The 71,829-nt window shown below is 37.5% G+C and overlaps 5 protein-coding genes and 2 non-coding genes across 7 annotated transcripts; 4 read left to right on the forward strand and 3 right to left on the reverse strand.

Moving 5' to 3' along the window:
* Positions 1 to 12,546: 12,546 nt before the first annotated feature.
* On the forward strand, positions 12,547 to 19,095 carry LOC141596814 (uncharacterized). The gene is made up of 4 exons (XM_074417066.1): positions 12,547 to 12,895; positions 13,134 to 14,426; positions 18,394 to 18,450; positions 18,543 to 19,095. Exons 1-4 carry the CDS (start codon positions 12,683 to 12,685, stop codon positions 18,783 to 18,785), a joined length of 1,806 nt encoding a protein of 601 aa, XP_074273167.1. The 5' UTR covers positions 12,547 to 12,682; the 3' UTR covers positions 18,786 to 19,095.
* A 474-nt stretch (positions 19,096 to 19,569) lies between these two features.
* Positions 19,570 to 22,447, forward strand: LOC141596815 (cytochrome P450 704C1-like). The gene is made up of 6 exons (XM_074417067.1): positions 19,570 to 19,951; positions 20,032 to 20,247; positions 20,474 to 20,764; positions 21,056 to 21,379; positions 21,544 to 21,747; positions 21,832 to 22,447. Exons 1-6 carry the CDS (start codon positions 19,616 to 19,618, stop codon positions 22,012 to 22,014), a joined length of 1,554 nt encoding a protein of 517 aa, XP_074273168.1. The 5' UTR covers positions 19,570 to 19,615; the 3' UTR covers positions 22,015 to 22,447.
* Positions 22,448 to 34,308: 11,861 nt separating this feature from the next.
* LOC141596816 (cytochrome P450 704C1-like) lies at positions 34,309 to 36,554 on the forward strand. Its single transcript, XM_074417069.1, has 6 exons — positions 34,309 to 34,674; positions 34,773 to 34,988; positions 35,090 to 35,380; positions 35,446 to 35,766; positions 35,866 to 36,069; positions 36,186 to 36,554. The coding sequence occupies exons 1-6, from the start codon at positions 34,363 to 34,365 to the stop codon at positions 36,366 to 36,368; spliced, it is 1,527 nt and encodes a 508-aa protein (XP_074273170.1). The 5' UTR covers positions 34,309 to 34,362; the 3' UTR covers positions 36,369 to 36,554.
* A 353-nt stretch (positions 36,555 to 36,907) lies between these two features.
* LOC141596817 (cytochrome P450 704C1-like) lies at positions 36,908 to 39,843 on the forward strand. Its single transcript, XM_074417070.1, has 6 exons — positions 36,908 to 37,308; positions 37,946 to 38,161; positions 38,242 to 38,532; positions 38,674 to 38,994; positions 39,166 to 39,369; positions 39,601 to 39,843. The coding sequence occupies exons 1-6, from the start codon at positions 36,997 to 36,999 to the stop codon at positions 39,781 to 39,783; spliced, it is 1,527 nt and encodes a 508-aa protein (XP_074273171.1). The 5' UTR covers positions 36,908 to 36,996; the 3' UTR covers positions 39,784 to 39,843.
* Positions 39,844 to 40,023: 180 nt separating this feature from the next.
* On the reverse strand, positions 40,024 to 46,260 carry LOC141596818 (uncharacterized). Its single transcript, XM_074417071.1, has 5 exons — positions 46,053 to 46,260; positions 45,709 to 45,773; positions 41,442 to 41,665; positions 40,649 to 40,778; positions 40,024 to 40,560 (listed from the first exon to the last, which is right to left on the reverse strand). The coding sequence occupies exons 1-5, from the start codon at positions 46,198 to 46,200 to the stop codon at positions 40,426 to 40,428; spliced, it is 702 nt and encodes a 233-aa protein (XP_074273172.1). The 5' UTR covers positions 46,201 to 46,260; the 3' UTR covers positions 40,024 to 40,425.
* Positions 46,261 to 50,901: 4,641 nt separating this feature from the next.
* Positions 50,902 to 51,009, reverse strand: LOC141597617 (small nucleolar RNA R71). Its single transcript, XR_012522842.1, has one exon. It is a non-coding gene; the product is annotated as a small nucleolar RNA R71 (small nucleolar RNA).
* Positions 51,010 to 63,629: 12,620 nt separating this feature from the next.
* LOC141597624 (small nucleolar RNA R71) lies at positions 63,630 to 63,736 on the reverse strand. Its single transcript, XR_012522849.1, has one exon. It is a non-coding gene; the product is annotated as a small nucleolar RNA R71 (small nucleolar RNA).
* Positions 63,737 to 71,829: the final 8,093 nt, after the last annotated feature.

Genomic DNA, 71,829 nt, shown 5'->3' on the forward strand with positions numbered 1-71,829 from the left:
TCGTTAATTCATTCTTTTATTCTTTTTCTCAAATTATCCGTTTAAAAGGTATTTTCGACATAAATCGCCTAGTCCTATGTAATTATTGTAATTTTCATTATTGTAATTTTCCTATTGTACTTATCATTGAATTTTGTATCATTTGTATGTCTTCACATGTAATTGAGCATTAAATCCTACTTCGACCCAATTGTATGCTAAAATATGTGTCAACCGACTTAGTTAAATTCTCACATGCTAGGATTAAAACTTGGATGTTGCATTGCATGCATATAATCGATGATATATCAAGTATAAATGATGTCCCTAATCATTAGTAGAGGCCGCTATCGAGGCGGGCGGGATTAGGTGTTCGATCAAAAGAGCTTCCTAATACGTACCCTCGCCCCTTACTCCAGATCTCTGTGAACATCCGTGTTCATTGGCATCCACGAGAGTCATTCTAGACATAGAATGCTAAGGGTAACGATTGCTTAGTGTTCATGTCTCTACTTTGTGTCTTGACATGACACGAGGTATTCGAACGGTTCCAATTTCCCATAAAAATTGGTGGCGACTCCAACAAAAATGCAAACGCTTGTTCTCTTCCTCCCAAGCGCCCCCGTGGGCCCCCTGTTGTCCACATTGTTCTAGGTTATTAGGTTTAGTGATTTACTCCACCTGAATTGTTAATCGTAGCTTCTGATAGCGGTTAGATTAATTAAGTGCACGTAATTAATTGACCATCTTGGTAAACCTTAACCTGGATCGAGAGATTGGAAAAGGCGAAGACTTGCTACGACCAATAGGATACTCTAATTAGGGCGAGAGCTACATTAGAATTCTAGGGCAAACAGTGGACCGAGAGGACCTGTTTAGTACCCTTCAAACCGTTTATTGCTGACCGTTGACCTTACCTTAGATCGTTGTAACCGCGATGAACCGACTATCCTAACTATTTCTCTCTTATTTGAAATCGTTTATTATTTACTTTCTTTTGTTAGCTACCTTAGTCATTAGACAAACCTAATTCAAAACCCCCAATTTTGTGACTTAGACGGACTTGAATTCACATTTAGAATTGCAAACAGCCTCTCTGTGGATACGATCCCGACTTCCCTAGCTATATTAGTTAGAGACCAGTTGGTTATTTTTGGTAAGTATACGATTAGCCTGTCACTACTTTGTCAACATAAACTCATATACCACTCATTTCCATTCAATATTCCTTACTCGCAATACTTACACTACTACTTAACCAAACTCAAATTATCTCTAACATATTATTCGAGGTTTCAACCAATAGTATTCATCCCATGACTCACCACAACACAGTATTAGCAAAATTGCAACACTATGAAACAAGGAAACCATGTTTTAAATATGAACATGTAAAATTTAATCATATACCCTAGGGTATATAAAAACAAATTGGCTAAATTTTAAGATAAGAGCTTCAAATTAAAGCAATGTATAGAACTATTAACAAAATTGAAGTCATATCACTCAATTATGTCAAGAAAACTTTAAAACAAAATCTTCAATTTTAAGAACCTAACATCGTTCAAACAACATTTGGATCAACATAATACTACATCAACAAGGACTAAGCACCAAGGAATAATTAGGTCACATTTGAAAGCAAAGATCAAAATTATTCATTTTGAGATGAAATTTCAAAAGATTTGGGCAACATCTTAAAAAAAATCTTAATTCAAGATGATACATGCCATTATCAACAAAGATAGTGCCTCATTAGTTAATTAAATTAAGTTTCAAATACAAAAACAAAACTTAAGCACGGTCATCAAAGTTTCGAAATTTTAGGAAAAAAATTTCAAGACAAGTTGCAAATATACGACAAAAGTTAGCAATAACAACCACGCTTTGGTCATTGTTAAACAATTAACCATGCAACGAATACAAAATCAAATTATCGACGCAATAACACATATTTTCGAGTCCGAAAAGATTTTTAGGCAAAATTTACCATGATTTTTTTTTTGTATACTTGACATCGTCGTTGACGTAAAAAGGTGATTAATATCATGAATCGAACAAAACATGCCATTAATTGATAAGATTCGATGGAATAAGCATGGATTTAACCAAAAATCAAATTGGAAGGATAAGAGGAAAGAAAACGCCACTTACATGGTGAAACTAGTCAAATTAAAGGACTAGTAATAGAGTAAAAACTTGAATTCGGGCAACAAATAAAAGAGATAAAGTAAGGCAATAACACAATTTTTACAAAACTCACAACCCATAAATTGGCACTCGGTCGAGTGCTGAGTCCACTCGGTCGAGTGCCTTCTTCACTCGAATGAGTGACCCACTTCCAGAAATTTTTCAAGTTTCTGGAAAATGGTCCACTCGGTCGAGTGATAGGGTTCACTCGGTCGAGTGACTTGTACTTGGCCGAGTACTAGCTCGCACCCGGTTCGGTGTCCCTCTATGGTTTGCAATTCCCGACTAACAAATATCATTTTACACTAATGACTAATCTACTAACAATCATTACTAATCACATTCTAACTATAACACTAATGAAGTTCAAACATATACGATATTAAAACGCCTAAAGAGAGGCACATTATCACATGATACGATACACCACATCATAAATAACGGTATTATGCAAGAAACCGAGTGATTGTTATAGTAAACACGTAATCACGCCACATTTTACATATAATAATGCATCAAATGAACCAACATATCATGCAAGGTACTTAACCATGATCAAAACTACATGTAATCACACAACATTTCATTTGAGTAAGTAAATCATGCAAGATGCTAAAAAAAATCATATCATGCATATAATCATGCAACATATCACGTCATGTTTTCTGACTCGTAACCATGCACGTAGTGACCAACCGAAACAATAAGATCAAATTTTGAAATGCGGGATCCTTCTCACCCAAAACCGACCTCCTGTTGTACTCATGTCGGGTTCATTTTATTAGACACGCCTATGTTCATTTTGGTTCATTGGTTTAGGTTCCAAAATCGTCGCTCTGATACCACTTTGTAACACCCCTTCTTACCCAGCCAAGGTAATTGGAAGATGTTATCGTCTCAGTTTCCCGAGGCAGTGAAATCGTAATTACAATTATGAAACTCTTTAATAAATAACAAGTTTAGTTAATACAAACATAAACTAATGATAAATGAAATACAACTCATCTATGACTATGTCATCCATGCTACACTACTCGACTCCGAGTTCAAGGCGCGGCCCAAATGCCGATCACGTCAACAAGCAAACCTGTACTCAACCTGCTCCCCATATGATCAGAAATCATATGTATCGACACAAGCCACTCCAGAAATAGGTAACAATTACACAAACACACAAACGTCAGTTTCAATAAATAAATAAAGTGTGACTCAACCCAAAGTGTGTGACTATACAACATGACTGATATGAATGACATGCTATCAAACAACCACCACCACAGTACCGAGACACACCCAGACATACCGACAACCACACTGGTACCGAGAAACGCCTAGACATACCAACAACCACAAATAGTTACCGGGACACGTAAAGACGTACCGGGTCCGGAAGCCAACCGGATACCATACGAGACGTCGTGTCTCAACCACACGAGTCCCTCCGTAACTCAAGCCACTAATGTGCACATCCCTCTTGGAGTGGGAAGCTCTAAGAGGCGACTCAAGCGTAAGACGGTCTCCCAACCGCCTTACGTCTCCATAACAACAAGTATTCCACCATGTCCTCCGACATACAAGACAATACAATAAATGCAAGATACCGTATAGCATGCAAATTACCGACTCATTCAATGAAATTGATGACCAATGACTCATTTAGCAAATAAACACAATATTGAAACAGAGTAGGATAAACCTACCTTTTAGAAAATCTCCATATGCAATACAAATAATAATAATCTTCCACAAAAACCGTCACCTAAATACAATAATTAAATATATTTAATTATTAACTAATCTAATTAAATTACGATTATATAATTTAATATAATTAAATTCAAGTCCTGACTCAACTACCTGTCAACTACTTGGTTCAAATCCTGACTCAACCCGTTGCACAATAATTAAAACTCGTCTTAAACACACTATCCATAACCCCGATAATACATGGTTGAACTCGTGTTTGGACCACCCCCGAAACACCCCCAAAACAGCCCACAAACACGACCACGACCACCACCACCACCGTACACCACCATTATACACCACCACACTCACCCACCACATAAACCACCCACGGCCCCCAAATAGTGGCTACAACCCCGACAAACAGCCGCAACAAAACAGCCTGACAACAACAACACAACTCGACATACACCCACTAAAACACCACCAAACAACCACCACCGAGGCACCCCTGACCACGGTGGGTCCGACGACTAGCCCACAAACCCGACAACAACCACCAAGCAGCCGACGTAACAACACCGACACAAACACGACACCCATAACCAACAATCACGTATGCCCCCTTAAAACCCCCATTTTCTACCACCTAACACCACCCAAAACACCACCTAGACCATCACTCAACTCTCCTCTCCACCCATAACAACCACCACCCCTTAACCGCCTAGGCCAGCCACGAAAATAGGGTTAAAACCTAGCCCAAAGATGGCTACAAAAATAGCAACAAAACACCATAAAAATCTCAGTTAAACTCGAGATTTGGTGGTCAACGGTAGTCAATGGCTCGGTCAAAGACGGTCGGAGATGAGTCGGGGTCAGGGCGGGTCAAGGGTATTAATTAAATAATATATAAATTGGTTTAAGACGGTTTACCTTATGATCTTGAGGCGGAGGAACAAAAGACGATCTTCCCTTTTTCTCCCTTTTCTTCTCTTTTTCTCTATTCTTTCTCTCTAAGATTTATTTCTAAATTGTGTGGTGGAAATCAGATTGTGTTTGGATATAGTATGGGTAAGATGGGTGGATGAGGTGGGGAGTATATATAATGTTAGTTAGTATGGTATAAGTATATGCGTATTATTATTATTATTATTATTATTATTATTATTATTATTATTATTATTATTATTATTATTATTATTATTATTATTATTATTATTATTATTATTATTACCATTACTCTCTTACAATAACTATTATTATTATTATTATTATTATTATTATTTTATTTTTCCTTCTCATACACAGTTCGTATAAACAATATAAAATATATAATTATAAAATACGGGGTATTACACTCTACCTTTTAGCAGTCTGCCATACTTGCAACCAATCATACAAGGTACAAGAGTACCACATCGTCACCTACAACAATAATCAACAACTACACATCATAAACTGATTTCTACCCTAAACCCCCAAATCACCCAAATTAGGGTTTGACAAAACTTAGTAAATCAACAAAAGGACAACACAGAAATCTGCCCAATTACAGATGATCGCAATGATGTAAAGATCTTTGAAAACTAAGAACCCTAGCCTTGATTTGATGGTAAAGAATGGAGAGGATTGAACGTCGTTGAAGTTTTTATGAAAACCTTTTGAGAATAAAGAGTAAAATGAAAGTAACTGACACTTAGCCTTTAAATACCTCTTCCACTTTTACCATCAAACTGTAACAAAAACCCGAAAAAACACTGACACTAGATCGAGTAACTAAAGTACTCGATCGAGTACCACCTACTCGATCGAGTTGCCACTACTCGATCGAGTACACCCTGAGTAGAATGTACTCCAGAATCTGAATACAACTTACTCGAAAGAGTACCCCCAACTCGATAGAGTACTCAAATACCAGAATACCTGAGGTATTACATAAATGAATTTATAGGTGCTAAATGAGCTTGGAGGTGGGTAGTAAGTAATGTCTATTTTTTAGCTAAGGGAAGAGAGCATGGGGGAAGAGTAGGGCATGACATATTGTTGAAGGAAGAGGGAGGGGGGAGGGCTGAGGAGAGAAGATGACATATTATGGGGGTGAGGGAATATCCTCATTCTTCGACTTTGTTTAATTCATTGATTTTCGTACTTCCCCCTTCCCTATTTCCTCAACCTTTTTCACTTTTAGCCCTTGGTTACTGGTTTCTGATGGTCCTTTATCTATTTGATTTCAGGTTATACAATGTCTCATGTTTGTCAATGACACCCCTTGAAACATGTATACGCTGCCATAAAGGCGTTCCAAGATTAAGGTACACTAATAGTAGGTGATATTGCTTTGTGCTGAAATTCGTGTGGTTTAATATATAGCTGGAGTGAGGCTACTTAATTATGGTCAATTATTAACCTGAAAAAGTAACCATTCTTGAATTAAAAGAGAATAGTTGTATATAGGTTTGCAGTACTAAACGAACTTGGTGGTAAACGCTTGTCTCTATCAAAAATAAAAAAAAAATCCAAAAAACGACTTGTTCAACAATAGTTCTTGATTGGCCTCATAAATATGATAAATTGTGCATAAAAGAAATTTCAATAACCATTTTCGTAGAGAAGCAAGTTTGTCTATTGTTTATTTTTCACGAAAAAAAAAACTCGGGACAACTCCTTTTTAACCAATACCTAAACCTCAATGGAACTCTCATGACACAATTACCTTTGCACTATAATGTGACATTTTTTTTTGTTGAATGACTGATACGTGCATTTTATATAGCCTTTTTAAGCCTTTTATGCACGTATTTCTATGCGATTCTCGTAGTTTTAGGCTACGAAATGCCCCGAATATTCTACTTTGGTCTGTTTTGCTTTGTTTGCAGGAACGAACCTGAAAGTAGCAGAATTAAGCTTAGAACTGTCCCTTTTGCTTGCATTTAGAAGATGAGTGGATTTGGAGCGGAAACGTTGCTGCCTCGGGATGCGTTAAGTCATCCTGGAAGCAATTCAACGAGCAAAGGAGCTGACTTCAGTGGTGAATCATCGATCGAGAGCTTTTATGTTCGATCGAATGCCTAAGAAGAGGAGAAGACCTCGATTGAATACTTATTGTGTTCAATCGAGGGGTGCTAAATTGGAGATCCTCGATCAAGTAGTCTTTTCACTCGATCGAGTGGTTTTTGCTGGATGTTGTTCGATCGAGCATTTCCAAAGTGCTCGATCGAGTAACTTGCTATGGACGCGGGATTTTTATCTTAGTATCGTGTCTTAGATTTAATATTTGTCTCTCCTATAAATAGGAGAGACGTAATTAGGTTTAGGTATCTCTTATCTCATATCACTTTTTCCTCTGCTCTTTGTACTGTTCAACGTTACTTTTGCTCTCTACTTTTCCGGATTTCATCTTATGTAATCTCCCTCTCTTACTCCCTCTCTGTTTAATCTAATTCTCTTTTGCTTATATCTTTTTATCATGTCTATTATAGTATTATTATATCCTTTGTTATTGTTTTATTAGATATTATGCGTAACTAATCCCTTAATGCTAGGATTAGGGGAGCCATGATAGTTAATTGATGATGCTTTAATTGGTTTAGAAGGTTTTTTTGTGATAATTGATTCATTAGCAATATAAATATAATCGTTTGGTTGAATGCATGCAACTGAATTAGTTAACCTGGTTAAATTCAGACGTAGATCGAGATATTGGAATGAACAGACCTGCTATGAACAATAGACTACACTAGTGAGGGTGAAAACTAAGCTAGTAGTATTTTAGGGCGGATAGCGGACCGAGAGGACCTTTCCTTTACCCTTCTCACATCAGACCGATTAACCTACCTTTAACGGTAATTTCATTATTATTGGTACGACTGATAGTAAACTACCTCATGTGACTTCTTCTTTTTGTTTTGATGCTCCACCATCTCCCTGTTGGACAAATGAGCTAATAATGTTTCACCATATTTGTCATCGGAAATTTGTTAGGCTGAGACGGTACTTTAGTTTGCTTTCATATACTCCTCTTCTATTTTGGTGCTACTTATGCTTTTGTGTAGCACATGCGCAGATTTACGATCGGTTGCTGAGAGCTTTGAGTTGCTTTGATTGTGACCAACTGGAGCAACTAGATGAAGAAAAGAAGGTCGAGTTGGGACCTGTCTGAAACTAGCGCTGACCGGGAGGCAACCCGGAGTTTAAGTTTTTTAGTTGATTTACGAACCTTTTAATTTTTGTTGTGTGTGTAATAATTGGTTTTTACAACCATAGACTGTGAACAATTTAGGCTTGGTTTTTGGTCATTTTTTTGGCTGCTATTTGCGTCTTTGATGGTGTTTCATTGACGCCTAGGAGTTCGCGCATTAGGGAGCTCTCGATCGAACAATTTTCTACTCGATCGAGTGTTTGACTCCCTCGATCGAACACTTATCTTCCTCGATCGAGCACCCACAGAAACTGACAACTCGATCGAGTAATCTTTTTTCCTCGATCGACCACTTTTGCAGTCCACTGTACTCGATCGAGTACTATATCTTCTCGATCGAGTACCATCGCGTTCGTTGTTTGGATTTGCTTTCTGTGACGTTGTTCTGGAACTATTAGCAATTTCCCATGTTGTTGGCTGGTTTGGGGAGGTCCCTACTTCGCGTGTTCTTGTAAGTTTTCTGCAGCTCCACTCTTCTTTTAGTTTGCAATCCCTTTCCCTTTTTTGGGTACAATGAGGGCATTGTACAGTTTGGTTTGGGGAGGGTTATGCATCCATATCTGTGTCTGCATGTTGTTTTTATTGCATTTCTGTTGTCACGTTTAATTTCTGTTTGCATTGTTCTTTAATTTTTACAAAAAGTCAAAATTTTCATAAAAAAAATTTTTTTTTATTAAATCCAAAAATTTCACGTTTACTTTTGCATATAGGTTGAGTCGGAACGGTAGATTTCAATGATGAAATTGCACTATGATTTGTCTTTTTGCTTAAGCCTTGCATTAGACTAATATCTTTTAGCTTTGTCTTCTGCATATCTACGAGTTAATGTTAAAATTTAGCTGAAAAAATAGACTTGACCTGAAGATTTTGGCAAACTACTTATAATTTCTAAGTATTAGATCCTTTTAACTGGTGTCATTTACGACCAGTTCTTATAGGAATTGAGAGTAGTATTCTCCTTGCATAGCATGTATCATCAATTTGCACGTATATGAAATTCAATTGCTTTTTGTCTGCATACATTCGGGTTAGTGGTTGGTGTCACATACAGGAAGGTGTTTACATTTCCCTTTCTTTCATTTTTACCCATTAAACTCCACATTTAGCCAAATTTGCCTTCTGACCCTTAACTACATCCCAAATTTAGCCTGCCTTGTCAAGCTAGTTTAGTGATTGTTTTGCGATATTTTACCATTGTTCCGAATTTGGTTTGTATTTGATTATTGGGAGTTGGTAATATATGGAGAAGGAGATGGGAAAGAAAAAAAATGAAGTTGAAAAAGAAGAAAAAAAAATCGAAAAAACAGAAAGGAAAAAAAAGAAGAAAAGAAAAATCAGAAAATCGTGAAAAGGGAGAAAGAATGATGAAATTAGACGGTTTTGCTCCTATGCTTTATCTTTATTTTATGAGGAGTTGATTTTATTCCGTTTGGTGAGTTTGTATGCCGAATTAATGGGCATTGTGCTTAATTTTGATGGATAAGAGATGAATGTTGTCATTTGGTTCTGTTTAGGTACTAGCTTGGCCGCCTATACCCTCACATTTCCAAAAATGTTTTGTCTCTTCTTACCCATTACATCACTTTACCATATTTTTGTAAGCCCTCGGCTGTGACGGACCTTGTTTGGTTGGAATGTATGTGTACGGTAGCTAGAATTATCTATCATATTATATGCATGCATGTTTATGTCGGTCATAGTGAGCGACTTTTCTCTTCTTCTCTTACACTCATATGCTTACCCTTTGCTTCATGAGAGAAGAGTGACCCGTGAGAGTCCATTATCAAAGGTCTTGCAAGGTCAACAGTTCAGCTTTATTATGAACATCTTATAATTCGTTTGCATTTGACAAGTTTTGGTATAAGTTTTAGTTTGCTTGCATTAAATCGGTTTAAGTGGGCATTTGTAGCTAACTCTGAGTTATCTATTTCGTTCCATTAGTTAGTTTTGCGTATATTTGCTTGGGGACAAGAAAAGGTTTGGTTTGGGGAGATTTGATACGTGCATTTTATATAGCCTTTTTAAGCCTCTTATGCACGTATTTATATGCGGTTCTCATAGTTTTAGGCTACGAAATGCCCTGAATATTCTACTTTGGTATTTTTTGCTTTGTTTGCAGGAACAGACCTGAAAGTAGCAGAATTGAGCCTGGAATTGTCTCTTTTGCTTGCATTTAGAAGATGAGTGGATTTAGAGCGGAAACGATGCTGCCTCGGGATGCGTGAAGTCGTCTTGGAAGCAATTCAACGAGCAAAGGAGCTGACTTCAGTGGTGAATCATCGATCGAGAGCTTTTATGTTCGATCGAATGCCTAAGAAGAGGAGAAGACCTCGATCTATTGTGTTCGATCGAGGGGTGCTAAATTGGAGATCCTCGATCGAGTAGTCTTTTCACTCGATCGAGTGGTTTTTGCTGGATGTTGTTCGATCGAACGTTTCCAAAGTGCTCGATCGAGTAACTTGCTATGGACGCGATATTTTTAGCTTAATATTGTGTCTGAGGTTTAATAATTGTCTCTCCTATAAATAGGAGAGACGTAATTAGGTTTAGGTATCTCTCATCTCATATATGTACTGTTCAACGTTACTTTTGCTCTCTACTTTTCCGGATTTTGTCTTATGTAATCTCTTTCTCTCTCTCTCTCTCTCTCTCTCTCTCTCTCTCTCTCTCTCTCTCTCTCTCTCTCTCTCTCTCTCTCTCTCTCTCTCTCTCTCTCTCGTTTAATCTAATTCTCTTTTGCTTATATCTTTTTATCATGTCTATTATTATATCCTTTGTTACTGTTTTATTAGATATTATGCGTACTTAATCCCTTAATGCTAGGATTAGGGGAGCCATGATAGTTAATCAATGATGCTTTAATTGGTTTAGAAGGTTTTGTTGTGAGAATTGATTCATTAGCAATATAAATGTAATCGTTTGGTTGAATTCATGGAACTGATATAGTTAACCTGGTTAAATTCAGAGCTAGATCGAGAGATTGGAATGAACAGACCTGCTATGAAAAATAGACTACACTAGTGAGGGTGAAAGCTAAGCTAGTAGTATTTTAGGGCGGATAACGGACCGAGAGGACCTTTCCTTTACCCTTCTCACATCAGACCGACTAACCTACCTTTAGCTGACTTGTGTAGTATCATGGTGAACCGACATCCTGACATAATTCTCTCTATCTGATTAATCTCCTATTTCATCCCTTGCTTTTATTAGTTTAGTTTAAACACCTCAAACCCCCCGTTTTGTGACTTTAGACAGACCAAATAACGAGTAGATAGTGACCGCCTCCCTGTGGATACGATACTCGACTTACCTCTGCTGCATTAGTAGAGTCAGTTGGTTTTATTTTTGATAGGGTTGTGACAGCCGTGTCAATGACATCCAATTTGTTTTCTAATACAGAGCGTCAAAGATAGATAATGAAGTACGAGCTTATGAAGGCATGAAGAGCGGTTACCCACCTTGTCGTTAACTACTACTACTACAAATAGTTTGTTGCTGTGATGTTGACATTTTCAACTATTTCATTTGTTAAATAAATAAGATATGTTGTTGCGGTGTAGACATCTTCAGCAATACTCAGTGCTGTCAAATTTACCTTGTCTCCATAAGTCGATAGTACGTAAACAAATCTCTTATTATTCTCCTCTGGCATTCAAAACTCGTGATTCATCAACATGTTATGTGTAATTTTGGTTCTTCACAAATTCTTGGGTATCGTCCCGCAAAGCCATAAGCATATGTTACTTTGAAAATAGTAGTATCTTGTGGTATCACACGCGAACGTGTGCGGTACAACTAAAAGAACCATTGTTTTTGAAATAAACAAAACAAGATAATTTCAGTCAATAGGACAAGGTAATTTTTTGTTGAAAAAATTACAATAAGCAAATCGTTTTAATTGAATGCAAATTTTTTTTTTTTTCAAACAATGATAAAATATCATGGGGTTTCCTTTGCTTTTAATAAAATTACATCACTAAAAAAGGTACATCGGGTCTGTAATGAATTGATTCCAACCTTAACTAATGTGGATCTAACCTTTCACAAATAATATACTCTATAACAAAATTGCGTTTTTGAGGTCTTTTCTAGAGATGGTCACAAAAAAAGTCGTTTTCATTGCTCGTGTTTCTTATATTGATTTTCATGAGCTAGTATTCATGAGCTAGTATCTTGTAACATGTGTAAGCAAATTAAGAAATAACTATCTTGAGCTACGACGCGCGGAGATTCTTATAATAACTAGTATCTTGTAACACGTGTAAGCAAATTAAGAAATAAAATCAATCAATAATATTACAATTTTAAAGATTCTTTTATTATATAAGTTCGGTCTATGATTCGGTCTGCGATCCATTCAGTTTGGTTAATGACTGGAACGAATATCAAAGTAGAGTAAATAAATTTATCATGGATCGGATCAAATAAAATACAATTCGGTTTAATCCTAATAATCCGATCTGATCCAATTTACATCGTGTTCCAACCCCAATTCAATAGGCTCACCTATAACATTTTTATCTTTGGACAAAAAAGATCCCAAAAATCAATTTGGACCAAAGAAAAATTCAAAACCCTAAGTTTTCGTCTCATCCATAAACTCCATACTCCTTGTCTTCCTCGTTCATGGATCCATCACAAGTAGCTGCTTATGCAGCTCACTTCCACTCTCAACCACCACTCTCTTCCCCGCCACCGCCGCAACCACAACTGCAACCGCCACCGCAACCACCTTTCTCCGCCGCCTATGTCCACCCTTCTCCGGTTCCGGTTCCGGCTCCGGCTCCCGCTCCTTCTCCGTCCTCCAACCCCGTTCCTTCTCACCCTTCTTACACCGAGGTAAACAAAATCGACTCTTCCCCGATATTATTTCTATATTAGTACTCCCTTCTTCCCGATTAATTAAAGTAAAATACCGCTCACAGACTAAATAATTAAATAAATGATTGAGACGTAGGCAGTAGTATAATTATTGTACTATGATTTGTTAAGACATGCATATCGGTCTTAAAAATACATTCTATCCTATTTTGTCCCGTTTTAGATTTAAGACGAATATATTTGACTGAACTTGCAGATGATTACGGCCGCGATACTGTGGGAGAATTCGCAAGGGAAGGAAGGCGGATCGAGCAAGAGAGCTATAGCTAAGTATATAGACCGAGTTTACTCCAATCTACCACCCACTCACTCGGCCTTACTGACTCACCACTTAATTCGACTTAAGAACTCGGGCCAACTCGTTATGATTAAGAATTCTTATCAACTGTCTTCTTTGTCTGCTCCTCAACCTTCTCCTGTATCCGCGATTCCGCCGTCGCCACAGCAGCAGTTTCCGCAGGCTTCGCCAACTACTTTGATGGAGCAACCGTCTCCGAGCACTAAGCGGAGACCTGGTCGACCTCCCAAGGTTAAACAACCCGATTTTGGAGCTGAAAACGTACCCCAAGCCAAACCTGAAAGTGAGGATATGGGTTCGGAGCCATTGACTGGGAAGAAGCGGAGAGGACGGCCTGCAAAAGTGGTGGTGCCGCTTTCGCAAGCAGAACCTGAAGTGGGACTTGAGCAGGTGCTTTCGAGCCCTTCTGCAGGGGTTAGTAATGGGCAGGTTGAGGAGGGAAGCTCGGTGAAGCGAAGGGGCCGTCCAAAAAAGAAGCAGAAGCAACAAGAAGTGGAAATGGATGAGAGAGTGGTTGTAGAGCCGCAACCGATGTTTCAGGTGGAGGTGGAGGAAGCGCCGGTGGATGAGATGGATGTGGTGAAGCGGGGGTCTGGGAGGCCGAAGAAGGTTATTAATTATAATGAGAATGATAATGATAATGATGATAATGCTACTGGGCTGGTTTTGGAAAATGTGCTGCAGGTGGATGTGGTGAAGCGGGGGGCGGGGAGGCCAAAGAAGGTTGTTAATTATAATGAGAATGAGAATGAGTATGAGAATGATAATAATGCTAATGGGCTGGTTTTGGAAAATGTGCAGCCGGTGGATGTGGTGAAGCGTGGGGCGGGGAGGCCAAAGAAGGTTGTTAATTATAATGAGAATGAGAATGATAATAATGCTAATTGGCTGGTTTCGGACAATGTGCAACCGGTGGATGTGGTGGAGCGTGGGGCAGGGAGGCCGAAGAAGGTTGTTAATTATAATGAGAATGATAATGTTAATGGTAATGGTAATAATGCTACAGGGCTTGTTTCGGACAATGTAGAGAAGAGGAAGAAGCGGGGGTGGCCGGCTGGGAGGCCAAGGGGGAAGAGGGTTGTTGCCATGGCTGTGAGTGGTGTGAGGCGGAGGGGTAGGAAACCAAAGGGGAGTGTGGGAATGGTGGGGAAGAAGGTGTATACTGGCAAGACTAGAGGGAGACCAAAAAAGGTTAGTGGTTGTTAGCTGTTATTTTTCCCTCCAAATTTTGCTTTTTGCGTGCTTTAAATTTGGATTGAATGTTGTTAATTTAGTTAGTAGGTTTAGTTTGTTTAGAAGTCATTAATTGGTGATAATTGAACTTTTACTTAAATTGTGCTTTCTGTATTTGGAATAGGAATATACTATTTAAGAAGTTGAACATCGGTTTATAATAGGAGTGTGGTGTGCAATATAGGAGAAATTGAAACAAAGAAAATACTCCCCTTCATTTATGTCAAGTTGCCCGATTTCTTATTTTGGAATATGGGGCTAGTCTTGTTTGATGCCATTGTATGTTACGATGTTAAAACTTTTATACCATATATAGCTTGAAATTGGTTTTTTGTAATGCATACAACAGTATGACAGTTGTTATTTGCCAAAATAGTTGAACTATAAATAAATGGAAAGCCTAGTACTACAATTACATGGAATAAAATCTGCAAATGTTCCAATAAGTCAAATTTGAATAGTTCTGCTGCTACTTGGATTCTCTGACAAGTGAAATTTGAAGGTAAATTGGGTTAATGTGTATACTAATGTTTCCTTGGGTGAAAACATGGATTGCTAATACCACTATCGCTGGTTATATGAAGCTTGATAGTATGAGATATGAGTAATGATTACACTTCCCACTAATGTCATTGTTCTCTACAATATTATCACTCTTTTTGGCGGTTGACTATAGTATCTCTAAGTTTCTATGTGGCTTATATTGTCCAAATCGGTCAATTCCTTGCTTATTTGAAAAGGCCTTTGTGTTGCATATATTTGCCCTCCTACCCTGCAATTGGCAAGAACTTTGGAGATTTAGGGTAGTATTGTTGACTCTATTAGAATGAGTGACACTAATTATGCTTCCTAAGGGTTTTTATTAGTTTGGTTTAGATTTACAACTAGAATGTGATCTTTTTTTCTAGAAAAAATATTCAGTCTGAGCCTTTTGGCTAAATATTAAATTTGCTTGGTGAATTATGTTTTTCGAGATGCTTTTAGATGGTGAAATAAAAAATACTCCGTAGAATGTTGAACCATTGTATTGGATGTGAATACTAGCTCTGTTCAAATATATAGGTGATACTTTTTTTACACTGAAATTTTTAAAAAATTTAGAAGAGTTTATGTGCTTACAAAATATCATTCTTTTAGGTTAACATGTTTGTGTGCTAAGCTCTGTACCGCTATCATTTCACACTAATGATGTACTCTATACATGATTACAATCATTGTCATCTACTTTATCATCTATATAGTATTAGGGTGTGTTACGATGGAAGGATTTGGAAGGAACGGAAAGGGAGGGAGAGTAGGGGATTTACAATCCATTTTTTGTATAGCAAATAAGGGTAGAGGGAAATAGAGGGGGATGGATTTGGAGGGATCCATTTTCGCTCTTTCAAGGCAAAATAGGAAAGATTTGGAGGGAAATTGTATCCACACACTCACGCCCCATTCTCGCTTCCCATCACCATTCCCTCCCTTTCTCTTCCTTTCACCCCCCTCCCCTCCCTTTCCCTCCTATTTTGCTAGCCAAACAAGGCCTCAGTGTGTGTTAGTTTACAATTTGAATTTGTGTATTAGTGCTGTTTTATAGAGTTCAGTTTGTAGGCTTCGTATTTAATTGCTGAACTAATTTTTTTGAGTGGTCACTACATTGACAAGTGACAACAACAAAACCTCAAGCCCAAAAGATTTAGAGTCTACTAATGTAGGACATTGTATCGCCGTTGTATAAATATAAAATCAGGAAATACTAAACAAAGATGAATCAAAGACGATCAAACTACAATTTTTTTAAGAGTTTAATGATCGGCGAAAATAATAATGTGGAGTTCTTATTATGGTATTAAATCTGTTTGCTACGATTTCTTTTCTAATGTTTATAAACAAGGAATGTAGCTACAATCTCTTCAATCTCCTTTCTATGTTTAAAAGCAAGGAATGTAAATATTTCATACCAACCAATTTTCGATATTGTGTAGCTATTTAAGTTTATCCCACTGAATTTTGAAGATAATCTTTGGTTTTAGTATCTCATTTGTCTTCTAACCTAGTGTAGATGTAAGGTTTGATATAGTTATTAATTACACTTTATATTAATGTTTCTTAAACTTGAAAGTGTTACTCTACATGAACCTTTTCAATCAGTTTAAATTTGCCCACGTCTAATTGTCTATAGCCCCTTATAATACTCACACTCTTCAATTCTCTATTCAAGTGCCCTTACAATTCTGAAGTTACGATTTTGGTCATGCTCTACATGAACACAAACTTCCTAGTATCATGTTCGCTAACCTAAAATTTTTGTTTCCACCAGAAAGCTGTCAAACTTAAAAGTTACTGTTAAATTTTCGGTTTTTATAATCAGAAGTGACTAGTACTTCCAATTATAATTATGCACTTTGTTTAATGTGCCTGAATGGGACATTAGTGATGAAGCAACAAAAAATGGAGTGTGTGCATCTTTATGTACATTCAATGAGCACTTCTCTGGTAATTCTTGGCAAATTTCACGTACTTTCTTTTATGATATTGCCTTGATTTCTACAACTTTAATCCTGGAAAAAAAGATCTCTAATGATGAGTCGACCATTACCCGTGCTTTTGTCTGCATGAAAATTTCTTTCGACAAATGCGTTGCCCACTTTAGTTACTTTATCTAACACCATTAGGCAATTAGCCCCATTTGATTAGGTGTTATATTTTGAAGTTCTTATTTGGTGTTTTGGAGAATGTGGGTACTACTCTTTAAAATGTTATTGTGTGCTGTGCATTAAAATTTGTGAGTGAACTTTGATATATAAAAGTGCAATTTTGTAGAATGTAGATTTTCGTGCAATTTGTGCAAAAAACAGCATGGGTTGCAATGAAATAAATTGATAGGAGGATTGCAGGGCTTAGCTTTGGGAATGAGTAATGCATGATAAATGAGATTGACATTCAGCTACCCATATTGTATCTAACACTCTTCTTTTTAGTTTTTGCACATTTAGATATTTTGCTTGCTCATACACGCAACTTTACATACTCACATGGGTACATCCTACTCTTGCTCGCTTAGGCAGAGAGATTTGAGGGACTAAGGGTAATTTGTCTACTATTGCGTGCTCGATGAAAATTTTAAATGTACGATGGTGAATATCATTGCTAATGTTTTTGTTACATTTATGTTGATTTAGTTTTTTTTTTCTTTCATCATTATTATTACTCCCTCCGTCCCGGTCAATTGTTGTCCTTTGGTTTTGGCACAAAGACCAAGGAAAGAGGAGGGAGCCGAGCCAATTACTAAATGACAAGTGGACCAAATTGTGTGTGAATGATCAAATTGGTCATCAAATACACCCGAAAATGGAATAGGACAACAAATGACCGGGATAGTGGAGTATTATTTATCTAACTCTTTGATGCTACACACTTGTTTGACATTTTTTTTTCCTTATTTTTGTCTATTTTTGATTGAGCTTTTCTTTCCTTGTCTCATTATTATATATACTTTATATGGGGTGTTTGGTTGGCACCATGGGAATGGATTGGAATGGATTTTTGATCCATTCCGGTGTTTGGTTGAAGCATTTTGGAATGGAGTTAGATACCCTATGGATTCTAACTTCATTCCAACCCCTTGGAATCTCATACCCACCTCCCCTCCTTGGATTCCAACCACATTCCTCCATGCTTATTATTACAATGAACCAAACAAGTTTTTAAAGGAATGAAATTAGAACCCCATATAACTATGGTTTCTCATTCCATTCCATTTCATTCTTACGCACTGAACCAAACGACCCCTTAAAGGTATTAGATAATGATTCATGTTGGATTGTCGGCTCCGTGTGTTTGTTGTTGTAGTAATGGTTATGTGGGTGTATGTGACCGTTTTAATTTGCTGTCAACCCTCCGAACTATCTTAAGAATCTATTCTTGTTTCGGTTGCTAGAATTCGCATGGACAAGAGGTGGCCAATGAAGAACTCCTCAGAAATTTAGAGGATATGGTAAAGTGTACTTATAATTACTCATTAACTCGTATATTAATTACATATTCCAGCTGAATCTATGTTTACCCTTTAATAATTTTTCCTTGTAGCAATCAAAACTCCGAGATGCTGTTGGAGTACTAAGGCCTCATATAGCTACTCTGAGCGCACCTGATGCATTGACCGCATTGCAACAACTAGAAGAACTCTCAACTATGAATATGACTTCATCTTCAGCTTTAACTGCTCTACAAGTGGTGAATGTGCCTACTGACGTGATGGTTCCACTACCGAGTACATCAGCTCCACCACAGAGTACATTGGCTCCACCACTGAGTACATCGGCTCCTTAAACTTTAGCTGCTCCCAAACAGACTTATCCAACAAGGATGGCTTTTACAGCACCCTGAGGAACAAGTGTAGCATTGCATGCACCGTTCGGCCAGTGAGTTGGGGTCCCACCAAATGAAGCAGAGTCTTGAGTTAGTTATTGTGCATTATTTTACTTCAGTTAGGTGTCATTTAGAGTGAGGAAAGATATTTGTAGAGGACACAATAGCTAGCTGATGTTTATTGTAATTTAAGTCGAAGGTGAAATTTTTCGCACATTTAATATTTGAAGTCGCATACGATTTCCTTAATTTCAGTACCTGGTACCGCGAATATGTATGTCTGTTTTCCTCAAGGTTACAATTGCTTTCCTTAACCGCATACCTTGATCGAACTTAGACCAAAGTATGCCATTTTGGTAATATTTCTTTCTCAGATGTGGAAATGTACACACTCTACACAGTATATTCTCTCATTCATGACACATGATGGGTAAATTCGAATATTTGGCGTGTATTTATTTATTTATGCATATTTGCCATTTACCTCTAGTTGGATCAATTCGACGATCGCTGTTGGATTGTCGAATCTACTTTAGTTATCAAACTTGACAGTTTTTTTCTTTCTTCTACTCTTTATTTATCTGCCTGCATTTGGTTTTTCTTCGTAGTATGTAAATTTCCAAAATAATCAGCACTTAACCACAATCATTATTAATAGAGTATTTAATCAACATATTCGTGCTCCACACTAAATATTACAATTATGATATCTAATAGGGTGACTACACTTATTACCCCTAATCCGCATACGATTGAGCTAGATAGCCGTGTACCAAACTCGAACGAGAGTCATGGTGACTACAGCACCCAAAATAATGGAATACCAAAACTCCAACTCCATGAACACAGCTTTGACGATCATTGTTCCGACAATCCTAGCTCTTTTGTTCATCAAATTTATTAAAACCAAGCTAATTCAGAAAGATGGGCATAAAAATTATCCACCAATTGCAGGAACAATGTTCAATCAGTTACTTAATTTCAAGAGACTTCATCATTACATGACTGATCTTGCTACCAAACATAAAACTTACAGATTATTAAACCCTTTTAGAAATGAAATTTATACTTGTGATCCTCCTAATGTTGAGTATATCCTCAAGACCAACTTTGATAATTTTGGCAAGGTATCTATCTTTTATTTGTCTTTATTTATTTTGGTGACGATTACTTTATTTCCCTGCTCATAAATTTCTGAAAATTTCAGGGAGATTACATGTATGACATTATGAGTGATTTGCTGGGTGACGGGATTTTTGTAGTCGATGGGGATAAATGGAGAAGCCAAAGGAAAGTTTCTAGCTATGAGTTTTCAACTAGGAAGTTACGAGATTTTAGCAGCACAATTTTCCTTGAAAACGCTATAAAACTGGCTAGTGTATTTGCAAATACTCTCAAGTCTGGTAACATCCTCGACATCCAAGTAAGGTTTTTCCACTCGTTGTAAAGAGAGTCTCGTAACACATTTTTAGTTTTACCTGGGTTCGAACTAGGTCTCTACGTCATGAATAAAAATTTTTAGTTTTTGGTACGGAATTACAATTTTTATTAAAAACCTCCATTTTATACTTTCTCCATTATGGTGAATTTTTTATGTTTAGTCGTTATTAATTAAATTAAGATTAAGTTGGTTTAACTTTTGTATGTAGGATTTGTTCATGAGATCAACTTTAGATTCAATATTTCAAGTAGCATTTGGAGTTGATTTGGATAGTACGTGTGGTTCAAATGAAGAAGGAAAGAGATTTACAAAAGCATTTGATGATGCTAGTGCTACTTCACTCTATCGTTTTGTTGATGTTTTTTGGCCGATTAAAAGGTTTCTCAACATCGGTTTGGAGGCTAAACTCAAGAACGACATTAGAATTGTTGATGACTTTGTATACAAGTTAATTATCAATGCAACCGAGTTAATGAAAAACTCCCAAGGCACTCATTCAGTAAGTTCAAGCTTAATTTTAAATTGTATTTTCTCTGCTCTACCCATCATTTGTTTAATTTTAATTAAAATATTACTTATAGAAAAATATAAACGTTAATGTTGAACTTTTTTTCAAACATATCTTATACTATTACCTGTTCGCTCCTGTTGAAATGTTTCGGTCTCGCTAAGTTCGAATAATCCTGGCTCCACCACTGCTCTCACTTTCGAGAGTTTTTAAGACACTGGAATAAATGTTTTTTATATTTACGCATTGTTTACATAATTTGTTGATGAATGGATAATGCAGATGAAGAAAGATGACATATTGTCAAGATTTTTGCAGCAGAAAAACAATGAGCCAAAGTATCTAAGAGACATAATCTTGAACTTTGTGATAGCTGGCAGAGACACTACAGCAGCTACATTGTCATGGTTTATTTACATGCTCTGCAAACATCCACAAGTGCAGGAGAAGGTGGGTGAAGAGATTAGAAACGTCATCACAAGCATGGAACGTGGTGGTAATTTTTTAGAATTTACTGCCAGTTTAAGAGAAGAGTCACTCGAAAGGTTGCATTATCTACACGCTGCTTTGACCGAGACACTCAGGCTCTATCCTGCACTTCCCGTGGTAAATGACCCTGATTTTATGCCAAATCAGAGTTTCTTTTCTACGAAGTAGCCTAATCCAACATGTAAATAGTTACTTATGTTGATACTTGTTGTCGAGTGGGAGCAACATAGAAAAAATTGATCACAAACCAATCTGAAATAATTCAGTACGTGTATTCCCAGGATAGCAAGATATGCTTTTCAGATGATACACTGCCTGATGGATACAACGTGAAGAAAGGCGACATGGTGGTTTATCAACCCTACGTCATGGGAAGGATGCGTTTTATTTGGGGGGACGATGCTCAAGATTTTCGTCCTGAAAGATGGCTCAATGAAGATGGCATCTTCCAGCCACAAAGTCCCTTCAAGTTCACCGCCTTCCAGGTAATTAGTCAGTCACCATTTTGTTATTGACCGTGGAAGGATGACTGTCTCACATCCTCACACAACTACACTTATTGTAAACAGGCAGGCCCGCGAATATGCCTTGGAAAGGAATTTGCTTACAGGCAGATGAAGATTTTCTCGGCTGTCCTATTGAGCAAGTTTGTCTTCAAACTCGATGATCAAGAGACCCCTGTAAACTATAGAACAATGATTAGCCTTCACATTGATGGTGGCTTACATGTTCGAGTTCTTCCTCGAAAATAAGACAACTTTATATTTAAGTCCCAAGTAAGAAAATTAAATAACTATATTAATAATCTCTCTTGTATCTTATCTCCGATTCTCTTATTCTATGTAAAAAACAATGAGAATTGGATTAGTTATCTCGAGTCATAATCTCAATAATCCCCGACAACATTTTTTTTTTATTATGTACTCCGTAGCTTGTTATTCCTTGTGATCTCTGTCGCTCTATGCTGGTATGGTCGTTTGTGTGGTGATCTTTTGCTCGGTTCCTGAAGGTGTTGGTGCCGATTTACTTGGTTGAATAATTAAGGTCACCGGCGGGTCTTTACGGCTAGTGATGTTGTTGTCGTGCGTCTGACTAGTGATGGATATACCCTCCAATGTATGCATACGTGACATTAAGGTGCTGTTTGGCTTTGCTTTATGGAAAATGACTTTTCCTTTTTTAAAAGGAGTTTATTCACAAATTACTTTTCAGAAATATTTTAGTTGTTTGGCCATACTTTTGTAAAAGTCACAAAATTTATATGTTTGGCCTAACTACGTTAATACAACTTTTGTTTGCTTATTTGGTTCTTTATGTAAAAAGTAGAAGTAGTAAATATATACTTCTCCTTTTGGGGGTGAATAATCAGTTTTTGACTTCTCAAAAGCACTTTTAAAACTCTCTAATTTACCATGTTTGGCCAAACTACTACTTTTTCAATTACAAAATCACTTTTTAAACTTGGCCAAACAACACCTAAATCTCGGTTGGAAACTTAATCTCATAATCGGTTTTTGGGCTGATCTTGGTCATTCACAGTTGATGTATAGCTTAATCTAAACTCTAAAGCATGCATGTCAGGACCGAGACTAATACCAATGATATGATTTTTTTTTACAACGCAATTCTATTGTACGTACGATGAGAAAAATGTGACTTCATTTTGATAAATAATGATCACTTTTTGGTAAATTCTATAATCGACTAATACTTGACTTTACTTTCCCGAAAACCCGTGAGCACTATAACCGACACCGACACCGACACACAGTACGCTTGCAATATATATTTTTTAATTCTACAAATGCTTTGTTTTTTTAAAAAAAAAAATTGTTGTTTCAGACGGGTTATTTCTTATGAAATAATAAGACGGGGTTTGCGACCATTTTATGGTTAAATGTAAACACAATGGTCAAACAAGTGTTACAACTTATTGATAACTTTTTTTTTTTTCCAAAAATGGTCATATTTAACTGTTAAATGATTTAAAGAATCCGTCTAATTGTTCATACAAAAATAGCCCGTTTTAAGGGATACCAACTCTTAATGCACCCTCAGGAACAAATGTAAGGCATTTAGTATTTTCTTAGTCAGTAGTAGCCATACATTCTTTTCTTCATAGGTTACGATTACTTTCCGATGCTTCTGTGATGCAGTTTTTACCGAGTTTTGATCAAACCGATTCTGCACCATATTCATGATGTATTTAAATTTTGGGGTGGAAATGGGCAATACATTCTCATACATGCCATGTGACAAGTACAATGTGAATTTATGGCGTGTAACCGTCTCTTGATTGTATATTGGCATGTAGTCATTTACGGACGTACTGTACAATTCGTACATGTTAGACGATCAATCCTAGTGTCAATAATTACGCCCTTTTAAGGTTTCTAGTGTTTGGTTCACTATATACGGAAGGAAAGTGTATCACGTATAGGGATGTCACTGGGGCGGATATAAGTGGATATTACTTTGCATCTGCCTCAATTTGGGCGGGTATGGGCAGAGTTTACGGGTGGTGGGACGGGTGTGGGTCTGTCATGGGTAGTGACGGGATGGATTTTGCATGTTACATACCATACCGCTAAACTGCCAATCATTAAAAAAAATAATAGCATTATAGTAAGGGTTTTTTGTCAAACACAACCTTTAAAAAACTTTTTTTTCGAAACACCACCTTTAAAAAAAAAGTTTGTAAAACACAACCTTTAATAATTTTTCTTTTGTAAAACACGACATTTTGGCCAGAGTTTAACCACTTGCAATAGGGTGCCTTTAAGTCGATATTTGAGGTAGCAAACGAGTTCCATTTGAGGTGTTCTTAGACTCTTTGGAAAGGTGGAAGTACAAGCTTTCCAATGGTTACTAATACGGCGGTGATAGGTGGGTTTATGTGGGGTCTATTGGTATGTAAAGTAAGGTTGGTCAATGAGTGAATTGGAGAGAGAAACAAATCAGAAAAACACCAATTCACTCCTTGACCAACCTTACTTTACACACTAATAAACCCCGCATAAGGCCACCTATCACCGCCGTATTGATAATGTCGGGAAAGCTTGTACTCCCACCTTTCCAACGAGTCTAAAAACACCTCAAACCGACCCCGTTTGCTATCTCAAACATCGACTCAAAGTCACCCCATTGCAAGTGTTCAAACTCTAGCCAAAATGTCGTGTTTAACAAAAAAAAAATTATTAAAGGTTGTGTTTCACAAACTTTTTTTTTAAAGGTTGTGTTTGAAAAAAAAAGTTTTTTAAAGGTTGTGTTTGATAAAAAACCCTTATAGTAATGATTTTATAAACTTTAATTTTGTTACAATTAAGATATAAGGTAATAATAGCTATTTTATAAAGTTTTTCACTAACTTTTTTGGTGAAAACTAAAATTATGAAGAAAATTCAAAAAAATTGGAAATTAATAATGATTAAACCAACTTTTACGAATTTTTTTATCGAATTAAATTATGGTATAACGGGTTAATGGGGAAGTGAGACGGGTAAGGTTTTATATTTCCACTCGTTGGGGTGGGTACGGTTTTATATTTCCACACCGCCCCCAATAACATCCCTATTCACGTGCCTAAGAAATACGGAGCTTGTAGTCGAAGATATTTAAATCTAGTGGTTTAACTAGAGGTTAGTTGATATTTGGTTGTATTTTAATTTACTTTCCTTGTAATGTATTTTACGAAAAATTTTACGGAGTTATCTTTTAAAAACAAAGAAATTTTAGTTAATAAAACCATGTATATGTTAATTTAACCTTTATTGGGGCTTTCAAAATTTGTTTTGGTGGATAAGTGAATACTAGACATAAATATTAAAAGGGATTTTTAGATTGTAACACTATTTATTTGTATGAATCGAAAACAAGAAAGTTTTCAATAATTATGTTTGTATCTATAAAACAATTTATCGTGGTGGCTATTCTAAGAAATTCAGGAATATAAAGTTTATAAGTTTTTTTTTTGACCAAACTATAGAAGAACTGATACGATTTTGGATGCGCAAGACTAGCTCAATTAGAACTCTTTGATTAGTTATCTACAGTTACTAGCATATAATAAAATAAGGCAGTTGTTATGCCATTAGAAGTTTAGTAGTTGACAGATATAGGAGTTGGTTAAATTAGTTGTCTTATTTCTAGTTAGATGCGTAATTAGGTACTATAAATAGAATGCTTTGTAGTAGTTATTAGGCAGATTAAGACAAGTTATAAATAAAAGTTTAGAAAAACTCGATCATGATTTGATCACCAACCAAGGTTTGAACGGTATTTTCAAATCTCGTTTAAAATTAAGATCGGCGTCTTTATTTTAAACACTCATTGGATCAAGGTCTCGGCGGATTTTCGACCCAAATATCCCATTGACTCAAAGTCTTGGCGGATTTTTAGTCAAATATCCCATCAAGAATGATCTCGCCCTTTGTGATTCAAGGTCCCGAGTTCGACTCTTACCCCAACAACGTCTGTTGTTTATTATCGCTTCCGTACTCATATCATATGGTATCAGAGCTTTGGCTCTTGATTTTCGAGGGTCCTAGGCGTGTCAAACCAAGTTGTTAGTTGAATTTCTGATTGCGATTGGAGTTCAAGGGTTAAACTTGAGTAGGTAGTTCGAGGGTTAATCGATTTTGATTACTCATCTCAGGAGCAGTTCTAGTAAGTTGTTATTTGAGGCGTGACAGTACAAAAATTTTTTTTTTACTATTCACGTGTACTGTTCATCCGGGGAAAAAAATATTTATGCCGGCGGTATTCTCGTTTGAAAGCTTCTATGAGGAGAAGGTTAAGTTTGATCCGAAATCGCCTTCTATGTTTGATTATTATAATGAAGAGGAAACTATTGAGGTTAATGATGAAGTTATTCTCGTGCAAGGAGGGTGGTGGTGTGGAAGGCACAAACTTATATGGCACAAGAAAGGTTTGAAATTAAACAAAATGAATGAGCCTGAAGTTTGCATCGAAGATGATGAACTAAAAGATGATTCGGCACTGTGTACAAATTCATCATTGTTGCTGATAGTCAATTTTGCATCTAGGCTTGTGAGATTTGTATTTGATCCAGGTGGACTTGAAGCACTTGAAGAATTGAGGACAATTCCTTTTGAAGAGGGAGGGGATGATACGATTTTGGATGCGCAAGACTAGCTCAATTAGGACTCTTTGATTAGTTATCTACAATTACTAGGATATAATAAAATAAGGCAGTTGTTATGTCATTAGAAGTTTTTAGTAGTTGACAGATATAGGAGTTGGTTAAATTAGTTGTCTTATTTCTAGTTAGAAACGTAATTAGGTACTATAAATAAAATGCTTTGTATTAGTTATTAGGCATATTAAGACAAGTTATAAATAAAATTTTAGAAAAACTCGATCATGATTTGATCACCAACCAAGGTTTGAACGGTATTTTCAAATCTCGTTTAAAATTAAGATCGGCGTCTTTATTTTAAACACCCATTGGATCAAGGTCTCAGCGGATTTTCGACCCAAATATCCCATTGACTCAAAGTCTTGGCGGACTTTTAGTCAAATATCCCATCAAGAACGATCTCGTCCCTTTGTGATTCAAGGTCCCGAGTTAGACTCTTACCCCAGCAACGTCTGTTGTTTATTATCGCTTCCGTACTCATATCATATGGTATCTGAGCTTTGGCTCTTGATTTTCCTAAATCTAGACGGTCCTAGGCGTGTCAAACCAAGTTGTTAGTTGAATTTTTGATTGCGATTGGAATTCAAGGGTTAAACTTGAGCAGGTAGTTCGAGGGTTAATCGGTTTTGATTACTCATCTCAGGAGCAGTTCTAGTAACTTGTTATTCGAGGCGTGGCAGCAAAAAAAAAAGTTTTACTATTCACGTGTACTGTTCATCCTGGGAAAAAATATTTATGCCAGCGGTATTCTCGTTTAAAATTAAGATCGACGTCTTTATTTTAAACACCCATTATTGTATCAAGGTCTCGACGGATGTTCGACCCAAATATCCCATTGACTCAAAGTCTTGGCGGACTTTTAGTCAAATATATATCCCATCGAGAACGATCTCGTCCCTTTGTGAATCAAGGTCCCGAGTTCGACTCTTACCCCAGCAACGTCTGTTGTTTATTATCGCTTCCGTACTCATATCAATAACTATTATCGATTTTCCCTTATACCATAAGTAATTAATAACCCATAATTATAGAAGCTGACAAATTATTTCTCTCTTGTACTTCATATTACTCTACGTTTTTATTAAGGGCGTATTACTCTCTACGTACTTTATTTAATTGCATTATTTTCCCCTACTTGTTTTTAATGATAATGATAATTTGATATGACATGTGTTGGGTTCTCTTAATTGATGATAACATGCCCATTTAACATGTATTTTCTTAATTTTTCATTTCAGGTTTAATCGATCAATTGAAAGTCTTAATCAAGAATCTTCGAACGTTTGCTACCCAAGATTTAGAGTCGTTTGTGTCAACTAATGTAAAGGTGAAAGAGTAAAATACTTTCAATGGTAACAGTCAAGCCTACCGTTACTCTCGCTGGTAACAATATGCTTGACTGTCACTTTTGGTCTGTTACACTTAAAGCAAGTCTTTCAATTTCGAGATTTCTTTTATAATCAAAATGGCTTTTCATGCATCAGTTTTAAAAGAAGTTTTAAACTTAAAATATTAAAGGGTGGTCTTTGAAAAAGGATATGCTAATTTTCACTTCAAAAGTTTTCCTCAAATGTGTTAAAACTTATCTTTGACTTTTGTAAAACAAAGTTTGCTTTTATCTCATTTCTTCTCAAGATTTGTTTTGTTGTGAATATCCTTCCTCTTTGTTTCTGAAAAAGCCAAAGCCTATTTTTTTTTTTTTTTTTTTTTTTTGACAGATAATCATAGAATAACTTACAACAATGCTCGCTGAGCAAGAGAGTGAGCTATCCTATTAACTCCCCTAGGGCAGTAGCTAAGAGAGCAACAGTGAAAATAAGCTAATTCTAACTTAATTTCATATAACAGGAACCTAATACCGATATCAGGTAAATCCACTTCGATCATCTGGAGCACAAGATTGAGGCAGTCCGTATCCAAGTGGATATGCAAAATACCCTTCTCCCTAGCCCATCTTAGACCATGAAGCATAGCAACACCTTCAGCTTGAAGAGGAGAAAACGCCATAAAAGGAAGAGAACCTTCCCCGCAACGAACACCATTCTTATTCAAAATAAACCAACCCAGCCCCGCACTCCTATCATCCTTCCAGGCCGCATCACACTTCATACGGTAGACAGAATCACAACCCGACTTTCCCACAACCCAGAACGGGTAACAATTTCTACACATTTGAGCCCTATCCGTCCCTAAGAGACCCATCCTATTATTATCATCCATAGGAGTACCATTCCTCCCTTCAACAGACCCCCCAGAATTCAGCTTCCATTCTGCCGCCTCATGCATACCCTGCACATCCTCATTCACGCACCTTAGCGCAAGCAAAGGAGAATGGCAATGTTTCCTGAACACCATATCATTTCGACAACACCAAATCCTCCACAAAGTAGCCACAAGGGTAAAGATGAGCGACCTCGAATTGTCACATTTAACAAAGTAATTGATCCAATTAATGAACCAAACTCGCACATCAATGTCAATCCCTGCAGGAATTTTCAGACCAAGCTGACAACCGAACCAAAGAGATTGCGCAAACCTACATTCCATGAACAGATGGTTGGCTGTTTCCACCATGTCATCAGGCGACCGACAAAGGGGGCAGAAAAAATTGTAATTCAACTTCCTCCTAAGAAAGCCAATCCCCAACGGGAGTGCATTTGCCAAAAACTTCCAAATAAACAGACGCCACTTCAAGGAAATCGGCAATTTCCATAATCTACCCTTGCAAAACGACACAATATGGGGATTCATTCGATCTAAATCAGTCCTAGTCGAAGATCTACTCAAGTTGGAGGCAAGGGCAGCATAATATCCAGTTTTAACCGAATACTCACCCTCCTTGGTCAATTTCCAATAGGCGGAATCACAAGTATTTCTCAATGGAATGAAAGTTGCATTAATCTTCTTTTTTACGTCCATACCCAAATCGAAACCAAAAACCGAAAGATTCCACTCCCTAGAATTACTTTGCAGCTCCCCCACAACAAGAGAATTATCAATACGATCATGGAACTGGGCATCAACAAGCTGAGACAAGCACTCACCTTCAATCCACCTATCCCTCCAAACTCTTAACTTAGAAGGGAAACCTACCTTCCAAGCAATATTGGCCCTAATAAGTTCCAAACCCCAATAGAGACTTTTGAGAGGCCAAGAGGAATCAGTCGGAGCCTTGCAAGAAAAAAGATCAGTCATAGGCACTCCTAAACCTAATTTTGGTCCAATAATTTTACTAACTAAACTATCAGAATCAAAGCAGACCCTCCAAGCAACTTTCGCCACAAGAGCCTGGTTGAAACATACCACATTACGAATACCCAATCCACCATCCCCCACCGGCTTACTCAATAAACCCTTACTACACCAGTGAACTGCCCTCCTATCCTCAGCCCCCCTCCACCAAAAATGCACCATCAAAGCCTGTAACTTCGATGCTACACTTACCGGTATACGAAATACCGATAGAGAATAAATAGATAGTGAAGAAAGAACTGATCGAATAAGAGTCAATCTCCCAGCAGCAGAAAGAAGAATATTGTTCCATGAGGAAAGTCTCCCCTTTGCACTTTCGATAACAAACTGAAAAAACACCTTTTTTGAAGCACCCATTGCCGTTGGGAGACCCAAATAGTTACCCAAATCACTCTTAGGTTTAATAGCAAGTTTCGAGAGGCAATTTTGAACCGTAGAGAGTGAACAGCTCGGGCTGAAAACTACAAATCCTCTTTTTCTCTTTTCTCTTCTTATAAGTTAGCCCTTTTGGTGCAAACATGGGAGGGTCAAATTCTTGGTTTCTTATCAAATGCTTTGACTCATAAACCCTAGCTTGCTTCCTCTTGTGTGCTCCCTCTATAAAAAGAACACTTCTCTTCATTTTGAAAGCAAGATTTTTCCTGAGAAATCAAAATGTTTTTGCAAAATAAGTTTTTAAGAACTCAAAGCTTTTTCTTTGCAAAAATCTTCTAAGCCTTCAAGTGTCACAGTTGTAACCACTATTGCATCATAGTATTGTACTCTCTCATCTAGAATCGTTTGAACCAATAAGTTGTCCTTCTCAATTCTTTTAAAGAATCAGTTTGAGGAAACTTGGTCTTGTAAACATTCTAGTTAGAGTGTCGAGTTCCTAGACGGAGTAGTCTTAGAACTCTTGTCGCAACCGGAGTAGGTTGTTGGTCCTTTTTATTGTAAGGGTTTTAAGTAGTCGGAGTAGATCACTTATCTAATCAGTAAAAAGAAGATTGGACGTAGGCCCTTAGACTGTTGGCCGAACCAATTCAAAAATCGTTGTGTTGATCTCTCTTCGCTTTTAATTCCGCTGCAATTTATTTAATTGTTCTTCATTTACGTTTTAGCTAGCAAAGTTCAATATCTTTTCGTCTTACAGTGCAGCCTTTACTTCACTTGCTAAGACAAACAAGTAACAGTCAGAACAACTGTCGCTCCCAAACTTCAACAATCTCCTTAGGCTTTCGTGATACACTTTTAATCATTCAATTTATTTGATGTATCCATTTGCTCTTCATATTAATCAACTTACTTTAAAACAATAAAGACTAAGTTGAAAATTTAAAAATAGTATCTAATTCACCCCCTCTTAGGTACTTAGAATTCTAAACTCTCAACATGTAATCAACCAATAATTCCAAATAGTACAACTATTAAACCAAATATAGTGTCTACATTTATAACACAGTACTTAGGATGGTCGGGTGCCAAATTCGAACAAGAGTCGTGTGTGTTGTCCCTTGCACAGTTGCACACTAGCTAGTTAGGTTGCCAGTTGCCAGTTGCCAGTTGCCACTATCCTTGTGACAAGGGGAGTGAAAATTGCGCCAAAAAAGGGGGAAAAAAAGGGTCTGAAACTTGTGACAATGAGGAGGTTCCCATATAATCTTAGAGCAATTGCAATGCGAGTTCTTATTCTTGAGTTTGTCAATAAGGCTTTGTTTTTTTGGACTTAAAATCACTTAATTTAAGTTCACTTCAGATCCTATCAGTTCAGTTCAGATCCTATAAGTTCAGTTCAGTTCAGTTCAGATCCTCTAAGTTCAGTTTAGTTCAGATCCTATAAGTTTAGATCTTATAAATTCAGTTTAGAAAACTTATATACGGAGTATTATTTTTAAAAACTCATGTAAAAATATTTGACATTAATTATTTGATACATAATATACATTATTATTTTTAAAACAAAATTATCACTCCTCTCATTATTTTTTATCGTAATGTAATCGTAGTATAATGTATGAACAAACCAATGTATATAAAGTAAAAAATATTATTATCGTATCTTGTGTTTTAGACTATATTTTATTATCAATGTTCTCTCTTTGTTGCCCACTAATTTCTTACAAAAAAATTGTTTAATCTCAATAAAAATTTGCGGTTTTTTATAATAATAATAATTATTATAATAAATAATAATAATAATAATAATAATAATAATAATAATAATAATAATAATAATAATAATAATAATAATAATAATAATAAAAAATAACAATAACAATAACAATAATAATAACAACAACAACAACAACAACAATAATAATAATATTTAGTTTAAGTTAATTTAATTTAAGTTAAATTAATTCAAGTTAATTTAAATCTGGACCCTGTAAGTTCGGTTCAGATCCTATAAGTTCAGTTCAGATCATATAAGTTCAGTTCAATTCAGATCCTATAAGTCTAGTTCAGTTCAGATCCTATAAGTTCAGTTAAGTTCAGATGTTATAAGTTCAGAAAAGTTCAGATCCTTTAAGTTCAGTTCAGATCCTATAAGTTCAGTTCAGCTCAGTTCAGATCCTATAAGTTCACTTCAGTTCAGATAAGATCTATTTCAGTCCAAAAGAACAGGGCCTAAGAACTTCAAAAATAAAGTTCTTCCCATTGTGGATGACATTGAGTTTGTCAAAATAAAAACTTGGTTCTTATTTAAGAACCAAGTTCTTTGTTAATTCTAAAAAATTAAATAGGCTGATAGAGATAAGATAATTAATAGTGGGTCTAAATTAAGAACTAGAAAAAGTTCTTTCATTGTGGTGTTAAGTTCTTAAACTTAGTAATTAGTAAAAAATGATTTGGAAATAGGAAGAACTTTATGTGAAGTTCTTTCATTGCACTTGCTCTTAGTTGATATTATGTTACGAATTACGATGCATATAAACTTAATTGTATTAAATCCACATTTTAAACACTTTTCTTGCTTGTGAAAGCATGAACCTCCAAACATCAAAATGATGAGTTTTGGTTGACTGGAAAATTGAATAGCAACACCACTTCTATAGCCACGACCACCAAGAGGTAATTTAAAAAAATATTCCACAATATATCCTGCATTTTAAAGCCAGTTAATGTCAAATTATTTTAGATCCAAGTATAAAAAGTATCGGTATAAAATATGGTTTGACTAATCCATGTTAAAATTTGATCTCAAATAGCACATGGCAAACACTTTTAGGTTCAGAAGTACACCTACGACTGGAAAGAAATCCCATGCTTAACTTGTTGCTTGTTAGTGGGTAGCCTACCCATCATTTCCGGCCAGTAAGCGTATTTTTTGTGACACTCTCAATTTCCATATAACATCGCACAAAAATTGAAAATTATTTGAAACCGAGTTGAAAATAAGCTTGTAATTTGACGCGGCGGAAAAGAATTTGGAAGATATCTCGGACCAGATCAGACTTTCTTACTCAACAGAGTCAACACTATCTAATACAAGGACTGGAACACCAACAATTTTATAATCACTTTATGAGGCCGCTTGCTATCAAAAAGTGACAAATTCCATGTTCCGTAAGGCAAAACAAATTATAAATATTTTCGGGTAGAGATCAGAGTCAAAAGAATCTAAGACATATATCCACCCATGGATCAGTCCAAAAGTGGTTACGTTCATCATTTCCAACGGTAAATTTTGATGATCTAGCCCGTGATAAACACCCTTACCAACCAGGAAAATATTGTTGTTTGGATTTCCCTAAAAGATGATTGTTAGTCAACGACCTTGATCCACAAAGCCTCATCTCCACTAGTAATGCGCCATCCCAGTTTGCAAAAAAAAAAAAGAGTCTAATTTATCGACATATAAGTTAGTTAATAGAAGTTAGTTATAATTAACTAACTTCCTAACAGACTAGACTAGTTAGACTAACTATGGTTAGGTGGTTAATAGTTAGTTAGGTCGGTTGATTCATGGGCTATAAATATCAGCTCATATCATATTGTAATATACAAGTTTACATTGAATAAAAATCATATTCATCAATTACATCAATACAAGGTATTGATGTTTTACATAATTAACTAAATTTGATGTGGAGACAAATCCCCTCTTTGATTTTTGGATTGCACATTTGAGCCTAAGAGAGCCAGTTTTACTTAAAACTGATTGTGTAAGTGTCACTCGTTCCGCAACCGATAAAAAGTTTAACCTAATTAAACTTTTGACAAGTAACCCAATTTTCATCACCCCCGATTATATCAATGTGCAAAAGTAAGCGTAAACCATTGGCTTATCATACCAACCACAATTAAATACGTAGATTATTGACTAGATAAAACAAAATTATTTAGGGAGCATTACACTATTACACATGGAAGGGTTGCCCCAATATGAACTCATAGAGTGATAGCTAAGAATGGCCCGAAATCCGAAATTAATTAGAAACCTCGATTGACATGACTCGAACCTTGTTTGTCCCGTTGTTGCCCCGACACGAACCAAAACCAACGGGCTGTAGTTGCCCGATTAAAATAACCAGACCTGAACCTGAAATGACCTGAAACCAAAATGAATTGACCCAATACAATGTATGTAGCAAACCGAAAATGACCCGACCCAAACCCGACGTACTTCATATATGAGTATTATATATAGTACCACCAATGATCAATCAATAACTTAATCATCTAGCTTCTCACATACACACCCAAAATAATGGCATACCAAAACACCAACTTTATGAACACAACTCTGACATTCATTGTCCCAACAATCCTAGCTTTTGTGTTCATCAAATTTGTTAAAAGCAAGCTATTTCAGCAAGATGGGTGTAAAAATTACCCACCAATTGCAGGAACCATGCTTAACCATCTGCTTAATTTCAAGAGGCTTCATCATTACATGACTGATCTTGCTACCAAACATAAAACTTACAGAATATTAAACCCTTTTAGAAATGAGGTTTACACTTCTGACCCTGCTAATGTTGAGTATATCCTCAAGACTAACTTTGATAACTATGGCAAGGTATCATTTATTTGCCATTTTTTTACTGACCAGTAATCCATTATACTTTGTTAAATTTCTCTACTGATATAGTGATATGAATGTTGTTAAAAATTCAGGGAGATTACAACTATGGGCATCTGAGTGATTTGCTGGGTGACGGGATTTTTGCAGTGGATGGGGATAAATGGAGAAACCAAAGGAAAGTTTCTAGCTATGAGTTTTCGACTAGGAATTTACGAGATTTTAGCAGCACAATTTTCCGTGAAAAAGCTATGAAACTGGCTAATGTTATTTCAAATGCTGTTAAGTCTGGTAACAGCATCGACATCCAAGTAAGTTACTGCAGTACATTCCATCTATGGTTTAACTCCAAAAACTTTGAATCTTAAGTCTTAACTCTACCGCTGTGTGACGAGTAGTTGAACTTTTGTAGGATTTGTTCATGAGATCAACTTTAGATTCAATATTCAAAGTGGCATTTGGAGTTGATTTGGATACGACGTTTGGCTCAAATGAAGAAGGCAAGAGATTTACGCAAGCATTCGATGATGCTAGTGCTATATCACTCTATCGTTATGTTGATGTGTTTTGGCCGATTAAAAAGTTTCTGAATATCGATTTGGAGGCTAAGCTCAAGCACGACATCAGAATAGTTAATGACTTTGTATACAAGTTGATTATCAACAAATCTGAGTCACTCAAAAACTCAGGAGCCACTCATTCAGTAAGTTCAATTTTCTCATTAAACTAAATTTCTATGAAGTAGTTTTTGATGAATGGGTAATGCAGATGAAGAAAGACGATATATTATCCAGATTTTTGCAGCAGAACAACACTGAGCCAAAGTATCTAAGAGACATAATCTTGAACTTTGTGATAGCGGGGAAAGACACAACAGCAGCTACATTGTCATGGTTTATTTACATGCTTTGTAAGCACCCACAAGTTCAGGAGAAGGTGGCTGAAGAAATAAGAAAAGTCGTAAGCATGGAAAGTGGCGGTGATTGTGCAGAATTAACCACCAGATTTAGCGAAGAATCACTTGAAAGGTTGCATTACCTACACGCTGCTGTTACTGAGACACTCCGACTCTATCCTGCTGTTCCTGTGGTAATTTCCCGCTGACCTAAATTGATCAAGCAGGTTCATTTGTATTCTTGTAATGTTGGTAGCAGAATCCACAATGAGAACCATCTATTGTTTCGACAGGATGCCAAGACATGCTTTTCAGATGATACACTTCCTGATGGGTACAGCGTGAAAAAAGGGGACACTGTGGCTTACCAACCCTACGCGATGGGTAGGATGCCTTCAATTTGGGGCGATGATGCACCCAATTATCACCCTGAAAGATGGCTCAATGAAGATGGCATCTTCCAGCCACAAAGTCCCTTCAAGTTCACCGCCTTCCAGGTAAACTAGTCATATAAATCATTAGTGAGCGTATAGCAACGATAACAAAAGCGTCCGTTCAGTTTCAGTTTCAGTTTTATGCGGCCACTGTCTCATGTACCACTTATTGTAAACAGGCAGGTCCGCGGATATGCCTTGGTAAGGAATTTGCTTACAGGCAGATGAAGATTTTTTCCGCTGTTCTGTTCAGCAACTTCGTCTTCAAACTCGACAAGGAAGAGACAATTGTAAACTACAGAACAATGATAACACTTCAAATCGATGGTGGGTTACAAGTACGAGTTTCTCGTCGAATATAAGCCAACTTTGTGTAATCTCTATAATAGTGTGTTGCTAATAAGCGTCCACCTAGGATGTTTGAAAAAAGTTACTCTCTATATTGACAATAAGAATTGAATTATCTTCAGCTATAGTTTCAATAATGAAAAGCCAAGGAGGTAGAACTTGAATGCAAAGAATTGTCCACTTTGACTTTTTTTGTGTCACAAGAGCGATTGTGAATTTGTGAATCCTGGTCATGAGTAGATGGAGAGAAACTTATTTTTTATGCAAAAGAAAGGCCGAATGCCCGGACTCGTAACCCGCTCGCCTGAACCGAATATGAATATTATTGTTTTAAAATTATGGAGAGAAACAGTAAAAGAAATTATCCGTAGATCGAAATAGCGGGTTACACCGACTTGGGGCTAATCTGAAATCGGGTTCAAGATTTATGCATATCAAGTTCGCATTTATCAACTGATCAAGACAGATTTTGAAAGGGTGGTTGAGACAGTTGTGTAATTATTCTATTTATGACACAGAAAGTAGAGTGGGGGAGTGGGTAGCAAACTAGGAGTACATAGTATTTTACTATTACAGGTATCAATTAGTCAATTACTACAATAACTTAATCCTGCACAACTCACACACCCAAACTAATGCCTAATGGAATACCAAAACTCCAACTTCATCAACACAACTTTGACAGTCATTGTTCCAACAATCCTAGCTCTTCTGTTCTTCAAATTTGTTAAAATCAAGCTATTTCAGAAACATGGGCATAAAATTTACCCACCAATTGCAGGAACAATGTTCAACCAGTTGCTTAATTTTAAGAGGCTTCATCATTACATGACTCATCTTGCTACCAAACATAAAACTTACAGATTATTAAACCCTTTTAGAAATGAAGTTTATACTTGTGATCCTGCTAATGTTGAGTATATTCTCAAGACCAACTTTGATAATTTTGGCAAGGTATCTATCATTTTTTTGTCTTTTTTAATGTTCGCGGGCAGTGGTGGATCTAGGGGGGGTTAATAGAGGTGCCATTTATTACTCGTTCGCCCTTGTTGAGATCTTTCGCGCCCATAAGGCCGTCACTGTAATTGTAGGCTGTGGCTAATTAGATACAGTTTGTTTAATTTCTCTTAATTACATGAGCTGTTAATTATTGGTTGCATGCTTCAGATTCATTTTTTGCTGCAAAAATTATGCATCTTTGACTTTGGAGTGATTGTATGTATATACGGAGTAGCAATCAGTTATATAGAGATAAAAGTTGCCAATTTTGATGGGTTGAATGTTGAATTTAGATGAAAATGGGATAATCATTTAAGATATAATTAGTCCATTGGTAATCATGGGCTTCGTTTATGATTACTGCTTAGTTATTTATGGCTAATGTTGTCGATTCCAATTTTCTTATTGGCTCGAGTGTACGGTGACGTGGTACACCCATCGGTGGACATGACTCAAGCAAAACTTTGTTGACATGGAAAGGAGTGTACAGCCTTTATATACTGTTGGGATATTAATGTGTGACCATAACTTTTTGGAAATTTCTGAATAATGTCTCTATACTTGCTGATATATGAATGTATACAAATTTCAGGGAGATTATACATATGACAATGTGAGTGATCTGCTGGGTGATGGCATTTTTGCAGTGGATGGGCATAAATGGAGAAACCAACGGAAAGTCTCTAGCTATGAGTTTTCGACTAGGGTTTTACGAGATTTTAGCAGCACAATTTTCCGTGAAAATGCTGTGAAATTGGCTAATGTAATTTCAGATGCTGTAAAGTCTGACCATATCATGGACATCCAAGTAAGATGTTTATTTATTGGTTATGGTTAGTTTTGGTAGTGACAATTGTTTGAGATGTTAACTAGACTTAGGTTGTGTAGGATTTGTTCATGAAATCGACATTGGATTCAATATTCAAAGTTGCATTCGGAGTTGAGTTAGATAGTATGTGTGGCTCAAATGAAGAAGGGATAAGATTTAGCCAAGCTTTCGATGATGCCAGTGCTACATCACTGTATCGTTATGTGGATATCCTCTGGCCTGTTAAGAGGTTTCTCAACATTGGTTTGGAGGCTAAACTTAAGCAGGACATTAGAATTATCAATGATTTTGTATACAGGTTGATCAGCAACAAAGTTGAGTTAATGAAAAGGTCACAAGGCACTCCTTCCGTAAGTTGAACCTTTTAGCCAAATACTCCTGATTATTCGATTTTGGAAAACAATGTGATTCTGATGCATGCAATCATCACACCTTTTCATTATTTATTCAAGGTTTCTTGATTTAAATTGTTCTTGAATGGGTAAATGCAGATGAAGAAAGACGATATATTGTCGAGATTTTTGCAGCTTGACAACACTGACCCTAAATATCTGAGAGACATAATCTTGAACTTCGTGATAGCCGGCAAAGACACTACAGCAGCTACACTATCTTGGTTCATTTACATGCTTTGTAAACACCCAGAAGTGCAGGAGAAGGTGGCAGAAGAGCTAAGAAATGTTACAAGCATGGAAAGCGGCGTTAATTATGAACAACTTACTACCAATTTGAGAGAAGAATCACTTGAAAGGTTGCATTACCTACACGCAGCTTTGACTGAGACTCTCCGACTCTATCCTGCTGTTCCTGTGGTAAACTAAAATTTAAATAACCTATGTTGTTTTTGAATCCTCATTTCTCCACAAGTACCTAGGGCTGACCAACTGACACTCATATATGAGTGCTGACACTGCACATCAGTACTCCGACCAACTTTCTTGGTTTACCGACATCAAAATTAATTTTTTCTGCTGGTTCTACAGGATGCCAAGATATGTTTTTCTGATGATACACTGCCTGATGGGTATAGTGTGAAGAAAGGAGACATGGTCGCATACCAACCCTACGCAATGGGAAGGATGCGTTTTATTTGGGGAGATAATGCCGAGGACTATCACCCCGAAAGATGGCTTGATGAAGATGGGATCTTCCAACCACAGAGTCCCTTCAAATTCACCGCATTTCAGGTACCAATTATCATGACACTCTTTACTTTACGTCATTCAATTTCTTTTGATATCGTTTAAAACTCCCAATTCTAATAGAATGAGTCTTCTATAAGACGGTCTCACATATATGCGTATAATCACAATCTTTATAAAGTCCCCATTTAACTATAGTCGTTAAATCCAGTATTGTCCGCTAGATTGTTCCATATGAGTTTTCCGACTCTTATAAGAGTATGTTTGCTTAAACAGGCAGGTCCACGAATATGCCTTGGGAAGGAATTTGCATACAGGCAGATGAAGATTTTTTCTGCGGTTCTGTTGAGCAACTTTGTTTTCAAACTCGGTGATGAAGAAAGCATTGTAAACTACAGAACAATGATAAACCTCCATATTGATGGCGGTTTACATGTTCGAGCTCTTCCACGAAAATAATGTATATTATTAAGTTCAACTAAATTATAAGTGTGTTGATTATAATTCTGGTGTTTCTTACATCTAGCTCCTAGAACCCTACTGCTAATAGACTAATGGCGATTACTCAAATGTTGTTCAACTTGGATTTTTTATTGCTAACCCAACACCAAAATTATCGAGCTAAGATAAGCATCCATATTGAAGGCGACTTTTATTGAAAAATCGGCAAAACAATGTCACAACTCACAATGATGAAGATTTATGTAAAATGAGGCCTGCTTTGGATACATGTGTAGCTCAGATAATGAAATCCCCGTTGTCACCCGCCAAGGACGTGACACCGTGTTAATAACAACTGTAAATCTCAATAGAGGCACAAAAGTCTGGCTTCCGCACTTATGCCTAAGGGCTAAGGGGCACAAATCTTGGGGAGAAAAAAAGATGATTTTACTTGATAGAATATAGATATTACAACTTCTTTTGGATGTAAATTGTGTTGCGTAAAAGATGCGACAAGGACAGTTCTGATGCAGATGGATTCTGAACTCAGGTCATACAAACCCCACTCAACGACTTGACCAGCTTGTCACCTGCACGTTCTCTCGGCAAGATAAGCCTCCGATGATGATCCTATCTCACATAAGTACATAAGAGCAGATTTCATTGCTCCTCTGAGGATGGATTCAAAGAAGGAAGTTGAATTCCCAGCCTATTATTCCCTCTACGGTTCCTATACGCCTCAATAGCCTGCAATCTGAGCCTCTCCTGTGAAGCATTCATAGGTTTTTTGGGTGCCTGTACAAAAAAAAATGACATTTTATTTGTTTAATAAATTGTTGCACTTGATCAACAGCTGCAAACAAAAAATACAAAAGATGGGTACCTTAGGAACTACATCCAACTTTGGTGGAGCTTGAACAACATCCCCAAATTTGACTTCATCACGCTTTGGAAGGTCTAGTGTCTGTTCAGGCCCTCCTTTCTTTTGGTTCTTTTTCTTGTTCTTTAGAAACCTGTACCGGATGAAGCCAGAAGGGAGTTTGATCAACAGAAGTTCATGCACATGCATATTACTCAAGCTTCAAACGCTGGGGTAACATATTCAAGAGTCCGACTCGGCATGACTCATCTTACTAAGTTGAGGATACAGGTACTAGAATACGCAAACGAAACATAAATATGCTTATAAATAGAGATATTTAGATTTTTCAACTAAATAAAGAAATATTGACGAGGCTTTAAATCCTTAAATATTTCATACACAGTTGTCTTCTTCTACAAGTGTTACATAGGCGTCCATTTATGGTTATTCTAGGACAAGTGTAGGATTGGTAAGTGTCGGGAGTGGATTCCCATATCCTTTGGGGATCGTCTTGGACATAGGTATGACGTATGACCACAGAAATAAAGAGTCAACGTAACAGACCATATCCAGTACAAAATATGTCTTGAAAGGCAAAATGATCACTTTGTCAAAGGATACACTGATAATTTCATTAGAAATGTTTTCATAGTGCGTTACTTCTGACAAGAAACGAGGGATCTCTTAGCAAATTACCAACCAAAGGAAAACAAAATACCACTAATGGACACCAGACATCAGATGCAAATTACTCATGTACGCTAAAATATTCATCCACCTGCCTATTCGTTTTAACCAAGATGAGAATGCTTACTCCTTTTTACGCTGCTTTCGTTTAGAAGTAACACCCAATTTTTCCATCTCTGCCGCAAACCGTAAGTCATTCACCTCTCTCCGCTTTCGTTTCTTCTTCTTCTTCTTATCATCATCCACACCAGGGTTTATCTTTTCTTCGCTCTCAAGCATTGCTGACATTTTCTCGATCTTGGCGCTAATACTTGCGCTTTTAGGCTCATTTTCAACTACAGACTGAGGCTTCTATAAAGAAAAATACAGTAAAGCATTAAGAACTATACACCCACCGCTGAGGTTAATTTTGGAATGCAATGTCTATCGAAGGCAGTGAAGGCACTGACTGCTAAGTCAAACATTTCTTAGCATTTAGAAAGCAGAGAGAAAGGATCCCAGCATCAACATCACTGTTTCCTCTTAGGTTCGATCATTTCCCGAAGGCAACAAATTGTCTTTCCTTCCATTTATAGAAAGTTTCTTATTACTTTTCCAATTTCCAATAGAGCCAAAGATCCATTATATTTTAGTGTTGTAATATAATAGGGTAAAAGCAAATAGTCTCACTAAACTAGTTGTGAATCTTATATTGTGAAGCATCAACTCAGTCATTGCGGTTTCGCTGCAATTTTCATTCAGTTTTCGAAAACAACCTCTTTGTATTGACTATTGAGTAAGGGCGTGTACATCCAACCCTCTCACCCTATCATAGGCCTGTGCATGTTTCGTTCAACGTACTTCTCTAGAGCTTATTAAATCGAGAAGGATGACACAATAGACCATGTAAGAGACAACAAAGTCTTAGTTTGAAAATATGGACAGTTTACATAGATCATCAAAAAATGATATGGAGACAGTTAAAATAGATCATCGTAAACTTGTAGGGAACTGTCAAACCAAGTTAGAAAACGATGAAAAAGTTGAGAAAGAAAAAATACGATTTAAAAGAAAAGTAATATAATCCCTTCCCAGACTAAGAGTAAAACGCAAAACTTTCCTACTTGCACATTTTACCTCGTAAGGCTCTCGTATCACATCTTCCAATAATTACTCACCACTATATCAGTTATCCTTGAGCAAGTCAACAACAGAACTTGCAATCTTAGAGCAAATAAACCACAAGAGTGCCTTGACGGGATAATAATAAAACACCACTGGTCGAGTTTTAAGGACAGCCAAACTTCCAAGCCATATCAATCAAATGCTACGTTAGTCCACTAGTCGTTTCTATCGACCAATGCTTGAGCAAATCAAGAGCATAAGTTCCATTTTTAGCTGAAACACGCATGTCATCCTAGAGCAAGTGCCACTCTAAACCTTTTCTTTACTCTGAAATCGAAAAGCTTCACTCTTTCCAGGCAAAATAAGCTCAAACTTGAACTTAACTCCGTCTAATTTGGCATCACTCTGATTTATGCTACATGGTTACTAACATAGACCACTAATTGATATCCAAGAAACGCATAAAAAACACCAAACACATCGTCAAACATCCTACCGATAGGCGAAATAGCTGCTTAAAAGCTACTCCCTTTTTGACCCAATCATTGTCTAACTTCTTTTATTGTTTGTGAGGGGTATTTTAATCGAAGGTAGACAAATGATTGGTGTTGGAAGTAATGCTAAGGCTAGCGATGTCGTCTAAATACATTGTATTAGAGAGATGCCTTCTATTACCTCGTAAAAGCATCTCACCACTACTTGCATAATTATAGCCACTAACTCCATGTTTATTGCCATGTTTATGGTGGAGTTATGCCACTATCTTTGTGATTATGATGTAATTAATCACTATAAATATGAGAAGTGTACTCATTTGAGGTACACATCTTCCATATATCTCTACTACTTCTCTATGATAATTTTGAGCATACCATATGAGTTCCAACTCCTAATGGTTGAGTACACAACTTTTAGGAGTGTTGTGTGACCTTGGGGGACGACGCCTATATCGATTTGTACCGTAGTCGGGGCGATTTCGTTTCTCATTCAGTGGCCTCCATACCACGACACAACAACAAATATTCTCTAATTATATCTTCGCCCCTATAGTGATACTATATTTCCAACAATTGAGAAACGAAATTTTATCGCTATTTTTGTTGTTGTGTTCATTATTTTTGTCATTGGAATTATTTCTATTGGCCAGAAATATTGTTCTTCGTGTATAAGAATCAGGCCGCGGAGAGTGAGACAGCAGTTTGGTATTTTGGCCATAACTCGGTCTCTAGAGCTTTGTTTGAGGCGTGTAAGATGGCGTTGGAAAGCTAAGAAGAAGGGCTACAACTTTGTAGTTGAAGCCGTGAGCAGATTCGGTCATCTACCATCCTTAAATTGGACAACAATGTCATGGTAGTATGCTGAAAGTTTTTATGAAAACTCATAAAAGAATGGTATTATCTACGGAGTATAATTTTATTGCTCAATTCATTCTTGTGATTAATGTATGTTCCCGTGAATTTCCTTTACAAATATTTATGATGATAAATATGAAGGTTCGGTCAAATTATATATGCCTTAATCGTTCATATGTTTAAGCTACTAGTTTATTTGGTAATGTCTATAATCTTGATAAAATTACTTGTTAATTGATTTCGAGATTATGTGAATGAAATTGTTCTAAGATTTTGAATGAGAAGTAGCTAGAATGATTGAGTGACCAAGATATTGTTATGTCTATTATATGTTTATCAAGCAAAATATTTCACACATTTGGATTGATTATTTAGTTTTGATTATGAGATGAACTAAAATTGATATTTGAGTTATGAACCAAATGTGGGGGTTAAATATTTTGTTTTAAATTGATATAGTATCTTGGATATATGTGACAAAAAATTGGAAATGATTATTTGTCAAAGCTTCATAAAAGTAGATTATGGAGAATATTATTTGTCAATGATTATCAGATGATGAAGGAATGAATGAATAATGTCTATATTTTGTTTGAACGATTATGTTTGTCACTAATTTGTGGCGTGACAATATGTGAGGGAAGACGTACAACTTATTTGATAAATTTATTCATCAAGTTTAGAGTTAATATCTTATAATTTGTGAAGAGTATGTATATCTTTGATTGTGAGGGTGTAGAGAAAATGATAATCGCATGTTTTATATGTGAATAATTGAACCAAAATTAGAAGTATTAATTTGTTGGCTAATGGCTATGTCAATAAATAATGGTTGCGTAAGGTTCAATTATTTATGTTATACTTTGCTTACACCACACTATATGAGATTATGATTGATTTTATGTGCGTAAGCCTTAGAGCTTTTAATGAATCTATATCCCTTTATTTGGGTGGTCTTATTGAGAAGGACTTGATGGTTCACCGCTATGTTGAGAGGTTGAGCCTTAGAGCTCTTAATGATTCTATAGCTCATGCGTGAGTGGTTTATATGGAGATAGACTTGTTGGAATCACCTACGTGAGTGTGAAGGATTGGCCTCCTTATATGAGAGACTAGGCTATCTCTCTAGAGCATTCGTGAGAATCCCAAGGTTCATTTGGCCATAAATTTGTTGAATTGTATCGCGGAACTCGTTCGGAACTTAAGGTGAGGTATGTGTTTGGAATTTACCCCGGAGTCTAGGAGTTCAAGATTCGTTCACTCTCTAGATGATGAAAGAATTGTTCCATTTCACTAATGTGTTAGTTTAAGTCGAAAGACACTAATACTTAAGTATCAATCCTTATTAATGTGCTCAAAATTTTTGTCTATCCTTTGCATTAGTGGGGGATTGTTGGAAGTAATGCTAAGGCTAGCAATGTCGTCTAAATACATTGTATTAGAGAGATGTCTTCCATTACCTGGTAAAAGCATCTCATAACTACTTGCATAATTATAGCCACTAACTCCATGTTTATTGCCATGTTTATGGTGGAGTTATGCCACTATCTTTGTGATTATGATGTTAATTAATCACTATAAATATGAAAAGTGTAGTCATTTGAGATACACATCTTCCATATATCTCTACTACTTCTCTATGATAATTTTGAGCATACCATATGAGTTCCACTCCTAATGGTTGAGTACACAACTTTTAGGAGTGTTGTTTGACCTTGGGGGAAGACGCCTATATCGATTTGTACCGTAGTCGGGCGATTTCGTTTCTCATTCAGTGGCCTCCATACCACGACACAACAACAAATATTCTCTAATTATATCTTCGCCCTATAGGGGTACTATATTTCCAACAATTGGGACGGATGAACTATACATAAAGCATCCACAAACACACAATTGACACAAAAAATAAATACAGTAAAATGTTGGCATACATACATTTTGAGAAGCATCCCTTTTCTTGCCTTTCAATTGAATTGCACTCTCTAAATTAGCTTCGTTCCCTGAACATTAACAACCACCAAAAGTAAATTGCAAGGACTGGTCAGATGTACACAGTCTTACCCTCATCATGCTAGTAACACTAGGTGACTGATTCTAAATGACCCAACTAAAAATTAAATTCGAGAATTGCATTGAATGACCGCTATTGTAGCCCAGGCTAAACTAGTAATAAAACTGGCACGGTATCAGTTTACGAGCTATTTTGATTTATTCCATCATAATCTAGAATAAACTAATAATAATGAAAATACAAAAAAGAAAAAGAAAAGGAAAGTAACCTAGGGAAGAAGAGTAAGACATGAGTTTGCGAAGTTTAGAAGGAATAGCGTGAATAGAAGACATCTCAGGTGGCGGAGGAAGCCGTTTGTCGCCGCCATGGGACTTTAGGTAGTTTTTCTCTCTCCTTTTTTGCCCTTTTCCTCCCATCTTTTCTTCAACTTTTGTGACTGCTGCTAGCCAAGTATGTGTTGTTCAGGTAAACGGTACTTCGGTTTTACGATATTGGTATTTTGGGTTCGAGTTTGGATCTCGTAAAAGTTTTTTATTTATTTATTTTTTTTTTTTTTTTGAAAGCTACCTAATATTTGTCTCCACTACCTATTATTTTATTTTTTTTGCAAGACACCACCTTTAATTTTTTAAATTTTGTTTAAAACTACCAAAATTAATTTTTCGGCCAAATTTTGGTCGAACTCCGGTATTGACTTTGTTTACTCCTTTTTTTCACGTAGGAACTTTTTTTTTTTTTTTTACCCTTCCATTATATTTTCCCTTGAAAAAATTCAACACCCTCTCTTCCCTCCTCTTTCTTGTCCTGATTTAACCCCTTCTCTTTCTCTCGCTCTTCTCGTTCACAACCATCTTATTCTCATACCTCCTTATCTTTCTTCTTATCTCCATTTCTGGTTTTGCCCAATGTCAAGTAGCTCAATAATATCCACGAAAACCTGAACTAGAAGAAAGGTATGCAACTGTGGAATCCATGTTGCACTTAAAACGTCTTGAAGTGTCGTATGATGAGAAAAGTTGATCAACTTAAGCAAGGAGTTAAGGAGAAGATGCATTTGAAGGAGCTTGAAGTGAAATATGATGAGATGAAGATTTGCGTTGGAGATGTTGAGGTCATAGAAGAAAAAAGCTAAGATATTCATAGGATTGGTGTTTTCAATGTTGTTTCCAATGTATTTCAATGCTTGCTATTGTAGACTTCAAATAAATGTTATCTCAAGTTAATTTGACATGAAATGCAATGTAATGTACTCAGATACTGGTTTTTCTTAATTGCATAATTGCATTGCTTACATTTTGTCATTACAAAATAGTGGATATGGGATTACAATAAAATTCACCAATCTTAAATAGGTGAAGGATGAATGAGTAATTGGGAAAGTAAATCAGGTAAGGTAAAAGAAGAGAAAGGGAAATAGGCATGGGGACTATGGTAAAATAGGAATGAGGGGAAAAAAAATGAGAAAATAAGAAAGTTCTCATGTGACAATTGGAGTAAGTAAGGTCAATGACAGAGCTTGTCCAAAATTTGGTCGAAAAATAGGTTTTGGTAGTTTTCAACAACACTTAAAAAATTAAAGGTATTATCTTGCAAAAAATAAAATAATAGGTAGTGTATTTGCAAGTAAGACAAATCTTAGGTAGTTTCTGACAAAAAAACTCTCGTAAAACTGGTCCAATTTTCTAAGAGGAGGTTATTATTCATCGTTGATAAAATTAGCGAAATGGACAATTTTTGTCTCGTTCTGCCTACAAAATAAACTCAACGTCTCTCTAATTTTTACTTCTCTCTGCTCCACTTCAAAACTAGTTGAATTAACGAATCAATTAATATTAATCGAATTAACAAACCAAAATTAATCGAATTAATAAACTAAAATTAAACAAATTAACCAACTAAACTAATCGAATTAATGAATTACTAGCAACAAACGATAATGATTTAATCCAAAATAATTAAAAAACAATTTACTAATCCAATTAAAGTAATCCAAATAGCATTAAACCAATCAAATTATTTAAATAACGAAAAAAAAAAATCAATGAGTTATTAGTTCTTAGTTTAAATTTGTCAATTAAATTGCTTGTCAATTTATTAAATTGAAGTGCTTGGGATGGGAGGGCAGTTTATTACATTTGTTAACGAAAATTAGAAATTTGTCGATGACGAATGAATAGCAACTTGGTTACCTAAACTAATAAGTAATGTTTTATAACCCGATTCGATTGGTTCATTTGCCAAGTTTAATTGGGTTGGGTTAGGTCATTTTCTATTTGTTATCTTTCGGGAAATATTCACTTATTTATCACGTTATTCGTATTTAATACTCGTATTAGTTTGGAAGGATATTGTTAGGGTCGATTATGTAATATACTCCCTCCAATTCACAATAAACCTCCCTATTTCCTTTTTCGGTTATTCACAATAACCTCCCTATTTCCTATTTTGGTAAGTGGTTGTGTGGTTCAAATTTAATTGTATGGTGTGGTAGTGTATTTGTGTGGTCCAAATTTAATTATATGGTGGGGTAGTGTGTTTCCTTAATTTTTGTGCCAAAATGAAATTAGAGGTTTATTGTGAATTGGAGGGAGTATTTAGCTATATTGGGGAGTCATGATGTACTTACGCTTAAATTTAAGAGATGTTCGTAGTTATTATTGAAATGTGAAAACATAAATCATGCTTATTTGAAGTTAAATTGTGGTTTGAACGCACTTGATCATTGTTGTTTGGTGTTAAAGAGAGTAATGTGAAATAGGTTAATTTCATTAAATTTCGCCATATTTTCAGCATAGGTAGTTTTTGACCCAAAAAAAGAGAAAACAAAGGTAGTCTAAAAAAAGAAAAATACTATAAGGTAGTCTTTATCCCTAAATATAAGGTAGTTTTTAACAAAAAAAAAATCTTGTATTTAACTATATTATACTGATGTGTTCATTTTACATATACTTTTACCCCTCATTTTAGCTCGGTTTTGATTGCATATCATACTTTAATAGTATATTTGTGAGCTAATCTTGTGTTCTAGGTGTATTGCTTGTATTTGTTACATTTTATAGAAATCTACGCATTTAGAGGCTTTTTTCCGTCATTTTAGCAAGCACCGAGTTCACTAAGCTAAGTGGAAACAAGATGGACCAAGTATGACCATGGAAAATGTGTTTCCAAGCCCAAGGAAGAAAGTATGGAGCAATGGATTGATAAATTCAAATGATCATACAAAGAGCCCAATGAGAAGTCCAAATTCACGTGGAAAAGATCAAGCTTAGGATGCTCTTTGGAAGCTCTTAAGTTGTTAGATTAAGCATTTACCCGGGTGCATTAAGGGACATTTATCGCAAACTTTGGATAGGGTTGACCCCCTCTTGGACCTTGACGTTATGCCCCTATTTTATTATAAATAAGGGCCTTAATCCGTCATTAGGGACATCTTTCATATGTCTTTCATACACTATTTCACTCTCTATTAGCCTTAAACACAAAATTCTCTCTTAGTTTTCATTTTAGTTTTAATATTGTTAAGCATTTGATACTTGTTAAACATTTGGTTCTAATTAATTCAAGCATTTGGTTCTCAATTGTTCTTCCTTACAAGTTCCATTTCTATTTCGGTAATTCTAATTCTAGTTTATTTAGTTTACGTTTTCATTATTAGTTATCACATAGTTTCGTCATTAGTGTTTCAATTATATCACATAGTTTAATATTACATTTTATGATTCACCATTTAGTTTATATCATTTCTATAATCATGTCTCGCATTTCATACATCAAAGTTTGTAAATTACATTTCAACATGAGTAGCTAATTTACCTTAGTCTAGGGACTAGGGAAGCCATGCAATAACTAATATATGTAAAATGATAAATTAGGTTGATATAATATTGTCTAATTGTTTCTATCACATGTTTGTATCGTCACGATTAATCTTTGTTTAGAGGTCTTATTCATTGCTTAAGTTTGCTAATTCGTTCTATAAGTCGAGAGGCACGGAATCGGATTAGACTAAGCGTGTGTAGTAGGACGACCTAGTCATAAACGGGAGTTTCTATAGGACCTGATCTATGGTTAACGCTAATATCGTGAGGTGGGTGTCTTTAAGCCTAAACAATTGACAATGTTATTATTTCCGAGTTTAGTATGAATATATATTTACAATTGCAAGTGTGACCCGACTCCCCTAAACTCCTTTTATCATATAGTTTACATCGTTTTATTTGCTAATCATCAAACCAACCAACCAACAAACCAAACCAATCGTAATCGACCTTGATAGAAATCTATTCATAGCATTTCATAACGCAATTCCCGTCTCCTTGTGTTCGACCCCTATTACTACATTAATTTGTGTCTAGGGAAATTATCTTTGTTAGGTGTGCGACATAGCCTATCAAATTTTGGCGTTGTTGCCGGGGAGCACGGTTTTATTGCGTTTAGATTTGTCGATTTCTATCTTATTTTCTTTTGTCTTAAGGAACACTTGTTCCTTGAGACCGTTACTTATCATTTTCTAGAGATTGTTATCTTATGCCCAGGTCTTCTCGTAGTGGAGATTTGCTTTCACGGGATTCCGAGCCCGAGAAAACCTTTCGGAGAAGACGATGTTTTTGGAAAGAAGTGAAAGAAGCCGCTTCTCCCGTACAAGTTGAAAGTGAAAGAAAGTCTTTCTTAGACGATCTTAAAGCTCTTGAAGAAGAGAATGTTTCTAGTTCATCTCCACCACCACCACCATCTCCAACTAAAAAGATGATGAAACTTTCCGATCATTCCAAGCCCACCGTGGCTATGCTTCCGACCGGTATTACAACTACTCAAATTACTGCGCCGGAATTTGAGATCAAACCGATTTTCATTAGCCTTGTGGAGAGGAAGCAATTTGTGGAAAGTCCTTTGGAGGATCCCAATTTGCATGTGCAAAACTTTTGTGATTATTGCTCCATGATTCGGCAAACGGGCATCACTCAAGCCCAAATTAGGGAAATACTTTTCCCTTTCTCTTTGAAGGACAAGGCAAAGCTATGGATCAATAGCCTTGATCGCACCGCTATGGGAATCACAAATTGGGAGACAATGGCTCTTGCTTTCTATCAAAACTTTTTTCCACCGGAGAAAACTCAAACCTTAAGGAGCCCAATCACCGGATTCCGTCAACAAGCTCTTGAGAGCTTATATGAGGCTTGGGAGAGGTACAAGGAGTTGCAAAGGCAATGTCCACATCATGGGTTAGATGCTTGGTTCTTAGCTATAACATTCTACAATGGATGTTGTGCCGAGTCCCGAAGGATTCTTGATTCCGCCCACAATGGGCGGTTTGATCAAATTGACACCGATATTGCTCATGCTAAAATCGAATCCATGGCGATCCATGACGCGCAATATGTCAATTCCCAACGTGTGCCACTCAAGGGTAAGGAATAATCCTCCGACAATCCCGTCGTGCTAGCTCAAATTGCCTTACTCCAATAACAATTGGCAGAACGAGATGCTAGGGATTCTCTCCAACAACTCAATGATGTGTCCTCATCTAGTCAAATCATTGTGTGTGAAGGTTGCGGGGGGTATGGGTTATTATACCGCTCATTGTCAAGCTACTATGGAGGAGGTATGTGCTTATCAAGCTATTAGACAAAGTTCTTATCCACCGGGTACATTTTCAAATACATACAGCCCGAACTCAAAATTCCATCCGAACTTGTCTTACACAAGCAACAATGTGCTAAACCCTCAACCCCAACAAAATTTTGTGCCCCAACCACAAAATAACTTTGTCCCTCAACAACAAAAAGTATAATCATCCACCGGGTTTTCAAAACCAACAACAAAGACCACCTCAACAAAATTACCAACAAAATCAAGGTCCACCACCACCAAATGGCCAACAAAATAACCAAGGCGGGGGAAAACTTGAAGCTTTGATGGTACAAATGCAAAGGGAATTTTTGGCTCAAATACAAAAGAGTTATCAAGCTCACAATGCCGCTATCAAGTTGCTAGAACAACAAATGGCTCAACTAGCACGATCCGCTATCAAGTTGCTAGAACAACAAAAGAAGAGGTGATGTGGAATCCTCATGGGCTGCGGAGGATGTTCAAATAGAAGAGGTACCAAAATGGTACGATCCGTAATTTCCCGGTGTGATCTTTAATTGTAAACAATAATGGGACAATTGGGTCATCTTACGCAACAAAGGTATGAAACCGACTAAGTTCATTAATCAAGCTTCTTTAAACAATATTGGTATAGAAACGAATGTTAAGGCATTTTTTAAGAACCTTGGTATGAAGCATTGTTACATCATGAACTCACACTTGAGATATTTTGAATTTCATAGGTCAAGAAGAGAAGGTTTTATACATTTTGTAACTTTTCGGTTGTTTAATAATGATTAGGAATGTCAATGGGGCGGGGTGGGTGCGGAGGAGGGGTAACCCGCACCCGCATCCGCGAACTATAATGCGTACCCACACCCGCCCCACGACCCGCAGCAGGTTAAACTTTTCAAACCCGTCCTCGCCCCGCGGGGACCCGTTGACCCGCTAAATTACCTATCTCCTCACAAAATAATTTTTAAAAATATAAATATTGAATCTAAAACATACTAGTCTCGTACTCTCGTACATCTTATACAAATAAACTTCCGCAAAATGCTCTAACATTCAATTAACTAGTAAACAAGTTTTTCAAACCACGAAATAGTTTGAGGATTAGCGTTTCTTTTTTTTTTTTTTTTTTTTTTTTTTTTTTTGGGGGGAGTTCAGTGTTGGGTATTTGGGCGGGTAAGAATTAAGAAGTAGATGGAATTTGTCTAGGTTTATGAAAAAATGGTTTAGGCTTTGTATGTAAGTTATAAATTTTATTTTTATATATTACAAAGTTGTCTAGGTTTATGAGTAAGGCGGGTATAAGCGGAGCGGGGACATGCGAGGCGAGGCGGGGTGGATATGGGGCGGGTCTCACGTGATACCCACACCCGCCCCACGACCCGCGATGAATGACACTTTTGAAACCCATCCCCGCCCCATGACCCATCAAATCCTTACCCGCACCCGCCCCAAGTGGGGCGGGTGTGAGGCGAGACCCGCCAATACCCGCCCCACTGACATCCCTAATAATGATCATAGATTGGACCTAGCAGAATTTGCTAACATTTTCCATTTGCCTCATCAAAACTTGCCCATTGAATCACCCGAGTCTTACAACCCGGTTATTACATGGAATTCCATTTCTCACCTACCTTTTAAAGATTGGGATCATGTCCCTCACCAATACATTCACTACCCCGACATTCGTGTTTGGCAAAGGTTTATGGGTTGGACATTCTTTGGGAGAAGTGAGCCAAATTCAGTTAGGAAGATAAAGATTGAGATTTTGGGTGCCTTTCTTAATGTCAATGGTGATGATAAATGGGGTATAAACACCCCTTACCACTTTGCGGTATATCTAACAAAGCAATGTAACCTGAAAAATAGTTCAATTGTCTTAGGTGGATTGGTTACAAAAATGGCTCACCACTTATGCCGCTTTAACCAAGAGAACACCGACTTGAGACCACTACTTATCACTAAGGAAAAAGGGGTTGGACTTGACTATGAATACTTCTTATCTTGCAATTGGTTTCGAGATTCTCATCCTAACACACTACAATGAAAACGCGGGATAGTGACGGGCACACGGACGAAAAAAACAAGTCGTCGGATAACACGGGATACTGGCGGTTTCCTGACGGAATTTCCGTTAGTAACAAATATTGACGGAAATTCCGTCAGATAATATTGGCGCGTTGACAAAGTCAATGGTGGTAAAAAATATCTGACGGACATTCTATCAGTAAAGTGGTATTACTGATGGATTGTCCGTCAGATGATTCCCACATAGTGGGGTGCACACCAGCTGTAAAGTAACTGGACATCTGACGGAAATTCCATTAGTAAAACCACTTTATTGACGGAAATTCCGTAAGATGGATTAGATATTTCAAAGTGATTGTACAACCCAGCTGTCACAATAATTTAGTATATGACGGAAATTCCGTCAGTACTAGCCAATTACTGACGGAAATTCCGTCAGATACTCACTTATTGTGACGTGTGACTGTTGGGTGAATTATTGACTGGGTAAGTGTGCCTCTGACGGAATGGATCCGTCATATGCGCAGAATCTGGGTTTCCAGTTTACTGCCACATATCAGATTAGTGACGGAAAGTCCGTCAGTAAAGTCAAAAATACTGACGAAATTTCTGTCAGGGGCCTATTTTTTCAGAATTCCAGATTACCAACCAAAAATGCCACGTGTCGTACTCTTTGACGAAATTTCCGTCAGAGAAGCAGAGTACTGATGGAAACTCCTTCAGTCACCTGCTGCTAGTGGACGACGGTAATTCTGGCAGTGATCTGTCAGTATTTCCTTTTACTGACAGAAATTCCATCAGGACAGTGATTTTAGTGATGAAAATTGCTAACCCTGATTCCTGACGGAATTTCCGTCAGGAAATGGGAAAACTGACAGAAAAGCATTCAGTACGGCCTAATTTTGGCCGTCAGTAACCCGTGTTTTCATAGTAGTGACATGGTTTGGAAAATTGGTAGACAAGATTCACTTAATTTGCCGGAAGAGAAAAAAGAAATCAAGGCCTTAGTCCATACCAAACCCTATCATGGGAGTGCCCCTTTACCCCTACGATTTATCACTTGCCTCTACGAGGTGAGGCACCTACTACCATTGAGCGACATGAGAGAGGCCATCCCTCTTAAGCACCCCATTCCACCTCTAGTAATGACATGATGGACATGATGCGTGATCTTAGTCTTAACATTAGTACCATTCGTGATGACCAAAGACTTGCATTGCGTCCCAAATATGATCATTTTGTTAGGCAAGGAGTAATTCGACTCGAGGGGCTACACCCTTCATTTTATACTTATCCCCGGGTGGATTCCTTCTCCTCCTCCCCCTTCTAACCATGATGCAGATACTTATACTACATATGCTCCCGGTCACTATTTTTGTGGCTCGGATTATGGAGTTGAGACATTTAATGGAGGATATGGAGGGTATAGTGGCTATGGTGGGTATGATGGTTATAGTAGTTATGGATATGGACTTGGTAGTGGCCAAAACATTGGTGAATATGTCACTCTTCTCCAAGGGGATGATTCTAGTGGAAGTGGTCATCAAGGTAAAGCATCCGGAAGTGGTAATGGTAAGAAGAAAGGAAGGAAGGGGTTCAACTTTTGGCCCTTTTCTTAAATGAATGATGAAAGGAAGAGTCCCCCGTATACATACTAGCTTAGGGGGAGGCTAGTTAGTCTAGTAAGTTTTCTTTGTTTTGCACTTTAGTTTATTTCTCGCAACCCATTAAATATGACCCCTTATCCTTCTTGTTTATGTGCTTTGAGCCATTTTAATAGTTTAGTTGGAGATTTGATTGTGGGCACATTGAGGACAATATTGTGTTTAGCTTGGGGGGGTATTGCATTTGCATTGTAGTGTAGTTTGCATATAGAAAAATTTGAAAATTTTGAGAGAAATTGTGTGTTTTTGCTTGCTTTTGGCCTACTTTCCCTCTTACTTATCCTAATGATAGCTTATAGCTAATGATTTACTCTTATATAATGGGATAATTGCTACATGGGGATGTCTTGACATAGTAGGTGGGAGATGAAAAATGAACCGAATAGGCTCGATCTTGACTATTTGCAAGCTACAAAATGGTAAGGTAGAACTTCTTTGGACCGATGCATCCATATTCGGTCTCTTTTAGGTGAGGGTAGGTCTCCTTACGGTGTGTGTTTCATCAAAACGCACAAGTATGGTCTTCATTTCATCTCTTTATAAGCATGCATTCATATGTTGTTAGCATTTAGGAGCCATTCACATGATTAAATTTGCCTTTTTGAACCCCTTTACAAAATTGATCCCTAGCTACATATAAAAATTTCCTACCTTGTTGAGCTAGTAGCTTTGATTAGTTGTGTTTGGGTGCTCATTTGGGATTTGTTTTATTTTAAAATATCATTGTAAGCTTGGTCTTAATGCTCTTGAAGAAGAAATGAGAAAAGAGAAAAAAATGAAAGAGAAAGATTTGAAAATATGAAAAATGAAAAATGAAAGAAAGAAAAGAAAAGATGAAAAAAAAGCATGAAATGAAAAAAGAAGAAGTATGATTTGAATTGAAAGAAGAAGAAGAAGAGGTTGGTGTAAGAAAACTCTCATGTCTTATTCATATATTTTGGAGAGAATTCTTATGCTTTGTATCAGAATTATTGGGTTAGTTTCGGGATTGAGCATCCTTTCATTTTGGATAGTTGCTAGCTTAACTTAAGCTCCACATTTCCATAATACATTTGTTCCCCTTTACACCCATGTCTTTTATCCTTCTTCTTACCCATTTGGCTTCTTTTTCATGCTTGTATATGATTGTTTTTGGCTTGTAGTTTTGAAATGATTACCATATTAGATTGCGGACACATTCTCATGAGTCGAGGATAAGTGAGTATTTTCACACAAAAATGTCCTTACATACAAATGAGTTTGAGTGCATCGTGAGAGTCCATTAGTCAAAACATCATGCAAGAGCTTAAAGCTTCATTAAAAGTCTTTCATGCTACGCCGTCGTGTAAATCTCATCCATATTTTTGCATTATTCCTTATGCCCATGTTGTCTCGGATTTTGAATCCTTATGCTTAGCTTGTTTTAGGATATTGCAATTGATGGGATATGGTTTCTTGCTTGGGACAAGCAAGAGTTTTGCTTGGGGACAAACTGAGGAGTTTGATGTGTTCATTTTATATATAATTTTACCCCTTATTTTAGCTCGGTTTTGATTGCATATCATACTTTAATTAGTATATTTGTGAGCTAATCTTGTATTCTAGGTGTATTGCTTGTATTTGTTACATTTTCTAGGAATCTAAGCATTTTGAGGATTTTTCCCGTCATTTTAGCAAGCACTGATGCATGCATTTTTTATGCGTTCATTCACATATTTGGCACGTATTTCTATATGCTTAGTTGATTATTTCATTCTATTTCCTCCCGTATTTGCCACTTTGGGTGTGTTTCATGTCTCTTGTAGGTTTGAGACCCACTTATGAATTTAGAAACCAAATCCGTTCAGTAAAGGAACAAGAGAGAAGCTTGGAAGAGTTTAGACGAGCTTAGGAGAGCAAGGAATGAAGTTTTATACATGATGTCTTTTGACTTGCTGCTATTGTCGATAGACGGGGGGTTATATGTCGTTAGACATTGCCAATAGATACAGACTCCATCAAAGATTGAAGTTTTTACTATTTGTCTATTGACAACATACATGTTGTATATTGACACCTATATGATGTCTATCGACATTCAGCTGAGTGTCGATTGACCACCCTACACATTGTCGATAGACTTGCTTCCATTGTCGATAGACTTGCTGCACTATGTCGATAGACACCTTCATTAGACACAGATTCACGTTATATTGAAGGCTTTGCTCAATGTCGATTGACCAAGCCTCTATGTCGATCGACCACTTGCTCTATATGTCGATAGACAATGGTCATTCGACACAGGAGGAACACTGTTGGAGAGTTTTGCTCTTGTCGATCGGCCAAGTCCCCATTGTCGATCGACCATATACACACTCTCGATCGACCAAGCCTCATTGTCGATCGACATAGTACACGGATAGTCGAGTTTTGTGTTTAGTTTGTTTAATGTTTTGGGCTTTAGTATAAAAGCTCTTGTATTTTTCTATTAGGTTTACACTTTCACACTTTACTTTATGCAAGCAAGACAGTTGGAAATATAATTACTAATCTCTACTCTAAAACTTTAGATCTAGAATTAATTTATCCCTTCTTCTCTATTGCTCATACTTGGATCGCAATTGGTAATTTTAATTCCTATTTCCCTTTTGCTCTTCCTTGTTAATCTCATCTATTTCTCTTGCTATTATTATTAGTTTTAATTTATGTTATATTATTTCTCAATTAATTTATTTATGAATTCTTTCCCTTTATCGTCTTATTCAATTATTATTGCAAATTTCATTATGAGTAGCTAAATCTCCTTTTGTTAGGATTTAGGGGAGCCATGGATTAAGGGGTATTAATTGGGTAATTAGATTAGTCGATATAATTGGTCTATGTTGTTAATTGTGACATTTAATTGTGATTAATTGGTTAAGTCGACGTAATTAATTAATTAAGTTGGTAAACCCCGACCTAAGATCGAAAGTCTGGTAAGGGTTATACCTGTCACAAACTTTAGAGTGCCCTAGTAAGTTGCGAGAGCATGCTATAAGCATTCTAGGGCGAATAGTGGACCGAGAGGACCCTTTCACTGCCCTATTGACCGGTAATTGAGACTGACCTTTGACCCTACCTATGACCCGTAATAATCCATGGTGAAGCGATGTCCTAGCTCATTTCTCTTATATTTTTCTCGACTTAATTTCTCTCTTTAAACCTTTTATTTTATTGCTTTAGTTTATGATATGACTCATTTTAGAGCATATTTAGTCCCCGAATTAGCCTCGTTCCTATGCTTTTTAGTGCATAATTGGGTCATTTACTATCTTTAGTCTTTCGTTTTGCATATTCTTTGAGGTTTTATTCCCTTTATAGGAAAGGTGTAAGAACCTTGCATTTTCATGACAAAATGGAGCTAAATTGATCGAATCTAATGACCAAGCATCAAAGGGAAGACAAGACTAGAAGGCCTATGTAAATAATGAATTAAATGGGCAATGATGGGAAGATCCTTGCATCTCCAACAAGATCCTTGAGGATTGTTGGAGAAAGAAAAGAAGAAGATGTGACTGGCTGCTGATCCGTGAGTCGCAGTGCACGGGACGAGCGTCCTAGCCTGCCACAATCCGAGCGTCCCGTGGCCAAGACGCTCGTCCTGGTCCCTAACAATCCGAGCGTCGCCTTCCCCAATCCGCTCGGATTCCTCTCCAGTGCAGACCGTCCCTCAGCCAAGCCGCTCGGGATGAGCATATTTCAAGAAGACTAGCAAAGCAGAGATGAGCATCTCCTTCGAGAGGAGCACTTCCTCAACTTTTATTAAGGGACTTAATCGTCATTTAAGCCCTTAGTAACTCTAATTTATGTACCTAATCCTTAGTATAAATACCCCATTTTACTAATTAGATTATCATGCTCTTTTTATGTTCTTCTTATGCAATCTTAATCTCATCTTAATCTTGTAATCAACTCTTAATTTAGCATTAATACAAATCTCATCTCTTAATCTTTTCCTTAATTTCTTTATTGTTCATCTTTTATTTTGGGTAATTGAAGATTATTTGGGGTTTATCTTGGAGGATTGACAACCTTCCATCAATCATCAAGTACTTCTATTATTCTTTGCTTATGATTTTGGAATCATCATTAGGTATAATTCTCTTAATCCCTTTTTAATTATTGTTAATCATCTTCATAATTAATAACCTTGTTAGCATGTTAAACTTGATAATGAGTGAGTAGTCATCTTAACTAGGGTTAATGGGTAATTAGGGGAAATCAACATGGGGGATGATTCTTGTAACACCCACGAATTTTCCGTGTTGGCATTTATAATTTAATTAGCTATTTTATTATTTTATTTTTATTTTAAAACCGTTTTTATTAAAATGCGGCTTTACATGTAAAATAATATTAATGTTGATAAAAAAAAAATATATCCGTCATAAATTTGTAGTAGGTTCGGGTTGTATTTTAGGGTAAAATCAACTTAAAATGATAGTTTGAGCCTAAGATAACTTTGGGCCTTCATCCTACTCTTTTCCCTCCACCCATATAAGCGCTTAAACCCTATCTTGAATCTTCTCCCTCCACCATTCATTTTTCAGCAACAAACACACAACTACAACCCCATTGTTACACAACTTCCACCTCCTTCACTAAAATGGCCATAAAACCTCCGTTTCTTATCGGTTTTCAACGATTTTCACGCCTATCTCTTCCTCTCCTCGCCCTACATCTTCCTAGGTAAGAAAGATCTTGACTTTCCCTCACCCTTGCTGCTGGCCGTGACTTTTGTGGCACGCTTTTTGAGGTCTTACTTGGAAACTCGGTTCTTGAGCTTCCTTTTGGGCAACCGACATGGTTTTGAGTTGGAATCTTGCATTTTGAAGAAAGAATGAGGTAACGGTGATGGGTTACTCGGTATTATGTCATTTGTATGTTTATATGTTATGTTTTGTTGTTATAAGCTAGTAATTGTGATTCTTATGAGATTATATGTGTAGTTGTTTAAGATGGATTTATACAAGGTTTTACTTACTTAAATTGAGTAAAGATGGTATCTTTGGCTTTCTTATGAGACGGGTAATTAGATGTGGTTGTTGTTATATGTCACTAGTATCATTACTTGCTTAAAGTTTCAGTTTTGAGACGGTTCCATTTAGCTTGCTAAAGTTGCATTTTTTAGACTATTTTGGGTGACCCGTGTTGGCCTGGAACCCATCGTATCTGACCGGTGTGACTTCCAATGCCACTGAAAATATGACAAATGGACCAGTGTCGAAAAATTAGGTGGTTTAGCCACTTGAATCCACTCGATTCGGAGTCCGTATGAGTAAATGGCGCCCTTTTACCGTTTCAAGTTCTATAAATATATATATCCTTTGTGTATGATGGTTGTTTATGCTTTTTATTCATATCATGACCAAAGTTTTCCCTTGTTGACTCGTATATGCTTATGGGTGGTTCGGATTTTGATTTGTTTACGTTTTGCCTCGTGTTCCGTATTAGTTAATTCATTTGTTATCGGTTATTTATACTTTGTTCAAGTAACATGTAAATGAGAAATGAAACGTTTATTCATTACCGCTCATTATATTTTATAGATTGGGTTCACTATAATTTTTATGGGGAATTTACATACTTCCTTCTTTTGAGCTTGTTATGTTATAAATGTTGGACTTCACATGATTACATGGTTGGACTTTGCATGATTAACTTGATGGATTTCCTGTCACTTCAAGTATTGGGTTTTTATGACTTGTTTGATGGGCTCATAAATGAGTCGCTTGAGTTGGTCACATTTATCCTATAAATTTCACATAACATAAATTAGTCATTATCGCTTATTATATTGTATTTAACCGGCATGTTAAATTATAAAATGAAATATCGATTAACATAATGCAAGTATGAGATATTTATTATAAATAGTTACTTGTAGTGAGTCGTATTCTTAATAATGTCTAGTATTATTCGGTTGTGTGAGTCTTGGTCCTATCGGACACTAGGGGTGAGCCATAGGCCCTCTAGTTACGATATGATCGTCGGGATTGATGTTCCCATCCGTACTTATGGTGAGACACAAGCCATAAGTATGAATGTGACATTAATAATCCCGTCTCGGAGTCTTGGTCCTATCGGATACTAGAGGTGAGCTATAAGCCCTCTAGTTGCGATATGATCGTCGTCCTACCAGGAGGTTGGAGTCTAGGATGTAGTCTTGTGTGTGGTATCTCGGACATGCTTTCAAGGTAGCCTCTGAGTCGGATACTCCGTCTACACTTTGTGTTGGTCTTACACTTGTGAGTCGTATTCTTGTAGAAATGCCATAATACCATCGTATGTGCTTGACATGCATTTACGCCCTACTTGTCTTTGTTCGCAAGTACGGGTTTGGCCTACTTGTCTTTTTACGTAAGTGTGGTTTTGGGCCACTTGTTCTGTCTTTGGCAAGTGAGTCTTATCTTAGTCTTTCCGCCACTTTCGTCTTTGTTTCCGCGATTGGGGTACTCGGTCTCCATGAGTAGTCGAGTCTTGGGTGCGTGCTGTGCTGGCGCACGTCGAATTGGGATGTACACCCGAGAATCTACAGATTTAGACTAGGATCGTATCATTATCGTAATCCTACCCGGGGAAATTATAGTCTAAGAGTAGTAAATGTCTTGCATGATTTAGATGGTTACTTTGGTCATATCTACTTGAAATACGTGCTCGTGGCTAAGTGGTCGTGTCTGTTTCCTTGTCTTTCTTCTCCATTTATTTTATTGTTGCTTATGCCTTACTTACTTGTTTATTCCATCATTTCTTTTATCCTTGTTGGTTTAAACACGTATGATCCCATATTTAGTTATAAGTCGATTCACTCATAACTTATCTAATATGATTATTTGTTCATGTTCTTTATTATGTTCGTTTTGACATAATGTGGCTGGGAGAACCCTGAGTTACTCCCCACTGACTGTGGCTTTCATGTTTACATGAATGACAGGTTTGTGAAGATGCATTTGTGGGGTTTAGACGTGTGAGCTAGCGAGCACCTTGAACTAGTAGTCGGTTTAGTAGAATTGCTTATACTCACCTTCTATCATTTGTCATTCGAGGGATATATTTTCCCTCACCTTGAACCACGTTTGTATAATTTAAATATTTATTTCTGCATTCTCTAGTTATGTTTTACGTTTTAATGAACCCGCGCTTTAAACTTTAAAAGTTTCAAAAAAATTCCTAATTTCCGCTTGAATTTATAAGTTATATTTTCCGCGTTATAGCGGGGGTTCACAATTCATGCTTAATCTAATATGCTTTTATAATTAATTTGCTTGCTTGTTGTGATTTCAACTTACTATGAATCCTTGCATTTTTTACCCATCACTTATCTTTCAATGAGACTTGTAAGACATAAACCAACTCGAGTCTCATTAGACCATGCATATAGTTGGATAGGGAGGATTAAGTCGACTTGTAGGTATTGTACAATCTAATCGATTCGGCTCCGGGACCCAAACCTTCCTAGGGATTGTAAGATATACACTAACTCGATCCCATCACAACAATAATTGCTTGCATCTAGATGAAAACATGTTTGTATGATCAAATCCCATGAATCCCCTATGAATCCATGACACCCTAGTGCTTTTAATCAATTGTTTACATCTCATTTTAATCATCTTGCTTGTTTATTTACATTGTTATTTAGTTTAGTTGATCTCCTATCTCAACCAAAATTGTGACACCCTTAGACATGACCATTTGTAATCGAAAATCCTAGATCAATACCCGTCCCTTGGGATCCGACCTTTACTTACCTCTTTACTAGTAGTAGAGTAGTTTGTGAAGTTATAAATATTGTTTTGGTCTAGGTACTCCTAACGATAAGTAACCAAAAACACGATAGTCCGACCAAAAATGGCGTCGTTGTCGGGGACGGTGTTAACTTGATTTGATTTTCTTTGATTGTTTTTAGTTGTGTCTTTCTCTACCTTGGGGAAGTAAAACTCCTCAAGGTTTGTTCTAATTATTTTCAAGTTGTTTGATATTTTGCATGTCTAGGAGATCACAAGGTAACTTGTTACCCATTGATCTTGAAATTGAAAGGACTTTGACCAACAATAGAAGACTTGCTAGAAATACTTTGAGAGGTATTGGTGAGATTGTGGATATTCAACCAAACAATATTGAGTTCATCAATCCTTTTGCAAGAGAAGGAGAGGATAACCCAACACAAAATCAACCCACAATGCCTAAGTTTTCATCACATTCCGTACCAACCGAGGAGAACCTTCCAAATGGTACTCCCACACCACAATATTTGACCGGTAATTTCATTGCAAAATCCGCATTTATCCAATTAGGCGAAAGAAGCCAATTTGGGGAGGATCCCTAGTGAAGACCCTCATTCTCACATAGAGACTTTTTGTGACTATTGTGATGCGATTTCTCAAACCGGGGTGACTCAAGACCAAATTCGATGGGTCTTATTTCCTTTTTCTTTGATTGGTACCGCGAAACAATTGTTAAAGAGCCTTGATAAAGCTACTCATGGTATTGACTCTTGGAAGAAATTGGCACTTGCTTTCTACAAAAAGTTCTATCCTCCGGAAAAGACTAACATGCTAAGAGCCCAAATCACGGGGTTTAAACAAAAGGATGAGGAATCTTTGTATGAAGATTGGGAGCGATTCAAAGGGACTTGTCGCTCATGTCCTCATCATGGACTTAGCGAGTGGTTCTTGGTACAAAAATTTTGGAATGGTCTTTATGAAGACTCTCGAAACATTCTCAACATGGGATCAAATGGTATGTTCACCGAAGTTGACGATAATCAAACATGGAACAAGATTGAGGAAATGGCGGTCCATAACTCACAATATAGTAGACCTCGGAAGGCTACTAGAGGAGAAAAGTATGAAGTGGACTCTATTACTCAATTGGGTGCTCAACTTAGTGCTCATATTGATACCATCAACTTGAAGTTTGAGAAGGCTATGGTTAAGCTTGAAGAAGCCTCCAAATCACCTAAGCAACATGTTAATACCATGGTGGCATCTTCATCAATTCCAAGTGGCGTATGTGAGAGTTGTGGAACTTTGGGACATGACCAAAGTGAATGTAGGGGAACAATTGAATACTTTTCAAGCATACAAGAGTGGTACCCCTTATTCTAATTATTACAATAAAAACACCAAATTCCATCCAAACCTCTCATACAAAAGCCAAAATGTCCAAAACCCTCAAACAACATACACCCCACCTCCAATGAGAAACCAAAATCAAAGACCCTTTTACAACCAAAATCAAGGTTACCAAAATCAAACTCCATACAACCAATCCAATGACCAAGGTTTTGATGTTCAAAAAGCGGTCCTCCTAATGCAAAAGAACCAACAAGAATTTTTCACTCAAATGCAAAAAGATAGTCAAGCAAAAGACATCACCATCAACAACATCCTAGCCCACACAAAAATGTTGGAAACCCAAATGACTCAATTAGCTTCTTCTAGCTCTCAAAGACAAAAGGGGCAATTATCACCTCAAAGTAATCCCCTAAGAAATGAATCAGTGAGTGCCATCCACTTGAGGAGTGGTACAAGTTATGAAGGGCCAAAGAAGCAAGTTGAGGATGACATTGTGGAGACTAGTGATAAGGAAAGAGTTGTGCAAAACTCTAGGGAAGAAGAACCCACCATTCAAGAAGTTTCGAAGAAGAATGAAGAAAAGGCCAAAGAGAAGGAGCCTATTGTGATTAGACTTCCATTCCCGAGTCGTCAAGCTAAGCCTAAGTTTGATGACAAACATGGAAAATTCATGGAGATTGTGAATAACTTAGAAGTCTCGATTCCATTCACGGAATTGATCAATCATGTTCCGGCCTATGCAAAGTATATGAAAGATATTCTTACAAAGAATAAATCCATCCGGAAGCTTGAGACTATTGTTTTCACTAAAGTGTGTAGCGCTATTCTTTAAGGAAGTTCACCTCCAAAGCTCAAGGATCCGAGACGTTTCTCCATTCCATACATTATTGGTGACACTACGATCAACAAAGTTTTATGTGACCTTGGGGCAAGTGTTAGTGTCATGCCATATTCGGTAAGCAAGAGGCTAGGAATAAGAGAGCTCAAGTGCACCAACATCACGCTTCAAATGGCGGATAGATAAAAAAAGACACCTTTATTGTAATACTACGGATTTATGAGTCTCTGGGTACTCTATCGAGTAGGCCTTACTCTGTCGAGTAAGGGCGAGTTGCAGATTAAAATAGTTTCTGACCTGTTGGGTACTCGATCGAGTAACGTGGATACTCGATCGAGTAAGGGGGCACTCGATCGAGTACCTTAGCTACTCGATCGAGTAGCCGGTTTACGGGGGATGATTTCTCGGGTTTTGTTAATAATGCGATTAGAGTATATATTACTTCCGTCATTGTTCTTTAAACACTTTTTAAAACCTAATTACTGTGAAAAGAGAAATCAAACTACGTCATTCGCTTTAATCGCATTGTTGGCAAATCTCGGAGCTTGGAAGGTCGGATTTTACCTTTCTTGATACCTTTGTGATCCTTGCGTCGAGGGTAAGACCTACGTACCGTTTTTATAATGTTTCCTTAAAATTGGTTAAACCCTAATATTGGGATTTGGGGGTTTTGTTGTTTTGTATGATTGGTAGTGATTATATGTTTGTATGTTAGGAGGAGGATTCGTAGAGGAAGCGTTTGATATCAGCTGTGAGATCGTCTGATTGTGTTGTGCTTTCCAGGTAGGGTTTCCCTACTCAGTATTAGTCCCATAATGCATTGTTGGTGTTGTGTAATTGCTGATTATTATCGTATTGGTTTTATGACGGTTGTTGATTGATTGCTGTTGATGGTTGTGATTGTTTGTCTCTGGTTCTCAAGATGCGTTCTCGGCTGAGTGGAGTCACTTGCGGGAGTGGCTTCACGCCCTAGTTTTGCCCTCCGTGGAACCCGCCACGGGAGGGGATGTGCACATTAATGGGACAGGGTTATCGCTCGGTATGATGAGCGGGGATTTGGTGGGTACGACTGCGGTCCCCCACTGGCAGGGTTGGTCCAGTGGACAGTCGGTGATGGAGATTGATTCGAGTGGGTAATTGTGTGTGATTGTTTGAGCTGTGTTGTTTACTGTACTGTTGGTTATATAAATTGTATGATTAGTACTGACCCCGTTTAATGTTTTAAAAACTGTGGTGATCCATTCGGGGATGGTGAGCAGTTATTGAGCAGGTATGAGTCGAGTTACTGGGATAGCTGGGATGTGCCACGGTCTGATGATAGAAGTCTTCCGTTGTAGCTAGTAGTTTAATAAACATTTCAGTTAGCTGATTAGACAGTTGGTTTGAAACATGTATTCGTATTTTGGTTTTGGTTTTGAGATTGTAACCTTTCGCTAAAGTATTTCTATTTAAATGTTGTTTCATTATTGTTTATTTGATTATCATTACCTCAGGTAACCGAGATGGTAGCATCCTTATACCTGGGTGGTCCTGGTAGGGCACTTGGAGTATGGGGGTGTTACAAAATGGTATCAGAGCAACGATCCTGAAACCTGTAACCAATGAACCTAATGAATATAGGGAGTCAATTAAAATGAACCCAGGGTAAAGGTTGTAGGAGCTAATGCAAAGGCTTAGGAGACGTCCTAAAGTCGCGAACTCGCCCTACAATTTTGAACCGGTCACATGGGGGGTATATGTCAAGGTCGTATGTGATGTTTGTTAGTTTGTATGTGAATGTGGAGATGTATGCTGTAATTGTTGGATGTTTGGAGTAGAAGGTTGAGTTTGTGCATGAAAAGTTGGTGAAGTATATAGAACTGTTGTTTGAACAAGAAGCATGTTGGTTGTTTACTATGTGGCGTTTGACAATATGATATCGTTGATTTGTTGATCATATGAAAAGCTTGGTAGAAGTGCATGCTTAGCTATTTTATATGTCGAGTTATAAAGTTGCATATAATATGTTGGGGTATGATATAACATGCGGGTAGCATCTTCGAGTTAGCATGACTCGATCGAGTGGGTCTGACTCGATTGAGTGGGTATTTGACGATTTTGCAACCTGAATCGTGTTTTTGGGCACTCGATCGAGTACCTCGGGCACTCGATCGAGTAGGGGGTCACTCGATCGAGTAGCCTGGCTACTCGGTTGAGTATGTTAGAGATCAGAAGGTCTGTTTGGGGTCTGATGTCGAGGCACTCGATCGAGTAACCTCTTACTCGATCGAGTAGGGTTAGACACTCGATCGAGTGTGTTCTGGGCAGTCCGCTTTCGTGTTTTGAGGTTTTAGTACGTATGTTTATGTCTACCCTTTCTTATATAGTTTCAAGATGCCGCCGAAGAGAAACGCTTATTATGCGAGAGCTGAGACCATGAACATGGATGATATCGTTAAGATGTTGGAGCATCAAGATGCTCTTTCTTAGGCCTTAAATAAAGTGGGAAAGGATAAGGATAAGGAGGTTGATCACTCTAAGATCAGCCTCTATATAGCGAGGTTCAACCCAAAAGAGTACAAAGGGACCGGGGAACCAAACCTTCTTGACAACTGGCATCGTGAGATGGAGAATATACTAGACCTGGTTCATTGTCCTGATGAGATGAGAGTAGAGCAAGCTGCGTTCTACCCGAGGGAAGCAACAAGAGTGGTGGGATAAGGTGAAGGTGAGTGCTAGGGAGATGTATGCGAACCAGGGCTTACCCGCTATACCTTGGGAAGAGTTTCGGAGGGCTATGAGGAAAGAGTTTGTACCGGGAGCATGTGAGGAGTAAGGCGAGGGAGGAGTTTGATGGGTTTAAGATGACATCCGATATGTCGATTCTTTGAGTACTATAAGCGATTCAATGAGAGGTCTAGGTATCTTTGAGGATATGGGTTTGAGTGAGGAGAACCTGGCGCTGAGGTTTGAGAGGAGGTTGACCCCTAAGATCATGGATAAGCTACCTGTAGGAGTCCTTACTGATGTTAAGGAAGCTTATGAGAGGGCTGGGAGAGCTGAGAGTTTAGTGGAGATGGCTCAGGAGAGCGTGGGTGTTGAGAAAAGAAAGGCTGAGAGTGAGGGTGGAGGCCAATCTAGTCACAAGAAAGGCAACCACAATCAAGCTAAAGGGTTTTCTTCTGGGTCAGGGTTCAGTGCTGGGGCTTCCTTTGGGCGTGGCCGTGTGAGTGGTAGTGGTAGTTGGGGGATGACCTGCTATGGCTGTGGCGGTGTAGGCCACAAGAGACATGAGTGCACGAGTATGCCTGGAGCTTTTCAGGGATCGGCTCGGGAGCTATTCTCGGGGACCCGCACGAGTTATGCGAGCAATAGACCGTCTGGGTCATGGTCTAACCGGGAAGTTAGAGCTATCGGGGTGGAGGTAACCGCAATGACGGTAATTCTTATCGAAACCAGCTACGAACAACAATCGTCGTCGGTGCTAAGCCGACCACATCGGCCAAGATCTTGTCCAGGGAGGTGGACGAAGACCGATGGAAAGTCATTCATGATGGACAAGAAAGCAGCTGAGGAGGATACACATGTTATCACTGGTACTTTTCTTGTTAACGGTATTCATACCTTTGTTTTATTTGATTCGGGGGCGTCTCAGTCGTTTGTATCTTCGAGTTATGTTAAACGGTTGGGTTTGAGGGTATATGAGTCTGTAAGCGAGAAAGTTTTTATACCTTCGGGTGAGTCTGTATCATGTGGGAGGTTGTTTAGAGATGTGTCTATGATAGTTGGGCAAGTTGATCTACCCGTAGACTTGCTAGAGTTTCCTTTGATCGTTTTGAGATGATAGTCGGGATGGATTGGTTGGGAAAGTATAAAGCTAAGATAGACTCGTCATCAAAAGAAAGTGTCTTTCGTAGGGCCTAAGGGTGTTAGTGTGTCTTATCGTGGGTTTCTAGTCAAACCCAAAGTTAAGTTGATTGCAAACACCTTGAAGTCTTATCCGAGGAAGGGATGTCCTTTGATCTTGTGCCATGTGAGAGATGACCGGATAGAGAGTCCGACGGTTGATCAGATACCAGTGGTGGGAGAGTTTGCAGATGTTTTTCCAGAGGAGATTTCGTGGTTGCCACCGAAGAGAGATAGATTTCACGGTTGAGTTGAAACCGGGGACGGGGCCAATCTCTAAGGCACCTTACCGGATGGGTCCTAAAGAGATGGAGGAGCTCAGGAAACAGTTAGATGATCTGATAGAGAAGGGATACATTAGACCTAGTGTATCGCCGTGGGGAGCACCAGTTCTTTTCGTGAAAAAGAAAGATAGGAGTTTGAGATTGTGCATAGACTACAGGGAGCTGAACCGAGTGACGGTGAAGAACAAGTATCCTTTGCCAAGGATAGACGACCTGTTTGATCAGTTGAGTGGTGCATCAGTCTTTGCTAAGATTTATTTGAGGTCGGAAGACCATCACGTGAAGATTAGAGAGGTGGACATACCAAAGACAGCCTTCACGTCGAGGTATGGCCATTATGAGTATGTGGTGATGCCGTTTGGGTTATCTAATGCACCGGCTGTGTTTATGGATTTGATGAACAGAATCTTCAGACAGTTTTTGGACAAGTTTGTGGTGGTGTTTATCGATGACATCTTAGTCTACTCTAAGACTAAGGAGGAGCATGAGGAGCATCTGAGGATTGTGTTGCAGACTTTGAGGGAGCATGAGTTATATGCTAAGCTGTCCAAGTGTGAGTTCTGGTTAGAGAAAGTTGCTTTTAAGGGCATGTGATCTCTAAGGAGGGAGTAGCTGTGGATCCGGCGAAGATTGAGGCAGTGACAAAGTGGGAAGCACCAAAGAATGTTGCTGAGATCAGGAGTTTCTTGGGTTTAGCTGGATACTACAGACGGTTCTTAAAAGATTTGTCCAAGATAGCTAGACCTATGACAGCTTTGATGAGGAAAGAGAACAGGTTTCGCTGGGATGAGAGTTGTGAGAAGGCGTTCCAAACATTAAAGGAGTGTTTGACCAAAGCTCCTATCTTAGCATTGCCTGAGGGGATCGAGAACTTTGAGGTTTATACAGATGCCTCAAAGAATGGGTTGGGATGTGTGTTGATGCAGAACGGTAAGGTGATTGCCTATGCTTCTAGGCAATTGAAGCCGTATGAGGAGAACTATCCTACACATGATTTAGAGTTGGGTGTAGTGGTGTTTGCTCTCAATATTTGGAGACATTACCTTTATGGGGCGACCTTTAAGGTATTTCCAGATCACAAGAGTCTCAAGTACATCTTCCCTCAAAAGGAGTTGAACATGAGACAGAGGAGGTGGATGGAGCTGATTGGCGATTATGACATGGATATTATCTACCATGAAGGGAAAGCCAATGTTGTTGCAGATGCTTACCTCCCTGTGTACAGCTCTATCTTTGATGAGGTTGAGAGATGAGGTGGGGAAGTTTGGGATACATATGACGCAGAGAGGGGATGCTGTGGGAGATTTGACAGTACAGCCTGATCTTTATGATGATATTCGAGGTAAACAGGCTTTAGATCCTAAGATGGTTGAGTGGAAAGCTGGAGTAGAGAAAGGGACAGTGTCCCGATTCTCTATTCATACAGATGGTAGTTTGAGGTTCAATGGTAGGTGGTGTGTCCCTAATGATGAGGAGCTGAAAAAGACAATCATGACAGAGGCACATTGTACACCGTATTCAGTACATCCACGTGGTGACAAGCTATACAAGGATTTGAAGAACACGTTTTGGTGGCCTGGGATGAAGAAAGAAACAGCTGAGTTTGTGGCCCGTTGTTTGACATGCCAGAGAGTTAAAGGGGAACAGCGACGACCACAAGGTAAGATTCAGTCTTTAGAGGTACCTGAGTGGAAGTGGGAATCCATTTCTATTGATTTTATCGTGGGTTTTCCAAAGAGTCAATAGGGTAACAACATGATATGGGTGATAGTGGATCGACTGACCAAGTCAGCTCACTTTGTACCAATGAAAGATACATGGACTAAAGCACAATTAGCTATGGCTTATCGAAAGAATGTGCTAAAGTTACATGGAGTCCCTAAGGACATAGTGTCTGACAGAGATGCGAGATTTATCTCAAGGTTTTGGAAAGAGTTGCAGGAATCTTTGGGAACAACTTTGAAGATGAGTACAACTTTTCATCCTGCGACAGACGGTCAGACTGAGAGAACAATCAAAACTCTTGAGGATATGTTACGAGCTTGTGTGATGGACTTTGGTGGTAGCTGGGAAAAGAGGTTGGATTTGATAGAGTTTTCTTACAACAACAACTATCACAATAGTATTGGCATGACACCGTTTGAGGCTTTATATGGGAGGAGATGCAGGAGTCCGATTTGTTGGGACAACAGTGCTGAGGCAGTGGTTCTAGGACCCGAGTTGGTACATGAGATGGTTGAACAGATTAAGATGATCAGGGAACGGATGAGAGCAGCTCAGGATAGGCAAAGAGTTATGCAGATCTACATCGCCGGAATATAGAGTTTCAGGTTGGGGATAAGGTTCTTCTGAAAGTGTCTCCTATGCGTGGGGTTATGAGATTTGGGAAGAAAGGCAAGCTGAGTCAGAAGTTCATCGGGCCTTATGAGATCTTAGAGCGAGTTGGGGAGGTTGTATATCGTCTGGCTTTACCGGCTGTGTTAGAGAGAGTGCATAATGTGTTTCATGTATCGCAGCTGCGGAAGTATGTGAGTGACCCGTCACATGTGTTAAAGGCAGAGAGCTTAGAGCTAGATGAGTCCTTATCATATCTTGAGGTACCTAAGCAGATTCTTGACCGGAAGGTTAGGAAGACTAGGAGTGGTGAGACAGTTTTGCTTAAGATCCT

Source organism: Silene latifolia, chromosome 8 (assembly GCF_048544455.1).
Source record: "Silene latifolia isolate original U9 population chromosome 8, ASM4854445v1, whole genome shotgun sequence".
Lineage (NCBI taxonomy): Eukaryota > Viridiplantae > Streptophyta > Magnoliopsida > Caryophyllales > Caryophyllaceae > Silene > Silene latifolia.

Bases quoted from the DNA above. Each gene is read 5' to 3' on its own strand.
- LOC141596814 (XM_074417066.1), top strand. From the start codon at position 12,683: ATGGATCCATCACAAGTAGCTGCTTATGCAGCTCACTTCCACTCTCAA. The intron at 12,896-13,133 runs GTAAACAAAATC...CTGAACTTGCAG, and splicing joins CTCACCCTTCTTACACCGAG to ATGATTACGGCCGCGATACT. The intron at 14,427-18,393 runs GTTAGTGGTTGT...TTCGGTTGCTAG, and splicing joins CTAGAGGGAGACCAAAAAAG to AATTCGCATGGACAAGAGGT.
- LOC141596815 (XM_074417067.1), top strand. From the start codon at position 19,616: ATGGTGACTACAGCACCCAAAATAATGGAATACCAAAACTCCAACTCC. The intron at 19,952-20,031 runs GTATCTATCTTT...TGAAAATTTCAG, and splicing joins ACTTTGATAATTTTGGCAAG to GGAGATTACATGTATGACAT. The intron at 20,765-21,055 runs GTAAGTTCAAGC...TGGATAATGCAG, and splicing joins ACTCCCAAGGCACTCATTCA to ATGAAGAAAGATGACATATT.
- LOC141596816 (XM_074417069.1), top strand. From the start codon at position 34,363: ATGGCATACCAAAACACCAACTTTATGAACACAACTCTGACATTCATT. The intron at 34,989-35,089 runs GTAAGTTACTGC...GAACTTTTGTAG, and splicing joins GTAACAGCATCGACATCCAA to GATTTGTTCATGAGATCAAC. The intron at 35,381-35,445 runs GTAAGTTCAATT...TGGGTAATGCAG, and splicing joins ACTCAGGAGCCACTCATTCA to ATGAAGAAAGACGATATATT.
- LOC141596817 (XM_074417070.1), top strand. From the start codon at position 36,997: ATGGAATACCAAAACTCCAACTTCATCAACACAACTTTGACAGTCATT. The intron at 38,162-38,241 runs GTAAGATGTTTA...TAGGTTGTGTAG, and splicing joins ACCATATCATGGACATCCAA to GATTTGTTCATGAAATCGAC. The intron at 38,995-39,165 runs GTAAACTAAAAT...CTGGTTCTACAG, and splicing joins TCTATCCTGCTGTTCCTGTG to GATGCCAAGATATGTTTTTC.
- LOC141596818 (XM_074417071.1), bottom strand. From the start codon at position 46,200: ATGGGAGGAAAAGGGCAAAAAAGGAGAGAGAAAAACTACCTAAAGTCC. The intron at 45,774-46,052 runs GTTACTTTCCTT...GTTAATGTTCAG, and splicing joins GTCTTACTCTTCTTCCCTAG to GGAACGAAGCTAATTTAGAG. The intron at 40,779-41,441 runs GTAAGCATTCTC...CATCCGGTACAG, and splicing joins CGAAAGCAGCGTAAAAAGGA to GTTTCTAAAGAACAAGAAAA.